Below are 60,948 nucleotides of genomic sequence, written 5' to 3'. Positions count from 1 at the left end.
AAAAAAAAAAAGTGTCAGGATGTTTTTATTTAGCCAAGTCATCATACAATATTGGTGGTAATCTTTGGTTTTTGCTTTTTTGTTTTTGTTTTTTGCTACTGTAGTTTTCAGTGGATTTCTTTTTAAATTTAGTGCTTCTTAAATTTAATTTCTTTTTAGTTTAATTTCATTTTCTTTTTAACTTAGAAAATTTAATTTCATTTGCTTTTTAAATTTAATTTTTCAAATTTCATTTCATTTTCTCTTTAATGGTTTGAATTGTTGAGAATTTGCACATTCCTTGAGGTATTTATGGAGCAAGTACTGTGAACTTACAGCCCAATCCTATGCATGTCTACTCAGAAGTAAGTCTCATTACTTACTCAATTAGTCAATGGGGCTTACTCCCAAGAAAGTGTGGATAGGGTTGGGCTGTCCATGAAAAAGTATGAATGAACCAGAGACCCTCCAGCCTTCCACTGACCCCACCCCAGGCTAGGGCAAGCCTCCCTCGTTGCCATAGTAACCACTAAAACGCCTCATCCAGGGCTTGGTGGGAAAGGCTTGGACCACTTCTGTGTGGCTGCTTCAAGGGGGTGGAGCAGGAGGCACCACCGACCTTCTCTGCATGGCGGAAGGCCCCCTCCCCAAGATGGCGCCCAGCCCACACGCCCCTCAGGACGAGCCCGAAATGGCGGTTGGGGCCGGCGTTCGAACCCTTTCCGACCTTCCCAACATGGCGTGACCCCCCCCCGCGGAGCCTTGGAAGCCCCGCCTATCGCCCCTCCCACCCAGCTCGTCTGGCGGCTCCGCCTTCCCAGCGCCTGTGTGGAGCCGGCGGGGAACGGAGGAGACTCTGGCGGAGCCGAGGCGGCCGGGGAGCGAGCCGGCGAGGGCGACATGCCGCCGGCGGGCCAGGTTCCTGGAGCCTCCGTGGCCGCGGCGGTGTGGTACGGGGCGCTGGCGGCCCTCGTCCTGCTCGGGGTGCGGGACGTGCTCTTCCTCTACGAGGAGAACCGCTGCGGCATGACCTACATGTTCGAGTACCCCGAGTACCTGGTGAGTCCTCGGGCTGCCCGCGCCCCTCAGGAGCCCCCGGCGCGCTTCGGTCCCTGCCTCCTCCTTTCTTCCCACACAGTAAGGCTTGGAAGCGCCTCCTCCTCGCGTGTACTCCCTGCACGTGTGAATGAAGACCAATGAAGACCAGTGTTTCTCAACCAGTGGTACTGGTACCATCAGTGGTGCTTGAGCTGGTGGCTGGTGGTATTCGAAGGTTACCTGGCAGAGGTCAACCAGTGGTACTAGAAGTGGTGTCTGGTGGTACCCTGCAGAACCCCTGGACACCTGCCGCCTGGCAGCAAGACCAGGAACACAACACAACAAACAAGTGTAGGAGGCTTGCATTGGCAGGCAGAGCTCCAAAGCATGCTTTTCTGTGCTTGAAAACGTCCTCCCATCTCCCCTGAGCCTCTTACCAGTGTTTGTGGTGTTGCTTCTGGTCTCCCAGTCTGGAAGTAACTAGCCCTGGTGCCATCGCCAGTTACTTCCAGTGTTACTTTGAATAAGTTTACTGTGTGAAGTGGTGTGGTGGAGGGCAAGGTTGAGAAACAAGGATGCACATGCCTCTGTCTGCCCCTGCAGTACCATGACTCACACTATTGCCCCTTCTGCCCCAGCTGCCCCTTCTCTGATTCTTGCAGTGCAATTCTGTGCATGTCTCCTCAGAAGTAAGTCCAGTTGAGTTCAGTGGGATTTACTCCCAGGTAAGTATGCATAGGATTGCAGCCTTATACAGTACTCACAGGCTCAGATTTAGGCTACCCCCACCCTCAAAAAAACACTCTTAGTGTAAGACCCATTGATCTCAGTGACACCCATGGGGCTTGAAGGGCTGCACAAGCCATATTTCTCACACAAGTATGCCCTGATCTCTGCAAAATTTAGTTTGGGGAAGCACTTGCCAAGACTCAGCCTCAGAACCAGTTCCTCAGCTCATCCCTGCCACCTGTGCAGTAATACAGTTGCCTCCAGCAATTTGCTAATCTCCATCCTCACTTATCTGGGATGGTTAAGATTCTCAGAGGACCCATTTTCCAGGTTGCCTTGAGTCCTGTCATCTTTCTTATTATGGGCTAACAGCTGTGTTTAGCACTCCATAACTTGCTTGAATGTGAGGGGGTGGAGGTTTTAAACAGTAAGCCCTGTTAAGCCATCTTTAAGTATTTGCTCTGAATAATTACAGGAACCCTTAACACTTGCTGCCCAAACAAACATGCTTTCCATTCATCTCTGCCCCTAAAGGGTTCTTCAAAGATCTCTTCAATTGTAAGGGTTGATTTTTTTTCCTGGTGTGGGCATAGCTGAGATGAACAGATGCAACAAGTACACAGGTCTTAAGGTCTGCAACCTTTTGAGCCTCAGGGCTCACCTTCAATCGCAAATTGCACCAAGCGCAATACTTTTAATATTTAATACTATGTAGTACAGTATATTTATATGCTACTTTTAAAAAGCAAAAGTGAAAGTTCAGTGTTTGGTGTGTGTATTGTATAACTCTTTAATGATAGCTGTCTAGATCACTGGTTCCCAACCTATGGTCCATGAACCACAGATGGTCTGCAAGACCCCTGCAAGTCCATGAGGTTTTCAGTCACTTCTGAGCACTTTCCCACTGACCATTAGAGAGCTACCTGCAGCCAGCAACATAAGCAACCCACAAATCTTCTCTATAACTAATAAATCTTCTCTATTGCAAATTGTATTATTTGTGTGCAGGTGGTGGGGATTGCATGTGGTCCATAGCGGTTCCAGTTCTTGCCTTGATAGTCTGTGGGGTCCTAAAGGTTGGGAACCACTGGTCTAGATCAGGGGTCTCTAAACTTTTTGGCCGAAGGGCAGCATCAAATATCTGGCACAGTGTTGAGGGCCAGAAAAAAAGTTAAATATAAAATTTAAATAAATACATTAGAGAAGGAACTTAGATGAATAAATAAATGAATGGACTCAAATGTCCAGGATTTCCCCAAGCACAAACACAGCCCAAGAAATAAAGCATACACTTAAATGGACCCCCATTCCCCCACCCCACAAGCACACCTCTGGTTGTGTTTGTTCAGCTGGGCCAGAGGCTCTCAGGGGATCATAGGCTGACCACAGGCCGAATAGAGGCTTGCCATGGGCCGCATCTGGCTCCCTGGCCGGGGTTTGGAGACCCCTGATCTAGATTGACCCTCCTCTTTCTGTTAGCCCCTTTCCTTTGCTGTTGGGTACCACTGGTGCATTCAGTTGTAGAAAAAGTCGTATCTGAGTTTTGAACCAGAATCTCTCCAATGTGATGACCAGTGCCAGACAGGGCTTTTGACCTTTTATTAGAGGAAATTTTGCCTTGTCACAGTGTAGTGTAGCAAGGGTGAAAAAAAATTTGCACCTGCTGAAACGTTTTCTATAAAACATGACTGAAACACAAGATAAAGGCAACTTGTAGAACTTGCTTGAGAACCAAGCAACATGTAATAATAATAATATAATATACAGTATTTATATACCGCCTTTCTTGGTCTTTATTCAAGACTTTATTCAAGGCGGTTTACACAGGCAGGCTTATTAAATCCACGCAGGGATTTTTACAAATTGAAAGAAGGTTCTCTCTTTCAAGAACCACCACATTCAAGGTGTTACACTCCGATCTGGTTTTAACATTCTGGCCTCCATCCTCCCACGCTCCGAGCAGATGGAACAGCTCAGCTGCAGCTTGTCAGCTGCTTCAAGGTCGCACGGTGCCGGTGGCCTCGAACTGGCGACCTTGTGGATGTTAATCTTCAGGCAAATGGAGGCTCTACCCTCTAGACCAGACCTCCTGCCCATGTAGCTAGCCTATGAGAACCAGATAAGCCTCATCTGAACCCAGTAGTTCTCATACCAAGTAGAAGGCCAGAAAACCAGTGGTTACTGGATACGAAGTGAGCCTGAAGAATTCAAAATATCCAGACTAAAAGGGAAGGGTGTAGAAGAGATTGAATGGGTGGGAATGTATCTGGGACCACCATGTGAGTCTAGCCCCTGAGGGGGGCAGAAAATTGCTTGCTTGTATGATTATGTATAAATACTGAATCCTTGTCCTGAAGGGGAGCAGAGACTTGCAATCTTGCTTGCCCATTGTGCAGCTTTGTTTGTCTCTCTTTTGCAAAATAGAGAGATGCTCTTTACACTCTCGCATAACACCAGAACCGGGGACATCCACTAAAATTGAGTGTTGGGAGGGTTAGGACAGACAAAAGAAAATATTTCTTTACTCAGCGTGTGGTTGGTCTGTGGAACTCCTTGTCGCAGGATGTGGTGACGGCATCTGGCCTGGATGCCTTTTAAAGGGGATTGGACAAGTTTCTGGAGGAAAAATCCATTATGGGTTACAAGCCATGATGTGTATGTGCAGCCTCCTGGTTTTAGAAATGGGCTATGTCAGAATGCCAGATGCAAGGGAGGGCACCAGGATGAGGTCTCTTGTAATCTGGTGTGCTCCCTGGGGCATTTGGTGGGCCGCTGTGAGATACAGGAAGCTGGACTAGATGGGCCTATGGCCTGATCCAGTGGGGCTGTTCTTATGTTTTTAAAATAAACTTGGAAATGTTCCAAATTTCAGACCTTCTGTGTTTTTGATTTTGTCGTACAAAGGGCAAACCAAGTCCCTTGGGGGTCTATCAGTTTAGCTAATTATATGAAGTTTACTTCTGGTTCTCATTTACTTATTCAAGACAGAGGTGCATAATCAGTCTGAATAAAGAGCTGAAGCTTGCAACCTTAGCAGTATCTTCTGGCTGGTCCGAATTGTACTTTTTTGCCTTTTGAGGAGGCTTTCCCTTACAAGATAGATGCCTTCTTGTATTTGGCACAAACCTTCACTTTTGTGCAATTCACTCTAAAAGGTGATGCCCTGGTGTCAATTGTATTGGATTGTACCTTAACTCTAGTACCCTCCTTGCCATATCAGCACCCCCTCCCCTTCAACTTCTATGGGATCAGCAGTGGGTCTCCTCAGCCCTGCACCCAGGGCAAAGGTTCGCGATGACACCTCCTGCGCAAAAATGCCCCCCTCGCCTGCGGCTCACTGAGCCTTGCACAACCCAGGACTGCATCAGGAAAGCCTCTGCGGTTCCCCCATGCTATAAACTGTGCTTCCAGGAAACTGGAAGCACAGTTTCTGCCCCCATCGGGAGTCTCAGAGAGGCTTCTGCAGGGTCCTAGTGGCTCACGCCTGGGGCTTTTGGCTCATCAGAGCTAATGGTAGGTTCAGAACTGTATGGGATGACTTTCCAGAGCAGGATGTGGCATAGAAACTGAGGAGGGTGGAGAGTGACAGAAAATGGCTTCCATGAAGGAAAATGACTTTTGCTGGCATAAAATGTATGTAAAACACAAACCATAAGCATCTCTGAATAAGGAGCTAGAAACTTTCACTTCACACTGGGTCATTCCAAATTGTTTACTGCTGCCATCAGCAGATGGGACCCTTCCAAATGTCCTGTTGTCATGTCTAGTCTAAAACTTCATTTATGTGCAAGGTGTTCTAAAAGATGGAACTTCGAGGTCAGTTCATATGAATAAGCACTTGCTGTTGTTGTGCCAAATTAAGGTTGGGTCCAGAAACAATGCTGTAGAAAAGGACAATCCAGTGGCAAAGGTGTGTGTTTTTGTGTGATCTGAAGCTTGTTTGGTGTGAAGCAAAGTTCTACTTTCAGTTCCATTTTCTTCTGGGTTAAATAAGAAACTGAGAATCAACTTGAGTTTTGTAAAAAAAAAAAAAAAAAGAAGAAGAAGAAAAGGAATATTAAAGGGCTTGAGAAAAGACACCCACACAGTTTTCTGCACCTGACTAGGCTTGTAATTTTGGTGTTGAAATCTGTTTTAGCCTTGGGATATTCAGTGCAATAATAGCTAGGTTTCACATGCAATGTGCCTGGGAGTGTCAACTATAAATGTGGTAGTCTATACTGCAAATTTAAAAGAAAAAGGGAATTGTTAGCAGCTGATAATTTGAGTGACTGGATAATTTGAGTGATAATTTGAGTGACTTATTTTATTAAAAATAAAAAAACCAAGCACTGCACTTCTAATACCCTTCAGTAGTAGTAGATGTTCTGAAATAAATATGCAGGCTATGTTAAACTTTAGAGCACTAATCCTGAAGCATTGCTTCTGTTTGCTGTACTGACTTTTAAGTATGTTTTGGATTTTCTTTAATTTTTTTAAATTTTTATATTATAAGTTGTATTTTATCAATCAGTGTAAGCCACCTTCAGCTTCTGAAAAGGCAAATTAATAGATAAAAATAATTACTGAATTTTAGGATTTTCCTGAGGGCAAACTTTGAGTCGGCAAGAAAAAATAATCCATACAACTTCTGTTATGTTTCGAGCTGATTGGGTGAAACAGTTCTGTTGGACTATTCATTGGACTGGGTAACATACTGAGAATGACTTTATGACTTTCAGAACTGCTCTTGTGAACGCTGGTGCTTCATCTCTAAAATTAGGTGTCTTGGTTCAAACCTGCCTGGGAACCTGATCCCACTTTCAGCTGTGTGAAGACAGGTTATTGTTGTTCATTGGCTAGAGAGAAGGACACCCTGTGCATGTTCTGAGAGACTCTGGTTATCTGTCTTTACTCCCTGTGGTATTGGGGTGAACATGGCATTGAGATGGGTTCTGGGGCTAACCCCTACAAATGTGAAAAAGATTACCCAAGCAGTTTATTAGTGTAATTAGTATACAGTAATTTGAGCAAGTGTTGCAAGCCACTCTGAAACTTTCTCATGACCTTCTAGTTGATTTGTTACTTGACATTTAAGGTCTGGTATGAAATGGTACCAGATGAGCAGGTTGTCTTGATTAAACTAGCTCTTGTATCGTGATATGCTGCTGAGATGGCTTTAATGTATTTTGGTTTATAGTTTTTTTGTTTTTTTAAGCAGGTATTTATATACCGCCTTTCTTGGTCTTTATTCAAGGCGGTTTACATAGGCAGGCTTATCCAAATCCCTTATTAAATAGGGATTTTTACAATTGAAAGAAGGTTCTCTTTTTCAAGAACCACTACATTCAGGTGTTTCAATCCGATCTGACTTCACATTCTGGCCTCCATCCTCCCACGCTCAGAGCAGATGGAATAGCTCGGCTTCAGCTTGTCAGCTGCTACAGGGTCGCACGGTGCCGGTGGCCTCGAACTGGCGACCTTGTGGATGTTATCTTCAGGCAGACGGAGGCTCTACCCTCTAGACCTGACCTCCTGCTTAGTTGTAAGCCTTTTTGAGAACTTTCAATTTGAATGATGGCATGGAAATAAAATAAACTAATTATAGGTATGGGCAGTTTCTACACTCGTTTAAAATGAGATGGATATTAGCAGCATTTGTGCATATTAGAGTGATCATGTATAGAGCCAGGTTGCTCAATAAACTTATGTAGTGATCAGTAGGCCTGGGGAAAATCTTAGGATGGAATGTGCATCTTGATACTCTATAGCAGTGGTTCTCAAACTTTTAGCTCTGGGACTCACTTTTAGAATGAGAATCTGTCAGGACCCACCAGAAGTGATGCCATGACCAGAAGTGACATCATCAAGCAGGAAAATTTTTAACAATCCTAGGCTGCAATCCTATCCACACTTACCCAGGAGTAAGTCCCATTGACTATCACTGTTAAAAACATATACATAGGAGCCTGTTATAAGTACAAATCTATCACATTTCCCCAAATGCAGTCACCTGTCATGGTAGCATCAAGTCTAATATATTAAAAATAAAATATCGAAATGATTGAGGACCCACCTGAAATTGGCTTATGACCCTCCTAGTGGGTCCTGACCCAAAGTTTGAGAAACACTGATTTGTAAATCTAATTTGCTATCACATGTATGACTTGTCTCTCAGGTATGAACCATAAAAATTCTGTAGTTATCAATTAAAAAGTATGGCGGCATATAGCATATAGACTGTAGCTAAATGCTGTAGATTCCAGAGGTGCAAAGGAAGAATTTGCCCATGGCTATTCATCACTTTACATGGTTGCTGTGTTACAGCCCAATCCTGAGCTCCCATAGCACGCAGCTTTGGTGGCACTGAAAATGGCTGCTGCTGGATCCTGTGCGCCACAGGCTACTGGAAGGCCGTTTGGCCAAAAACTGGAAGTGCCCTTCTAGGACCTCCAGAGGCCTTTCTGAGGCCTATAAGGGCTGTGTGCGGCTTCTATAGGCCTCAGAAAGGCCCTCAAAAGCATTGGAACGCCACTGCCGATTTTTCGTGAGACCAAAAGTGGCCTTCTAATGCTTCTGGGGGCCTTTCTGAGTCCCATGGAGGGGGCTCTGGAGGTTGGACCAAATCTGACTCAACACTGTACCAGGGGACCTGTGTTGAGCCAGATCCGCTGATTAGTTATCCAATTCCATGGATAACTAGGCTCAACCTGTAAATGTGTGTATTATGCCATATACTATATACAGATGCCCACCTACAAAAACACTATTGTAATTGGAACAGAACTAATATTCTTTGCTGTATGAGTACTCAGCCGTTAGTGCTATAATATCTTTAGTAATAGCTAAGATTTGTTAGAGAATTTGAAGTTGAAACCAAATTTTACATTACTAAAAACATGAAGATTGAGTAGCAAGAGATGCAGGTCCATGAATAATGAGTTCTTAACAATACTGACATAAGTTAGTTGGGCATTTCTATTTAGGGCAGAGATGGATGTTCCCTAACTTCACTGTATGTATATTAAAATTACCCAGAGAGGTTTTGTGATATGGGCAGCTCTCAATTTATGCTGGGGTTGAGATCCCGAAAATCTGCACATATGTTGAGAATGTTTTAATTAAAAACCATTTTTCTTATAGGAAACAATGATATTGTCCTGGGTTAGGGGCAAAGTCATTTAACACTCACTGACATCTTCTGCTTGCCTAAGATAGCACATAGGGGAAGGTTTGAGGCTTCTGGGAGGCTCCTGATGAATACGCAATGAGGAAGACTATGATGCATTTCCTACCCACAACCTTTCCTCTGAGATGTATGTTCCTATGTGCTTGGCTTTCCTGCCTCCGCCTCCCAAGGCGTTGACTGTGCAGTGAGACCATACCTAAGCGCTGCCGACCTGCGCAGAGTTTCCACCTTTCCCCCACACCCATTAAGCTCGCAGCTGGGCACTCAGCCCTGCACTTTGGCTGTCGCATCCCCTCAACTGCTAGCAAAGAAAGTGGAGGCAGCAACAGGAGGAGAATGATGACTGAGAGACAGAAATGGTGTATAGCATTGCTCACATTCCCTTACCTGTCTTCAGGGGAGGAGGGAGGGAAGAGTGGAATCCCAAGCTGGTGCCAGAGCCTCATAGTGTTCCAGTCTTTTGTCCCTTTTGTCTGCACTGAGTGTTTTCTCATTGATTTCTCAGCCATCAATAGCCACTCCCAGAAGCCTCCTTCTTCAACCCTCCTCCTATGCTTTTTTGGGACTATGGAGGGAGTCCCCCACAGTTTAGCAGTAGAGGCACATGGTGAGTGTATTTATTGTCTGCGTTTATTTCAAAAATTGCCAGCATAAAAAAGACTTCTTGTTTTAATTTGCAAATTGCGCTATTCCAAAACTGCACAAATTAAGACCATGGAAATCAAGAGTTACCAGTACTATTTTATTTCTTCAAGTAGCTTCTATCTGCCCAGCTTGGAACAATCAAATATATGTGTCTCTGTGAGCTTCACAGTGTCTCCCAGGTACCATGCCAGGTTAATTGGGCTGTTTATTCAGTAACTTTATAGTGATTGTGAGTAGCATTAGTTGATGAACTTAAGTGTCAGAGTTTAGTAGCTAAGCTTTAAATCTTCTTACAGATTCAAGTTCCCATAAGTTCTGGCTTTCTTCCAAGAATTCCATGCTGATGTTTAGCTTGCTATATTTCTTGTCTTTAGGTGTATCTCAAGGGCCAGTCATCCGTTACCGACAAACCTGTACCATCCAAATGTGTCATGTAGTACCTTCCTGTCCAAGCATTGAATTTTTGGTCAGTTTAAGCTCTTGTGAAAGTGTGTGCATGTAAACTCTCAAATAAGGCTAAACTTCTTAAGTGCTATCTACAGGGTTGTTTTATAAGTGTAACACTTGAATTTCTTTCCTCTCTTTCATGGTGTTTTTATCAAGACGGTTTTGCTCTACATTGAATATGTTGATCATGAATTTCCAACTCTAAATCAGCAGCGTTGAGCAAATCAGTCAGTTCCACACACAGCAAAACTAACTTTCAAGAGCTTTAACTAGTGAGAGCTGCAGTTATTGCTACATATAGGCAGGAAAGAACAAGTCAGGAAAAGAAGCCAACCCAGCATTCCATGAGATGTAGGGAGAGAAGCAACCAACAAATTTTAAACTAGCTACAAACTCCCTGTACTGGTAGAGGCTATCATTAATGTGTGTGTTTACTATATATACAAGGGGTGGCCAGAATGCAGCTCATGAGGCACTTTGAAGAATAATTTACTAGCTATATAACCACATAAAAAGGAGAGTGCTGAATTATAGTATTCTTTGGTCATAAAAAGTGTTATAAAACTGCAATACGCATGCAGTTTGTCACGGAATGTTTTTATTCAAAAGTGCATGAACTTGTCTTTGAAGACTTTACTGGTCTTTAAATTTGAAGGATGGTGGGAATCCATTCTCCTGTTAACGTAAACAGAAGAGTTAGTATTTTTAAAGCACACATTTCAGACTAGCTACCGGAATCTGGTATAACTATTCTATTTTATCAATTAGAACAGGGGTTCTCAAATTGTTTACCTTGGTAACCCACTGCGTTGTCCATAATCTGGGATCTGGTGCCCGCCAAAGCCAGGAGGTGGTGCACAACCTGATTCAGTGGCCATAATGTGCCATGGTTCTCAAACTGTATGTCGTGACCCACTGGTGGTTTGCAACCCAAATTTTGGACCAGGAAGCAGTGCATCATGGTCACTGAAGCAGGTAACATTTTAGGTTGCAGCTTCCTGGTTGCAGGGCCTGCGACCCTCAAAAAATCAGGTGGTGACCCACAGTTTGAGAAATACTGAGTTAGAACAAACTGAGAAGCTGCAATTTTTCTTATTACTAACATTTAATGCAGTGATTGTCAATCAGTGTGCTGCAGCACATTGGTGTTCTGCAAATGGTCTGCAGGTATGCCATGGGAATTTGGGGGAGGGTCATTTATTAGTAGGGCCGTTGGGGGATGTGAGTCGTCCTGGCAGTGACGTGTGTCTTGTCAATTATTTAAAAACTGACGGTGTGCCTTGACAATTTTAGCACCTTGTCAGTGTGCAGTGAGATGAAAAAGGTTGAAAATCACTGATTTATTACAGCTACAATCCATGTATTGCTCAATATTCATTTCACTAATGATGTATAATTGAGGCTGGCAAATGCCACAAAAAAAGAAATTAATTCAATTTCACCTGATGTTTACTTGATATGATGTAAGCCTATTAAGCTATTTAGATAAAATGACTTTCCCCAGGTCATAACATTTATATGCTTCTGGCATCCAAAGTGCTTTTGAAACTTTACCTAATTCATCATGGCAGCAACCCTGAAGTAGGCCATCAGTATGTGTGTGTGTGTGTTTTTTAATGCATGGGGAACTGAGACTCAAACACTTTTGCTTAAGGCCCAGTGAGTCAGTTCATGACCTGGAACCTCCGTATCAAAATTCTGCTGGGCAAGAGAAGTTCTACCATTACAGGCTGCTGGATAAACTAATGATGGTAGTAAATGCCCTTTTTAGCTTGTGATGTATACTCTAGGTGTCTCTTAGGAAAGTGGGTCATCTGCATGGTGATGCATTGAAAGTCGAAATGGAGGAGGGCATCCCTGCAGGGCAGCAGAGGGAGTAAAAAAACAACCTCATCCATCCTCCCCAGAACTTGTTGCTGCCGTAAGTGGTGAATGTTCATTTCCCCCTGGTCCTGGAGACTATTCCCAGCAACACAGGCATTAGTCATGTGCATAGCGAAGAATTAATTGAATTGGTTGAGGGAAGCCAGTGTAGCACATTTTATTTCTAAGCCAACACAAGCAGTCTCAAATCATTTGGAGCCCAATCCTGATCTTGATGTGCTGGCTTACTGCCTGCATGCACTGTCGCAAACATGCTGTAAGGTGCTGCAAACTGGCTAGTGCTGGGCAACTGCCCAGCCTCTGCCGCTCAGTGGTCGCATGAACCGTTGAACCACAAAGAGGAAAGCGGGGGTGCGGGGAGAAGGCGGGGGAGGCATGCCAGGGGGAGGGAGTAGGGAGGGGGGAGGCGGGACCGGTGGAGCAATGCTCCACCGGATTCAGAGGCTTTGCGTCAGGCTCAGGCACCTGACACAAAGGCTCTTACTTCACCACTGACCTTTTGGTCGGCAGTGAATCGTAGCCCCATTCCGGGGCTACTCCCATTAGCCGGGGGAAGGGGTCAAAAGTCCCCTTCTTCTGAGGTGCCACCCACGGCTACCGTGGGAGTGTAGGATGCAGCAGCAGCCATTTTCGGTGCTGCCGCAGCCGCATACCACGGGAGCTCAGGGTTGGGCTCTGTTTTTCCAAAGTCATATAGGTATAGTCAAACTATACCTCCTCCTATGGTATACAGTTTGATCTGTATATCAAAACTTACTTTCTGTGCATAGAAGGTTATGGTGCATCTTGTTAAGATTTTTTAAGGTGTGGCCATCCCATGCCAATAGGATAGCAAAGTAAACTGCTATCTACTTCCTTTTTAACTCTTTTGAAAAAGATTGCTTAACAATGGCTGTTAACTACAAGCTTTTCTCTTTCTTAAGCTTGCATAACTTTTGTGGAGCCCAAGTCAACTTGTGGTAGTTATTTTCTGGATTCCTTCTCCCATAATCTGTTTCTGCATATAACAAGTTTGTCTGGTCAAATGATTTCCTTTAATTTGCTCAAATACACATAACTATGTATGTTACAGAAAATAAAGCTCCCTAAGAAAATTTCCAGGCGTTATCCAGCTTATGAGCTCTATCTCTATGGCGAAGGAAGTTATGCTGAAGAAAACAGAAATCTGGTGTTAACTGGGATTCCTGTCCTCTTTCTTCCGGGCAATGCTGGCAGTTACAAGCAAGGTAATCTGTTTCCAAAGGAATATTGGTATATGTCTAGTTATCTGTTATAACCAGGGAGGGATTTCAATATCTGTACAGTATTAACTTTAAAAGACAAGTGGGCTAATAATTGGTTTCACAACAATAAAAACGTGTTCTCCAATATGTTTCTTATTTTATTGTTAACAGCGTTACTCGTTTTCAGCAAGGTAGCATTCACTCCATAGATGATGGAAACTGACTTGCAAACAGATTAGGAGGTACTGTATAAGCAAGAAGGAATTTATGAAGGCGATGAGGAAATAGAATTTAGCTTTCAAAAATGAAATTGCAGAGAAGGATGGTTTGAGAAGTGTGATGATATCAATATTAAATGGGGGGGGGGGTGCTGACAAACATTACCAAACTGAGGATAAAACCCAGAAATATTACTGTGGAAGCCTTTATTAGAGCAGTACCGATGAACTTTGAAGAAGAATTAATTTGGAGTTGTAGTTCACATTTAAATTTGGAGAAAAATCACAATGTGCCCCAAGTTGTTTTGCTATTTTAGCCATATAAGCAAATAGTACTGAGGCTCTAATGTGTAGGCTTTAAAATAGAGAGCTATGAAAAACAGCCCTGGAAAACAGTCATTGGAGGATTATTGGAATAATCACAGAAAATACCATATGGACATCTATAATTACATTTTTTTATTTAGGGAAATATCTGGATGCAAGAGAGAAAATGTCTTCTGGGAGCAACCTTTGAGAGTCAAAGCAGTATATTACCATGGCTTATTCAAACACGACATTGTAATCAGTAATATTTGGTTTATATTTAAATGTCATGTCCACACTGTGTCAGGAGACTTGGAATAGATAACAATATATAACCATGATTCCCTGAGAAAACCTGTATGAAAATAGGAGTTTGTATCAGTTGCATTTTTTTCTTATCCAGTACTAACAATTTTGCTTTGTACTAAAGTACATAACGTTGGATTTCCTGAGGCAGATAAAATAGATCAGCCATTTTCAACCACTGCGCCATGGTGCAGTGGTGTGCTGCAAGTGGTCCACAGTTGTGCCACAGGAATTTGGAGGAAGGTCATTTATTAGTAGGGCCAGTGGAGGATGTGAGCACCCCACTGGCAGCTTGGTGTGCCTTGTCAATTGTCAAAAACCTGATGGTGTACTTTGACAATTTTAGTTCCTTGTCAGTGTGCCATGAGATGAAAAAGGTTGGAAATTGCTGAAATAGTTGATGATGTAACAGGTCTTGCCTATAGACTGTAGCATCACCTTTTGTGCTATGACTTTGAATTTAGTTGGAACAGAGAGTGCTTCTCTCCTCATAAAATGCCCTTTTTAGTCATATAATCTTGGAGAGTGTGCCTCATTACCATGGATTTCCCCCTCCCCACAAGTTCTGGCTAAGGGTTAGGTTCTTCAGCATTGATCTTTTTCTAAGACGTTCTTGCCTTCTGATGTGTTAGCCCAGTCCAAACACTTCATCAGAATTTAGATGCAACCACTGTGACAAGAACCTCTGTCATTTGATCTTCCTGCCTGTGCTGTAACAGATGCTTACAGGCCGGAAGTCATACTCTGATTTTTCTGTAGTCCACTACACATGACTATGGAGTTTTTGAAATAAATGTGTTTGGAAAGCATGTGAGAACAGTCTTTACGGTGGATGAGCACCTTTCCTTAGGTGACTGTAGTACTAGGACTGTACACTAGGAAAGGTGTAGACACCTTTCCTTGTTGACTGTAGTACTCTAGCTGTAGTTGCCAGTCCTTTTCAAGTACTGTTCTTAGGGTTCTTGTGTACCTAGCATTTCTGTCCTCAAGTCACAGTTGCATGTTGCATGTGTGTCACATTAGCTTGGAGTTTGGTGACCCTAAATTACCCTAAATTTTGTGGCCTTAAATTATATACTCATATTTTCCTCTCTAAGTCTTTTGAATCCTGTCACCAAATTCTAGAGACTTTTTAACCTTTAAGTAATCATTAACTAATATATTTTTCTTGCAGTACGTTCACTTGGGTCAATCGCACTTAGGAAAGCAGAAGACCTGGACTTCAAGTACCATTTTGATGTCTTCAGTATCAACTTCAATGAGGAACTTGTTGCACTCTATGGTGGAAGTCTACAAAAGCAGACGAGATTTGTGCATGAATGTATTAAAATAATTCTTAAGTTGTATAAGGTATGAATTAAAAGATGTTGGGAAGCATTATATTTTTACTCCCTTATTATTAGCTCTATCTGATTTGATTACGGTGGAAGAAGATGCATGCTGTATAAGATGTATGCTGAAGTATTTTGCTGTAGGCAGCAGTTGCAGCTTCCACACTAGCATGGGTTAGAGTCAGCCAACCTGCAGAAGAGAATTCATGGAAGAGAACTCGTTTGCCCCTTCCTTTCAACTGCAATCCCTTCTCTAAGCTACTCCCAAGTATTGTGAAAACAGATGGCATGTGTCATGAGAGGCTGTGGAGGAAGGGAGAATCCAGTGAAATCAAGAGGAGGCACCCTGCGTGACTGTAGAACAAAGGGTGTCGCCACCTTTTCCCTCCATTGCAGCCTCCCTGTGCCACCCATGAAAGTTACTCTCAGGGTTTGGGGGCAACTTCAGGTCAGCATAGATATGGTGTGTGGAGGCTTCAGTGGAAAGCACACCTGAGGATCAAATCCTTTATTGTTCTAATATCCGAAAATGTTTTTGTGAGCTGCACAGTGTATGTCAGAATTAAAATATGTAACTGTTAAATGGGTAAGAGCCTGTGATTTCATAACTTCTCAGTGTTAAATAATTTACTGTTAACTTTGTAGGGCCAGGAACTTGCTCCACGCAGTGTTGCAATAGTAGGTCATTCCATGGGTGGTCTTGTTGCAAGAGCTTTGCTGACACTTAAAAATTTTAAGATGGAACTCCTCAATGTCCTCGTTACTCAAGCCACACCTCATGTTGCACCAGTAATGCCTTTAGACCAATACCTTACAGGTAAGTGTGTTTCTAGTATCAGCACTTTTGTTTTGGATGTTTTTATGTGACTGGATAGCCTTCCATATCATTCCAGTGGCTTATGAACACGTTGCTGTTGTCACTTTGTTTGAATATGTATCCTCCTCCTGTCCTAAAGGTTTAAAAACAAGTAGTCAAAAAAAGAGCAGTAGGTAATTCCTGAATTAGTCTTTTTTAATGTCAGCTCAAACTGAAATGTCTTGTGTTGCCTTGGAAAATGTTGAGCTTTGACAAAACTCAAAGAGAAGATTGTTCTGTGGCAGTGGGGAAGGAATCACATATGGCTCTCTACATATGCACTTGCTATTTAAACATGACTTGGTGATACTGAAGAGGATACTTGAACATATGAAGTTACTTAATATTGAATCGAACCACTGGTCCATCTCATTCAGTGTTGTCTACTCTGACTGGTAGTGGCTTTCCAAGATTTCAGACCAGGGTCTTTCCCAGCCTTATCTGGATGTATTGAAGGATCAAACCTGCATCTTATGCATGTAGAACATTTGCTCTGTTGCTGATTCACAGTGTTCTCCCCTCCTTATGGTTCACTTTATATTAACTTTTGCAGTGGGGCTAAGAGAAGGAGACAGTTGTTAAGACAGTAGACATGGCAGGGCCCAATTCATTCAGTGTTCATAGACCAAAACTAGAGTGGCTGAGGAGACCGGTGCAGCTGGCAATATGGAGGTGAGGCTTGGTATTCCACCAACTGCCAGATGTTGTCTTATGACAGTCCCACATGAAGCACATTAGTCACTGGGTTTATAGAGATGTCAGATAGAATTGGTAAAAAGCGTTCTTAGGGCCTGGCGTAATCTTTCAGGCACCATAGTGAGTCCAGGAGTAGACTATTATTTCAGACTATTTCATCAGTGTAATGACTGATGTTCTGTTCTCCCTACTCACTGAAGTTTGAAATATTTGTATGCATCTAATCTGTAGTGTTAAATATAGAAAGTCAGTTAAAGGTTAACTGTTAAATATAGAAAGCCAAATAAAGGTTGAATGATCTATAGAAAGCCGGACTAGGGTTAAGATGAAGGATATGGAATAGTATCACTAAATGGGTAGTGTCTCACTCCAGATTTCCTTTTTCACCTGGCAAACTCTTGCACACCTTGAACAAGAAGAGGGCAAGATGGGGTCTTATGGGACTCCAGAAGGAAGGTTCTGCCAAAATAAGCCATTGTTCATGACATCCTGCTAGGAGGGAGTGAGGCAGTTCAGGGGCTGTTTTGTGACAAATAATAATCACTGCTAACAGACACATGGAAGATCAACATATTTCCCCTGTTGATCTCTAAGCATACACATCCTCTACTAGGACTATATTCAACCTCCGTTTGACACACCAGAGATTTGCCAAACCTCGTGTTTGAGCATTTTCTGGAAATACTGGTAAGGCATTGCTTTTGAGTGCTGGTTTTTAACTGTAGGGATTAAATGGCAACAGAGTTGCCTACGATATAGGAAACAGTATTTTGCCTGCCAAGTTTTTCATTTTATTTTTATTGTGTTTTGCTGGGGCACTCAGCATTTAGCTGAACTCAGATTCCTCGGAATGAGTTTAGCTAAAACTGTGAACCTAAGATTCTGTCTACAGACCAGATGGGCACCAAATGCAAGCAGTTGTTCATTTCAGCTGCAGAAGAGTTGATGTGTGTTTGGTATCTGATTGTGAGAATGGGTTGCAGCCCCTAGTATCTGGTTCTTAGTTCTGTGTTTCTTCTCTTGTGTGTATATTCTGATTTGTGTTTGGGCTGCAGCTTGACAGAACTGGGACACTTAGAGAATACTGCTCAATATCACATTAATATGTTAGTATAGAATGACTTGCAGCTTTTTCAACTCAGACCTTGATTATTATTTTAACTGTGGAATGTATGCAAAGTAAAGACTCCAAGTGAAAGGTAGCATATTGTCTACTCTCATGTGCAATTAAGCCAGTATGGTACTGACATTTTCAGAAAGTCTGTTGTGAAGCATTGCAACATTAACAACCTGGTTGTTCTCTTTAAAGTATTATTGACTTCATTTGAATGGTTAAGAAAGCATACTTATAAGGCTGTTGTTTAGTTTACATTGAGCAACATCCCTGCTATCATTTCTGCCTTTATGAGTACTCTCTGTGAATGGAAGGAATGTTCTATTGACAGAGCGGGTCCCTGCAGATTGCTTCTTGCATTCACAGAGGGAACGTGAATGGGATGCATTGGGATTCTGCCCCCATTGATACATATGTTGTTTTGGATTTTGCAGGTGTGTGTGTGTGTGTGTGTGTGTGTGTGTTGTCTGCCTACCCTCAAAAGCAACTATTAGAGGTTGTAATGCATGGAATTTGCCTATGGTCCGCATTCTGTATGAATCTAGCATATGGGCCTGACCAGGAGAAAAAGAGAGATGGTGTGTGAGCAATTCTGACCTTCTTCCCTCTGGTCACCTTGAATATGCAGATATGAGATTAGCTCTCATATGTGCTAGTCTAGAAGAATTCCTTATCTGAATCAGGTCTGGGAATTGAGGGTAAATTGCCTTTTTCTTCTTGGGCAAGCTTACTTTCAAGCTGTTTCAAGCTGCTGTCTTTCTCAAATAATTTTAACAATCCTATGTAAAAGTAATAAAGTATAGTCAGTTTCTAAAGTATTTTCTGGTGGGTTAACTTTTCACTTCATCCAATATACAGTCTGAAACCTGAGATGGCAAATTGGCTCAGTGTTGCCCCTTTTTGGGTGTATGTGTTGGGGGTGAGGCATGGAAATGCAGACTGCTTTAAGTTGGAAAAGTTGTTACTGAACCTCTTCGAACAAATGTTGCTAAATTAACCTTTAAAACATTCTTCCCTAAGATTTCTACACAGCTGTAAACCACAACTGGGTTCTGAAGGCTCAAGACATAAAGAATTTAACAACTCTTTCTGTGGCGGGAGGATTTCGAGATTATCAAGTTCGTTCAGGACTGACTTTCCTTCCCAGATCAAGTCAACAAAGCGGTGCCTTATCTGTTGTGGTAAAAAAAGCACTTTTCCCCTTCTAAAATTGGTTCTTCAAGTTCAGTTGTCAGCACTTTGCAAACAATTTGTGACCCGTGGGGTACTTGTACAACCTGAAGGCTTATTGTTAGAATGTTTGAATCTTCCCTTGACACACTATAACTGGTTTGATGCTAAGCATTCTAGAATATTTAGGGGAAGCACTGATTTTCTTTTATTCTGTTATCAAATAACTAAGGCAAGATTCAAGGCATTATTAAGGCCAGGATCCAAAAGGCTTCATGAGTAGTTCAGGATGCCCAAGGGTGCTTCAGGCTTGTTTTTCTTTGAAGTTTCACATATAAGACTACTTCTGTATTTAAGGATACTCCCAAAAGCAGTTTGTGATTCACAAGTGATCTGCTATTAAGATAAAGTTATATTGGGCATGCCCTATATCAGCCATTGCAATTAAAGTGTCCTGTGGGTAGGATTTCAGTTTTATTTCATAATCATGCTTTTAAGTTCCAAAAAATGTAGTTAATTTTTTAAAAAAGAAATTGTTTTTTTCTTAATCAGAGTACAGCTGTTCCTAGAGTCTGGGTCTCCACAGACCACCTTGCTATAGTTTGGTAAGCACCTGGGACCATGTTAGGTACCACAATTGGCTCTGTATTAATTTTATTACTATCTTTCTACTTCTGTTTTAATTTCATTTTATCAAAATTGTTACATTTTAAAGTAACCTTTTCCTTTTATTTTCTTATAGGTGTAAAGAATTGATCTTGGCTATCATCAGAGCATTTTTTGACCTTATTGATGAAAAAACTAAACAGGTTTGTATTTCTGGAGGCACAAACATGCTTATTTTAGTTGGTTCTCAAAAGTTTTAGAGATCCTAAGAGGCTGTACGTGGTTTGTAATTACCAAGCGGTGTGGCTATAAGGGTGATTGGGCAGCAGTGCCCCCCAGTAGCAGCTTGTTTAACCCTTGATGCACAAAGCCTAATTTACCTTGTTAGTTTTGTGAACCACCCAAAATTGCGTCACAACCCATTGGTGTGTCCAGGAACCAGTTTAAGAATCTCATGTTTGAGAATCTCACAGTTTGAGAACTCATGCTTACAAACAGTGGTAATTTGAATAAACAGATTGATGTTAACCTTAATCCAGATTATACTAAGAATTCTAGTAAAAAATTAAATTTTAGGTTGTATCTAGAAGTATCTCTTCAGTTCAAGAAAGAAGCATTTGTTGAAGTGGGGTGAATTTTGCTTACCCCTTCATTATGTAGGCCCCCCCCCCCGTGTTCTCCAAGTCTTTTTCTGATGGGTGAGGGACCTTTAGAAGCAGATGTTCATGGCGGTAGCAGAGGGAAGAGGAGATAAGTGAAAATCACCCCTCTCATATGCAAAAATGGAGCTGCTTCTCCAAATGAAAGCACTACCATAGGGTACAGCGTATTGTCAGACACTTTAACATTTTTTCTCTGTGTGTGTGTTCTTAGATAACAGAAGATCCTCAAAAGAGAGTGTTAGTCTTGAATCATCACTTTCTGAGGCATCCAGCAAAATTCTTTGAAGAAAAGCCTGAAGCAGCTGTTGAATTTAAAGGTTAACATATCTTTTTATTTTACTTGCTCCCATCTCTGTCTGCCTAATTGCCTCCAATGCTGCTCCATCACATTCTACTCCCTAGACCAGAGGTTCTCAAACTGCGTCCCAGCTCCCTGGGGAGGCACTGTGAACAGACAGGGGAGGCATGGGCACCCCATCACTGAATTAATGAACTAATGTTCGCAAGCATTATCGCTAGCTGGCTACAGTTCTGACCTTCTATGACTGAAGATAGTTATGCAAATTTAATTTACAGAGTAGCATGCAAAGAAGCTGACAGGGAAGGGGTCTCTCAAGGAGAAGGCAACTGACCCAAGGGAGTAGGGCTAGTGGTTAGTAAAAAAACCACACCGCTTTCCCTTCATTGAACTAGCTATTGATTGGGGAAAAGTCTTGGTAGTTTGTATCCACTGCCACCATCCCAGGATACAGGGACCAATCAGGTGGGGGACATCTGGGAGGGGAAGTGCCTTCTTGGAGAGTGCTGAACCCCAGAGGTTCTTATTAAATATCAATACCACAGTAGCGCCTGCAGAGCTAAGATGTGTGACAGTCCACTGGATTACCCATGTAGCAACATTGCCAATGTCATTTGCCAAACAAAGGGAAAAAGCTGCCTGTAAAAAATATCTGAGATGCTGCTGGGAAAAGCATCCAAAATACTGAAAAATAGGCAAAAATTAAGGGAAAATCAGGGGGAAATGCCGAGGATCCTTCATAGAGGCTTACAAACCTACTTGCTATGTTGAGAATAAAGGTCTTAATTGATTTAAAGGTAAGTCTTTCAAAAGTTAAATAAAATGCAGGGTTTAGTTTCATGACAGTAAATATTTGTTGTGTGGGTTACAAATAGGTATGCTGTTTTTAAATTATGAATCAATTAATTGTGGTGGTAGTGAGAGAATTTTATTCCTGGATGCCTGAGTAATTATGCTGATTGTTTTCAGGAGCATTCATTTGGATCCAGGTAAAAACCGCAAAATGGTCCTATACAGCGTACAATGTAAGTAGTGTTGATTATTATTTCTCTATAAAACTGTGATACTTTTTAGACTTTGAAGATTCTACTAAGATTTTTTTTGTCTTCTCTTGAACAGGAATCGAATGGAAAATACTTTACTTTCTCCCTCTCAAGCCATAGAAAATCATACAGTCATGTCCACTGTCAAAACAGTATGTTGGTGAGAGAATGCATGATTTCTTTGCAAAAATGTGTATTTGACTTCATAATACTTATACTTTTTCACTGAGAGAATGAGATAATGATTTAAACTCCTTTGTCTTTTTTCATCTCCAGATTATATCCTGTATCATGATTTTTTTCTATTACAATAGCATTGCATATAAGTTTCTCAGGCTGCAATCCTTTGCACATTTACCTGGGTGTAAGGCCCACTGAACTTAGAGGCACTTAAGTCTGAGTAGACATGCCCAGAATTGGGCTGTCATTCTTTTTTCTGATGCGCTTCCAAACTGTTTTGTGGTGTTGAAGTCAGAGCAAACACACGCAGGTTCATCTCATGCAGAACCTTTAGGAGATAATTCTGATGTGTTTCCAAACTTTTTGGTGTTGAAGTCAGTGCAAACACACACAGGTCCATCTCATGTCTGAAAGCAGAACCTTACGAGATAAATAAGACTGCTAAGTCTAAAGTATTTTCCCATTATAGATCACCTATAGTAAATAAGATGATTATACTGTGTTGTATTGATCTTGAGAATGCTGGAGATAGTGGTATTTTGTATCCTGCATTTCTATGACAGTCAATAAAGCATATTGAAGTATAAGAACACAAAAATTGCTTTTCTAGATTAGACCACAAGGCCCCTCACCTTCTCCAACATTGGCCTGTTAGATACCTCTGTGGAAGTACACAGAAAAGACATGGTGGACGTAACCATTCTCTTGTGCTTTCCTCCAGCATTCATCAACTGGAGATGTGCTGCTCCTGTTTATGGAAGTTCCATTTTAGGTCTTAGATGTAATACCCTTATATAAACAAATTGTTCATTATGTGCTTTTTTAAAGCCATCAGTGGGCCAGTCCACATGTTGCATTTACCACAGGGACTGGATCTTTGTTGTGAATTTTCCATTCTCCCCTCCCCTGCCAGTTGTCATGCCAGGTATCACTCAGTGTATAATTTGGGGGCTCTCATATAGAGGCATAGGAGTTGGGATTTACTGGTAGCTCTTTGAATGAAAACTTACAAGGGTATTCAATTCCATTTGTTTTTTGATAGCAGGAACAAGAAGGTGCTCTTTTATTTCTTCTTTTGTATAAATTAGGCTACTGAAATAAAGAAATCGTGGTGGTAGTGGGTGCGCACACCAAAATTTTTATGTGAAAGAACTGTGAACTCAGTTCTGGTACTGAAAACAAATTCCTGGGCTGAACATAATTAGCATCCTGGTCCTTTAATTTTAAGTGTGTCTGCACCTGACTTCAACAAAAAAACAAACAAAAAAAGAAGCCTGCCCACTTAATGTGTACAGTTCCTTTTCTCCTGCCAATGATATGAAGTGAGGGTTGGGGTAATTCACTACATGATATACAGCATTTAAATATAAGTGATGCCTGGATGCCAGTGTATGTGGTAATGTGTATCCCCAACCACATGTGCTGGCATTGAAGGTCATTGTTACTCATTGTGTGAGGGAAATAACCCTTTTGAAGATTTTGAACTCGTTACAAATCACCAATACAAACATTAGATAGTTGTCCCTCTCCCTCATTCTGGCATTTTATTACATTTATATTCTGCATTTTCTCCATGTTAGGGTGTCCAGGTGGTTTTCCATCTAGGCACTAACTAGTTTTTCATCTAGGCACTACTTAGCTTAAGCAAGGTTGCCATGCCATTCAGATTATGGACTAGTGGGGTTTTTTGAGAAAAAGAAATTTTGTATTCAGTCTCTAGTCAGGTCATCAGAGAAGGCCTTTTTACAAGTGCCGCCGCCTAAGGAGGTACGTGGGGCGGCGGCAAGAAATAGGGCCTTCTCAGTAGTGGCACCAACGTTGTGGAACTCCCTTCCCCTTGACTTGAGAATGGCTCCCTCTCTTGAGTCCTTTCGGCGAGGCCTGAAGACCTTGTTGTTTAACCAAGCCTTCTGACGTTCTGGCCTTTTTAACATCTTTTATATATCTTTTAGTTGCTTTTTTACAGGCCCGATTCCTCTAAGAACTGCTGTTTTATGCTCTTTTATTCTGACTCTTCTGACTACTGTTTTTATGGGTTCTGCTAATGTGTTTTTTAATATGTTTTTATCTGTGAAATTATGTTTTAATTTGTTTTATATGTTGTTAGCCGCCCTGGGTCCCTTTTTGGGAGAAGGGCGGGATAAAAATAAAGTTTTATTATTATTATTATTATTAGTCTGCACCATTCATAATTTTATACATCTGTGTCATCTCCTGCACCCTGCCGTGTTACTGTGTTCTGAAATAATAGACTTTTGTAACTAGTAAGGCATGTGTGCATTTTGTACCAGCATAACCAACTTCTGCATTTACCAGTATACAATGAAGGCATGAACATTTTATTTATGAATTTGGGCACTTAATTGGATTGTGATTGAAAAGTGGGATCCAATATGAATATAATTGCTACTGTTTCTGATTGATATGATTAGGAACAATTAAATGGATTGTTAGTGTTGGCTGTTATTATGTGAGCTGCTTTAAACATATTTACAAGAATTCTTGCTTGAAGCACACTAAATCAATATGTCCCTTCATTTTCTCCTTTTTCTCCTTCGTGGGATGTGCATATACAGGACAGAAGTAGTTGGATCTTTGGATGTATAAACAGGACTTCAGCTATGTGGTAAGTACTTTCATGAAATATAACACACTATAAACAAAATTGTTTGAAGTAGAACTCTATATATTATTATTATTAACAGTATTTATATACCGCTTTTCAACTAAAAGTTCACAAAGCGGTTTACAGAGAAAAATCAAGTAACTAAATGGCTCCCTGTCCCAGAAGGGCTCACAATCTAACTGTATTGGAAGTACAGTTGGCCCTTGTTATCTGTGGGGGATCCATTCCAGGATGCAAAAAACCATATTTAGTGAAATTCATGGTAAAAAAAAAAAAGCTGTCTTTTAAAAACATTTAAACAAGCTTTTATAAAGCAAAAAAAGCTTTCTTTACCTTAGTGCAGAAAGCTGGAGGGCTGCAGGACAGTCTAAATGAAGCCATTTCCGGGTTGCCCCGAGAACCCCTCTCTTGGCCCTGCATCATAGATGTGTTTCCCAAATGCTTCTGCCATGCACTCTGGAGTGATTAAAAATGTTTAAACATTTTTAAATGGACCACATTTTCTTTAAGCAACTCAATGTGGATGGCCATAGCCATCCATAGATGAAAAGGGTGACCCTGTACTATTTTTAAGTTTGTAAAATATGAAGTTTATTTTTATTTTTTAGGTAACTGATGCTTTAGTTATTATTGTACATCATTTTGTTATACTTCTCACCTCTCTAGTCTTGTGACATACTGAGATTTTAAAGCATCCTTGATGTTGTCTTAATCCACTTTTTGGATTGGGGTTATACTTAATGCCTAAGTGTCCTTATACTAGGGTTAACTATATGTTGTTCCTCCCTGTTCACTTCTACTTAGCTGGCTGGCTACAAATATGCTGTAACAACCCTTGATTACATGAATATTTAATATAAACCAGTGATTCCCAAACTGTGTGTTGAGATCCACCAGTGGGTTGCGAGCCAATTTGTGGTGGAGCTATGAAAAGGATTTTTACAAACCAAGTATTTTCTTTCTTTATAACCACATACCTTGAAAATAACATAAGTTTCCCATCCTTCTGAATAAACCAACTATGCTAACGCAAATGAGTGTAGTGTGGCAGATTGATCCTTTCAGTAACAGATATTTTGTGTCAGTAGTGACACTAGAATTGGTTTATGAACTTTACTGTTCAAAAGATGAAAAGTTTTGTACAGCTTGCAGTGCTTTTGCATTCTAAATTTAAATATTCTACATCACGGGTGCCCAAACCCCAGCCTGGGGGACATTCGTGGCTCTCAGGGACCCACAATCCGGCCTGCAGGGAGTCCCCAGTCTCCAATGAGACTCAGGAGACTTGCCAGAGCCTGTGCTGGCCCAACACAAATGCTCGCAGCATGAGGGTGACTGTTTGTCCTCTCACGTGAGCTGCTGGCTGAGGACTCCCCCCATTGCTTGCTGTTTCACGTCTGTGATGCAGCAGCAGCAGCAAAGGAAGGGCCAGCCACTTCGTGCAAGACCTTTTATAGGCCTTGAGCTATTACAAGACTGTCATTCATTCATAAAAGTTCCATCTCTAATGCATTTGTAAATTAATTCAAATTTGAAATGTAAATTCTTCCCCCCCAGCCCCTGACAGTGTTAAAGAGATGTGGCCCTCCTGCCAAAACGTTTGGACACCCCTGTTCTAAGTATTTGAGTATTCATCTTTCTTCTGTTTAATCCATAATATCTAATATTTCAACATGTTTAATTCTTCTAGTCTTCAAGGTGTTGACTTATCTCTGAAAGTGGAATTACTGCCAACAGTTAAGGTAAGACTTGTGCTATTTGGTTCTCACAAAGCTAAATGTTTAGATGGCATACATTTATTTGGTATTTTAATACCTTGTACAAATATGCTGTGCAACCTTCTTCACTGAACTTTTTTTGAAAAATTACTATGATTCATAGTAACTTTTGGGCTTTGCTCATGGATTAGATACTGAAGACTAAAATAGTTTGGTGTTTTTACCCTATTTTAAAAAAAGCCTCAAAAGAGCCATTTATTTTTTTCACATTTTTATACCACCAAGGAGCTCAGGGTGCTGTACATAGTTCCTCCCTTCCTTTTGTCTTCACAACAACTCTGTGAGGTTAATTTTTAATTTTATGCAATTTTGTTGGATACAAATGAAATTATTGATACTCTATGAAATTAATAGAGATATATCAGATATGTGTTGGAGGAATTGTGGAAGAAAGGGTACATTGGAACATGTGTGGATTTTTTGTCCTAAAATAGAAAAATATTGGCAGGAAATAATCACGTGGATAGGAGCTTTGACTAATCAAAAAATAATTGGGAATGAAACATTATTATTTTCATTATTTTCATAATTCACTAGGGGAAATGAGAAGTTGACTAATAAAGAATTAATTGCGAATCTTATTGGACTAGCAAGGTGTGAGATTGCAAAAAGCTGAAGAAATGTGCATGATCTTACATTACAGAGATTTCTGAATAGTACCTGGCAAAGAGTTACTATGGAAAAATTGACCAATAAGGCCAGAATATATAGAGGAGAAATAAATGATCAATTATGAAAATATGGCAGCCTTTGTTAACATATAGTGCTGAGTTGGATAGGAAGAACGATGTGGAAAGTGGTCTGGATTGTTGGTCTTTAATTTTTTAGGTAATGATATTGTATACAAAATTGTTGCCTAGATAGATCAAGGCATTTCCTTTCACTTTGAACTTGGGTTCTCAGATATGCTAATATGTACTAAACCTTCTGTTCTCCTGATTGTTTTGGGAAGTCTTATGGGTTTATGGAAAAATGGACCTTCAGTCAGTGATTAGTGTTTTTTTGCTGGAGTGCTAATGTCTTTTGAACTTGGAAAAAAGAATATTGTGGAAACTGAAGAACCTACTTACATGGTCACCCTAAATAGATTCCTTTTGTTCTAATTACAAAATGCTGTACTTGATGCTCAAAATAAAAAGAAAAAAACATTTTAAGCAGAAAAAAAACTGTGCATCTGGCATTCTGAGGTAGCCTACTTCTAAAATCAAGAGGCTGCACATACCCATCCCAGCTTGTCACTTGTGATATTTTCCTCCAGAAATTTGTCCATTCCATTTTAAAGGCATCCAGGCCAGATGCTATCACCTCATCCTGTGGCAAAGAGTTCCACAGACTAATTACATGCTGAATAAGGAAATATTTTCTTTTGTCTGTCCTAACTCTCTAAACACTCAGTTTTAGTGGATGTCCCCTGATTCTTGTATTGTAAGAGGAAAAAGAACATCCTCCTATCTTCTTTATCCACCCCCCTGCATAATTTTGTATCTCTCAATGATTACCCCCTCGGTGCCTTTTTTCTAGACTGAAGAGCCCCAAACACTGTAGTGTTACCTCATAAGTGAGGTACCCAATCCCAGTCTGCCCCATCATTTTGGTCGCTCTCTTCTGCATCTTTTTCATTTTCGCTATATCCTTTTTGAGACGTTATGACTAGAACTGGACCATCCTGACTCTCAGCTTACTGCACTCTCAAAGATGGAATATTGATCATACCTTGCTGGCAGGACAGAGGGGAGAGGATTTTTTTTTTCTAGTTGGAGAGAGCTCATCTTCCATGTGCTGCTCATCATATAGCTTAGAGCAGGGGTGCTCAGTAGGTGGATCACGATCTACCGGTAGATCACGAAGCAAAATGAGTAGATCGCAGAGTGCCGAACCCCCCCTTCAGGTGCCTCTGGGAGGAAACTCCGGGAGTAAGGCCCATTGTACTCAATGGGGCTTGCTCCCAGGTAAGTGTGGCTAGGATTGCAGCCTCACAGCCTAATCCTAGGCATGTCTACTCAGGAGTAAGTCCTGTTATACTCAGTGGGGCTCAAGGTACACCAACATACATTGTACACATAAATGTTATATGTTATGATGGCGCGAACATTGTAAAAAAAACTCTGGTAGATCTCCGGGCCTTGCTGGGTTTCAGAGTAGCTCTCGAGCCAAAAAAGTGTGAGCACCCCTGGCTTAGAGGTTCCAAACTGGGGTGTTGTGTTGCTGCAGCCTAGGAAGCCTTATCTCTGCCCCCTTAAGAAGTAGAGAGGGTGAAGATGGGGAGGGTGAAGGCAGCAAAATGATCACTGTGATCATACTGCTGCCAGGGGTAAAAGGGTTTTTTTTTACTTATCTGAGTGGCACCAGCCTCTGGGGCGGGGGGAGCCTGTGGACCCTTCTACAGGGCTCTCCATGTCTTCAAACAGCTAAAAATAGTGTAAAAAAAAAAAGCCATTTCCAGTTTTGTCCTGAAAGAGTTTGGAAACTGCTGATCTAGCTCATTAACTGCTCTCTTATAGCTTGCCTTTCGCCTTCTTTTTATTGTGTATCATATGAGGTCAAATGAGCATTATTACTGTTGTATATATTTTTAATGCTTTTTTTAGGCAGTGTCTCTGAAACTTCAAGACTATCCTTCTTTAACTCATCTTGTACTTCATGTACCAGCTGTCAATGGCAATAAGGTAAAAAAAATGCGTATCTACTTTATTCGATTTGTCTTATTTGATTAATCTAAATTTCTAATTTTCATTGGAATTTTTTGTAGATGATGATGTAAATTTCTCCATTACACTTGTCATTAGCAGATGCCATAACTCGTGAGAATAGCTACTGTTCATTTAAAGTGTGAGCAAAGCCTTTGCTATCAGACAGGATGCTGCTTTGAGCATCTTAGCTTTTAAGAGGAAAGGCAGCATATAAATCTTTAAAATTAATCACTGTAGAATTTGAAGTCCTATCTAAAGTGCACATCTGCTTTAGGTCCCCAGCCAAATGTGATTTTACTTATAAGTAGTGTGTCTGAGGGAGAGTGGGGCTATCCATATTATGTCAGATAGCATCATACAGTTCCTAATACTGCTATTTGCAGAGCAATAGTGGATGACAGAGAAATACGTATTAATGTCTCCTAGCTGACAAAACTATAATTTGATTAGTAACAGTAGTTTGCTTTAGTCATTTGGGGAGTCCATGGTCAAACTGGCTCTTAAAGCAAGATCTCCTCGTGCTAAGTTCAACACTGCCTATGAGTCATGCTAATTTGTACTGAAGTTGTGAGAAATCTTGTAAGAGCTTGTGAAAAATCAATAATCTCCTGAAAAGTGAGTGACTGGGACAGTGCAAGTAGTTCTATTCTGATTCAAGAAATTACTTAGTGTTTCTTTGTTGCAGTTTACATTGGATTGTGAGTTCTTTAATGAAGTTTCAAGAACAGTGCAACTTCCTGTCACCCATCTTTTTTCTTTTGGTAGGTTTAATTCACTGCATTTGTCAAATAAAAACGTCCTTTGGAGAATTTAATCTTGATGGTCAGAATTCTTAAATTGTGAATTTCATGCAAGCTTAACAATGAGTGTATCTATAAAGCATCATCCTTCTAACCAAATACTTCATATATCAAATGGATTGTCCCCATTTGGTATTTGCTTTAGATCTACTAACTGTAATTCTAACACAAGGCAATAATTTCTGCAGGACTTTCTTCAAGCAAAATCGTATTAAATTCAACTGGTCTTACTCACAATGTTCAGCTTCAACATTTTGGTCAGGTAGAAATACTGATTTTTGAAATATTTTATGTTTTTTGTAAAGCCTAATGTGGATTAGTTCTTTTGGGAATACTAATGACCTTATTCTTTTTATTTGTTTAGATATATCAAGCTTTTAAAATCTATGTGGAGAGCCGCTGCCCATCGCTCAAAGGTATATTTCCTGAAATCACCTTTAAATAAATGCAGAAAAGAATCTTTCCTCCTTGTGTCTTCCATTACTTGCATGTTGAGTTGTGGTCTGACTCCCTACAGCAGGACTGCTTGAACCCTGGCCGAGGGGCCGGATCCAGGGTTCAAACTAACCTATCCACCTGGTGAGTGAACCTTTCTGTTCCGCCCCCTTGTGTCTCATCATTTGAGTAGACCTGGCCACCAGGATGCTCTGGGCAGTCACATCTACCTGGATGTCCTGTCTTTTTAAAAAATAGATAAGACCTTTATTGGCATACATAACAAAGAACGACAGTAGTGAGTACAAGCCTATGATATATGATACATAACAATTAGCATCCTGTCACACAGTGGACACCAGGCAACAGGCGTGACTGCCCAGAGCGTTCTGGTGGCCAGGCCTACTCAAATGACAAGCAATGGGGAGGGTTGGTGGAACGTGTGAAGGGGGGGGGGGTTGCTGCCACCTTGTTTAATACACTCAACAGGGCAGACAGCTAATTGCCTGTCTCAATAATCCACTCCAGCATAACATGCACAATGGGGCAGACAGCCAATTACTCTTCTCAACAGCCCAAGCCAGCAGCCCCCACATTTGTCTACATGCCCTCAAGGTGAACGCAAAACCAATATTGAGCATGCAGGTGTGAAGGCACTGCCAACTGATTTAAGTTACTGGAGCAAATGTCACCATTGAATACACATGCAGGCTAATTCAAAGCAGAAGAAAAGTTTATTTATAAAGGCAAGGCAAAATAAAAACCTCCAAAAGGAAAATACCTCTCCCAATGCCAAATAGCAAAATACCCTCTTCTGGGGTATTTCCAAGGAGTTAGCATACAAGATAGCACAGAGAAAACAAAAACCCAGCTCTATCTGTTCCACTTCAAATTAATCATCCAATTACCATTGCTGGTAGACATCCATTTGAGCAGAGTTCTTCATGGTGGTTGTCAAGTTGATTGAAGAACCACAAAGGGTGAAGATCCAAAGACCTCAATCTGTGCTGAATGTCCAAACTGACCTCTTTCTATAGCCAAACCTCCTTGACCCATAAAGGGTCAGAACCAATCAGTTATACCTAATTCTGCTGAGTTAATTACCCTGTAATGTTAACCAATCCAATTTCATATCATGTACAAAGTGGCATCTGCTAGTTTTAAATCGTCACAACTGCGTATCATTTCTCCTTTCTACACTTCTTATCTACAAGATCTCTGCAGAGCCTGGCTGAATCCTTTATTCAGCATTTAAAGGCGTATTAACCCCTTACTCACACAGATGTGTTTTTTCAGCAGAACACATTCAGTTCTCAATACTACGTAACAGCGCAGTCCTAACCCCTGGATCAGGCCGATGCAGGCCTCTAGCTGCTCCAGTCTACTCCAATTTGCATCACCTCCTGAGGTGGTGCAAATCCGAGTAGAACCATTGGGGCAGTACAGCGCGACATGGGGTAAGGGCAGAGTTTTCCCCTTGCCTTGGATTGTGCTGATTCTGGCCCCAGACTTGTGCTGGATGCAGCACAGGTCCCCTGGTCTGCCTGCTCCAATGCAAGTTAGGATTGTGCCCATAGTCATATTTCAAATTAAAATCCATATAAATAACCACCTCTGTGACAGAATGGAAAGCTGCAGTCTGAATAGGGATTGCATTCCGGGTGCACAGCGGTTGCAAGTTTGGGCACTGCTGTCCTAAAGAATTAAATTCATTCTGTAAAGAATTAACTTTCTCCTGTAATAGATTGATTTTTATGCTTACTGCTGTGAGAAATTGACAGTACATTTTCCCTGCTCTTCCTACGTATCTGAAATCTGCTCATTTGAGCAGGACACATCTAATATAGAGGCTAATTTTTTTCCTGCTTTGAAATAATAACTTCCAGTTTTTGTTGGGGTTTTTTTGGGGTCATCATTGCTGAGGTTTCATAAACCACATTCTTAGAGATGGGAAAAATGTAAAGTAAGGTTTCTGTAGTTAAGCCTTCTTGATTACTGCAAATCAAGCAGTACAGCACAGTTCAGTTCCTCTTAACAGTACAGTTCAGTTCCTCTGCAGCACCCCAACTTGATTACATATAATGGTTTACATATTACGTATAATCTGATTATATTGATTGATTACATATAATCTGCTAGAAATTATCTAACTCAAATATTTTGTTTGAAAGGTCTGTTTCATAGATGCCTAGATCTCTACTAGCTCTGGTTTTTCATACTTGAATAGTAATGAATAAACTTTCATCAGCTGGTGAAGATGTCTAGATTTAACCTAAATCAGTGTTTGCTTATGAAATAGGATGAAAGTATGCACAACCACCAAAACATGGGAATTGAGTTTTTTTTATTTATTTATTTAAAACATTTATACCCTACCATTCCAACAGCTCAAGGCGGCTTACAAAACTTAAATTCATAAAACAAAGCATAGAATGATAAAGTTTGAAAACTAGATCGTTTAAAACCAGCACAGCAGTCGTATACTAATTCTAAAAACACAGGTGGTGACAAGTAAAAAACAGTACTCAACCAACTACAAACACATGAATACACAATAAGAACAGGTTACATAAAGGACAACCAGGAGTGTTCCACCCTTACCCACCCCGAAAAGCTAACGTCAATAAAAATGTTATCAGACCTTGCCAGAAACATTCTATTGAAGCGGCAGATTTTAGATGTTCTGGTAGTGAGTTCCATAAAAATGGTGAGAAGGCCTTGTTTTACCAAGAATGTTTGGCTCTTATGGACAGTTTCCATGTCACTGTAGAATCTAAAAGTGGTGCAGACATACTAGAATGTTTTCCCCATACGATAAGAGAACAGTCAAATGTTTCAGTTTAAATGATGGGTGGACAAACCAGAACCATAGTGTAATATGTGCTCTCTTTTGCCTTTTCCAGAAAGAAGACCCAGCTTATACCGACTTCATATACCATGGTCACATGAAGACTTTTTAACTCAGTCTCAGTAAGGATTTTACTTTCTTTGGTGTCTTTAGTTCTGAAATGGTTGTAGCTTATTTCATATATGAATCTGTATGCATTCTGTTGATAGACATGTTAATGGGTCACAGCATTTGGGGATAGTATTAAATGAAGGTTTGGAAGTGTTTTGGGATCCAACAAGAAGTTGAACCCAGTGTCATGTTACTGTGCACTACTCGTAATTGTACATTGAAATGTCCTGGGTTGTGTGTATTTTTTGATTAAGTAAACGTTCATTACTAACATTAAGCAAAGCAAAAAAATTGTAACAACCCCTTTAGGGTTCCATCTTTAACTGAGATTTCTGCAAAACTGCATATTGCGCAGCCTGAAAATGACACCGCTCTTCCAGTGTTGAATATTTATTCATCTCCAGATTGTCAATATGAAGTAAGTAACAACTATTAAGACAGTAGATTTTTCCTCACTCCCCTCCCACTTCAAACAAAAGTGCATATTTACGGGATTGTGAAATATGAACGTAGTTTGTCTTTTGGAAAATCTGCACTGATGCCAAACAACTAGATAGAGCTTTTACCTTATTTGTGAGTTAAATGAGTACTTGTTGGCATTAAGACAGAATGGTTTTATTTATAAAAAGTTTTATATTTCATCTTTAGAAAAACAGTTTACAGCAAAATACAATCAAAACTGCTTGTATCCTAACTTAAAGTCGCACAATAGTTTAAGTGACCTCACCTTCTCCTTTTTCCTCACTGGGCCCTACCTCCTTAAAGGCACTCCTGACAGTCAGAGGATCTTTGGGCTCATGAAAGGTTTTTGCGTCTTTTGAGACTTCTGCCCCTTCCTAGCCCACAAAAGCTAGGGGTCAGGTTAGGCTATGGGGAGGTGAGGAATTGTGTTATGCTTATGCTGTTACATGACAATACTAGGATATAATCCAACACTTTGGGTGTTATTTATCTAGTTTAAAAGATTATTCATTTCTTTAAAAAATTGTTTTGTGTTTGTGTGTGTGTGTGTGTTACTAGGTAACCATTAAGACTTCTTTTCTTCAAGTTCTTGGTCAGGTAAGAAGACTTCCTTTTATGTAAAACTTGCTGAATGCGTTGCCAGCATAAGTACAGGGTGTCCCACGTTATCCGCGGGGGTTCCATTCCAGGATCTCCTGTGGATAAAGAAACCTGAGGATGATTAAATCTTTGGGTTTTGGGGACCCTGTAATCCTCTGGAGGTGACAGGAGCTGTGCTTCTGTCGCCTCCAGAGGATGTTCTGAGAGCTGGGGAGGCCGCATGCGACCTCCCCGACCCTCAGAACGCCTTTTAAGATCTTCGGGAGGCCTTAGAAGGTTAGTTCTGGTTTTTCTGAAAAACCAGAAGTGACATTTTAAGGCCTTAAAAGGCCTTTGGAGGGCCGCCTCAGAAGGGTCCATGTGGGTCCAACCCCATGGGTTGCAGCGATCCGCTGATAATGAGGTCCATGAATACAGCAGGCCCACTGTATAGGGGATATAAGATTGGTGGCTGAATATATGTTATTGGTTCAATTTCTGTTAGTACAGTGTGTACAAGTTGAGCCTACTTATGTGTGGATTTTCTCTCTGCTGATCTAGCCAACGTGGCCCAACCTGAACCCTCCAAGGGTGACCAGAGCTCTGCTCTAATTGCTTCAAGAGTGATTTCTGAAGCCTGCAGAGGCCTTGCGCATCTGCTCACGGCCTTTGCAGGCTTCAGAATGCTGCCTAGAGGCATAAAAGCTACTTCTGGTTTTCGGAGCAGAGCTCTGGTCTCCTTCAGAGAGTTTAAGAGGCCCCAAACTGCAGATTTGCTTAACCGCGGTTTTCAATAATCACAGGGGATCTGAGAATGGATACCAAGACCCCACCTGTATATCTGCATCAGTGGAAACTGGTTGAACAAAAATATTTTCAGCCTTGCATTGCAAATTTGTTCCCTGCTACAAATGTAGCAGTGATCAAATATCATTAATAGTCTGCAGCAGTGTTTCTCAAACTGTGGGTCGGGACCCACTAGGTGGGTCGTGAGCCAATTTCAGGTGGGTCCCCATTCATTTCAATGTTTTATCTTTAATATATTAATCTGGTATGTGACTACATTTGGGGAAATGTTACAGATCTGTACTTTTAACAGGCTACTATGTATATGCTTTTAACAATGATAGTCATTCCAGGATAAGATAATCCTGGTAGGATTCCAGCCTAGGATTGTTAAAAATTTTTGTGCTTGATGATGTCACTTCCGGTCATGATATCACTTCTGGTGGGTCCTGACAGATTCTCATTCTAAAAAGCAGGTCCAGTCTCTAAACGTCTAAGAACCACTGGTCTGCAGTCTAAACCTAAGAATCATGCTATGTTGATTGCAAATTTGGGGGTTATAGACATGAAATACTGCTGTTTTTCTACCCCCATCAAATTGAAATTGAGAACAAAGTTACAGTTGTGTATGAGTAAATAAATATCAATTTGAGTGCTTTGTACAGACGTGTCCCTGTACCCAAAGGGGTTCCTTTTCGGAACTCCCCATTGTTAAGTGAAACCATGGATATGGGCAAATGCCTGTCCCCACTCTCTGGAGCCGAGGGGGAGCTGTGCTCCCCTTGTCTCTGGAGGATCCTCTGAGCCCAGAAGAGGCTGCGGACATTGGTCTTCCCAGAGGCCCAGGGAAGCCCTCTGGCATCCCAGTGCCTTATAAAGCATTAAAAACGTCACTTCCAGTTTCACGGAGAAACCGGAAGTGATTTGTTATCTCTAGGACTCAGTCTGAGGCCTCTGCTGGACTTTGAGGATGCTCTGGAGGCGAGAGAAGCAGAGCTCCCCTTGCCTCCTGAGGGGCCACGCATGCAGGAGCGCACACAGGGGGGTGTGCGAACCCGATTTGTGGATACGGGATCTGCGGGTACAGGGCCCCCCCCATATTAAATTGGAAGTTGTGTTAGGCTCAGTTTTTACCTCAGCTTTTTAACCCTCACAGCCTCTTAAAAGCTCAATTAGCCTCTTTAAAGCTCAACAGCATGAGCTGGAGTTTATATCACTTGATGGCCTTAAGCAAGCCACTATGTTTAGCCTCCTATCTCAAATGAAGTTGGAAAAATTACTGAGCTAATGTATGTGAAGCATTTAGAAAAAAAAAACTGTATTTATGGAATTATTACCACTTTGAACATGGATGGATTTTACATGCACCAACTGTTAATTTATAATTTTTGTTTTTATAGGTAATAAGGTTCCATGGTGGTATCCTTCCTGTGTACATTATTTCTAATGTGCTTCTTGCCTATGGAAGGCAGTTGTCTCTAATTTCAACAGGTAACATTTTGCAAAAAGTTTTTCAAACACAAGTTCTCCTATAATGATAAAACTAGAAAGTCGCATTTGTAGTTCATTTCATTTGAAAATGTACCCTCAACCCTCTTATAAATATTGAGATTGACTGCAAGGTTTATAACAATGTGAATGCTTCTGGGAATCCAAGAGAGATAAAATATTAAACAGCTAGATTGAAGGGTGGACATTATTTAGCTTATTGACCTTTGTAGGAACATATTTTAAAAATATCTCATTGTGATGCAAGATAGAAAATCTTTTAAAGTTAAGATTTTTCAGTTAGACTGGAGAATTTTTTGGCAGCCACACATTGAAATGAACACATGAAACTGAGAATCATTTGCAGTCTTTACTTTAAATTGAATAGAGTTAATGTATGTTGTCACGTTTAGCTGCCTGCCTTTTTCTTACAACACCTATGTTCCAGTGTGGAGAATAATAATAATGAATTGGCAATAATGAATAGCCAATGGTTAACAGCAGTGGTTTTAGTAATTATTTGATGGCTATATAGCTTTTAGTGCACCTTGATTTTTCTGGATATTTTGTTTCTATTTTTCTGTTAATTTCTTAATCTGTTGTGGGCATTTGATTTTAGACTTTTTTCTTGTTGTAGGCCATTGTTCAGATTTTGTTCCTGCACTTACTAAAGCAGCCAAGCCCTACAAAGTAGAACCTATTGTGAATATTGTTAAATTCTTGTTGGGGTAAGTTACTTTCTGATCCCTGTATTTTGTTCATATGCTCACAAATTTAATCGTTCTCCTATAATATAATAGTTCAGACTCTTGACTAGCAAGATGTATACACAGAGTTTGAGTGGGATGGACAGATAAGTTTGATACTAGGAATTTGGAAATACCGAAGCTGGAATGATAGTCAAGAAAGGGAACCCACATGACATCTGGTTCCAAATGAGCAGCTTCCATGTGTCTGTAACTGTGTCTGATGGGGCATCTGTGTGAAATCACCAACAAGGGCAACAAGAATGAATTGATTTGGGGGGGCTTATTTCCCGGGCAGCCCAATCCTAAGCTGCTGAAATGCCCAAAGGAACAGCAGTGCTGAAATGGCTGCAGCTCTATCCAGTGGGGCTGGGACAGCTGCCAGAGACTCCTTAGGTGAAGGAAGCATTTGCTCCCTTAGCTTGGGTAATTGGCCCAATCCTATGGTGCCCAGCACCCCATGAAGAAGAAGCACATATGGGGAAAGTGGAGTCAATTGCTGCAGTGATATTACTCTTCTGGATTCTGAGCTTTCACACAAAATCCAAGTGCAGCAGAGAGAGCAGAGGGAGTGAAATGCATACCGTAAGGTTTAAAAAAAAATCTGTCATTATACAGCAGGAAGATTCAGCAGGAAGAAAATGAAAGGAATATTGTACCTTTTCCCCTTCTCACTCAGAAGCCTCCCAAATACATAGCAAACTTGTATTGGGGTTAGAGGGCTGCATGACATGATGCTAAAACCCTCTCTTCCCCTTACTCTTTGGGGAACTTTGAGGACCTTCCTCTCTATGAGGAGATGAAATAATAGGAGAGTACCCAGATTTGGGGCTGGCAGCTGGTCCCGAAACTGAACACTATATGTAGCACAATGGGGAAAAGATTTCAGGAGTGTGGAAAAGCAAAGCCTTTTCCCCCCTCCCTTCCTGAACCTCCTTCTTCACCCCATCTTTCTAACCATACATAGCACTAAAAGGCTGCTCTTCCAGATTGATTGGAGCCATGAAAACGAACACTCCTGTTAGTGGCTTGAGAATTACTTGCATGTCAATGGGTAGGTGGGTAAGTGGATGAATAAAAATGAAGGTAGTTTAGTCTGATTATTTTTTGGTAACTCAAGTAATTTGCAACACATTTGTTTTAATTTTTTCCAGACTTAACTGTTTTAAAGTGATTTGGGACATGTTCTTGCCAGAGTTGGATGCTGTTACACTGAACAGTGAGGACAAATGGTTTCCTTTTGTGTCCTTGATTCTCTTCATGTTTGGAACTGGAATTGCCTTTTGGGGTGGAATACTCTTCAATTCATCCTTAAGACTCTTGTCCTCATTGTGGTTAACTTTGGCCAGGTAAAACTAATAGACTACTGTTTTAGTGGTATAATATTTTTTTTTCAACCTTTTCATACCTGTTCATTAGGCATATTAATCACTTAACCAGAGGAGAGTCTTTAACTAATTGAGATAATGGGTCATCAGAAGGTGAGTTTGTAAAAATAGGGTTGTATAAAAACTTGCTGCTGTTTCAGAAGCTCCTTCCATGGACAAGAGTTTCCATAAACACAGGGGTAGTTTGGATACAACTCATGATCCTTCATGCACTTCTGTAACAAATTTAAAGAATAAGTGGAATTAACCAGATTGCGCTTAAAACCAGGATTGTTTTGTATTGAGAGAATTTCTCTGTGAATTGATTGAAAGCTTGCATGTGCACTCTAGCAAACTAAAAGTTAAGAATCAAGACAAAACCTAATTTTAGAAAGTACTTCACACTTTTTTTACAGTATCCAGTTTTAAGAAACATTTTGTAATTCAATATCCATTTCTCATATAGCAGCAAAGACCATTATAATAACTCTCTTCCATCTGTTTTCAAGTCCATGTAATAGGAAGGTTTCGGTCTGTGTGATTAGTAAACCTGCAAGCTCGGCAGCCCAATCCCAACCTGCCCTGGAGCTGACAGGCCAGCTGACCTGCACTGCATTCGGCACAGGATTGGGCTAGCTGCGGTACAACTTGGGGCAAGGGGAAGTGATTCCCCTTACCCCAAGTAACACAACAGTGGGCTGAATGGGGCTACTTAGATCTGCACCCCGTAAATAGGTCGTGCAGATCTGACCTGCCCGGCATTAGGCTGAGCTGCCTGGAAGGGGGATTAGGATCCTGCCTAAGTGCCAGATCCTGGTACCACCCCCCAGGCCTGGTCCGCCCACTGGCCCGCCTGCCCTTCCCCACCCCAGAACCCCAGCACTGGCCTGACTTACCTGCCACTGGTGCAGTGGGGGCCGGATTTGACCTCTGGAGGCTGGTGCACATCCATGCACTGGCCTAACTGGGGGTTAGGATTGCGCACTTAATCAACTTATTTGTTATGTTGATCAGCTAAAGCAGTGGTTCTGGAACTTTTCCAGCCCGCAGCTCCCCTGATCCTTGTGATCATTGGCCACTGCTCCCCATTACATCACCTCACCTCAGTTACCCCCAAAATGGGGATGAAGGTGTTATAATTATACACTAGAAACAAACAGCTGCCAGCACTCTGAGGCTGCAATCCTAACCACACTTACCTGAGAGTAAGCCCCATTGAACAAAAAAGGACTTACTTCAGAGTAGAACTGGTTAGGATTGTGCCCTGAGTTTGTTAGCAGCATACCTGAAGGGTTTTGGAAAGGGAGGGGGGAATTGTTGACTTTGTTTTGTGTGTATCTGCTAATTGCAAACTGATGTGACACTGAGATCCAGAGATTGTTTGGCTGCAATCCTAACCCCACTTTCCTGGGAATAAGTCCCATTGAATACAATAGGACTTACTTCTGAGTAGACCTAGCTAGGATTGTGCCTTTTGTCTTATAATAGCAGCCAACATGGGAAGTACCCCCCCCCCCCCCCGCCAAAAGGAGGCAGGAGGAAAAAGGGGATGACTGAAAAGGAATGGGTGTTCTAATTTTTTAATCAATTTTTGGAGACAAAGTCATCAAGAGTGACTTTTTTTTCTTTTTTGAAGGGGGAGGAAAAAGAAGGTGAAGATCCTTGGTTAAACTGACACAGACCCCAGACTTATGTAGGTCTACTCAGAAGTAAGTCCCATTTTAGTCAATGGGGCTTACACCTAGGAAAGTGTGGATAGGATTGCAGCCACACAGAGCAAGATTACAACTCACCCCAAAGTAAATGGGGGCATGCTTACACACATACCCCCAACATGCAGATGCCACTCCTGTTCCCCCCCAGGCAAGATGGAGGAATGCAACCTGGGGCATTTGGACATCCCTCCCACTAAGAGCAGGCTAGGCTCCCTCCTTCCCAAGTGGAGGAAAGTGCTGCGCTGCCTGTGCTTACTCTTCCCTCCCAGTTTGAAGCCTACCAGGAGTGCACCCTGTGCTGATGATATGCAGCACCTCCGCCGCTGCCCAGCCAGCCTTCTCTCCCACCTCCCCCCACCATGTTTCACATGCCCTCCCCAGCTGCCCCACCCACCTCCTTCACAGCTGAAGAAAAGCAGCAAGTAGGGAAGAGGCAGGTGCAGCTGAACTGAGCAGCTGTGGCCACCTCTCTTCCCAGATGCCTGGGGACGCCCCTGGAGGTTAGCCATATCTCACTAGGGAGGTCCAACGCACAGCTTGAATACCTCAGAGCTATAGTTTTAGTTGATAGATTTGAAAACTGTTCTATTGGGGAGACTTAGAACTAACTGGTGGACCTGACTAACTGGTAGAACTGAATAATCAGGACATGTTTATTTTTTTTAAGGCTTCTTCCCTTTTTGATGTGTTAACAGGAAATGATAAAGTATTGAACGATTACTTTTCTTTAAGTAGTGAGGGTTAATTTTTGTCACATTCTTCTGTATCTTAGAAATGACATATGAAGGTTTGGTAGTGTGCAGATATGTTAATCAGAGAACAAAAACTAATGTTTAGTAGAAAAAGTGTTGCTGGCATTCAAGAATCTTGGTGTTATGTTTTATTAATATAAGTGATTACATCTGTGGGTATATAAAAAACATTTCATGCACTGCACAGGAACCAAGTGGGTTTCACCTATGAAGTGTGAATGGCTATAGCCATTCACCAGGTCCCTGATGAGTAACCTGTAAAGCATGCATTTGTAAACATGGCATGTTATGTTTTTTGGTGTATGTATTTGGTAAAAAGTACAGGTGATACCTGGTAAATGCAGGGGTTCTGTTGCAGAACCCCTTGCGGTTAAGTGAAACTGTGGATACCAGGGAATGCCCCCTGTGCACCACTCCGGAGGTGAGTGGGAGCACGCAGACCTGATCCACGGTTAACTGAAACAAGGGATATGGGCCCCTTTCTAAGTGAGGAAGTGTAAGTGAATTGCCCCTAATTTGGTGGCTGATATTCAAAAGCTTTTATCTCATGCTTCAGCATTGTGTGTTCTTTCTATTTTTCTTTTGCTCAAAACTATTCTTGCATACAACCACTTTTAAAGCCCAGTCCTATGCATGTCTGCTCAGCAGTAAGTCCCATTATAGTCAATAGGGCTTACTTCCAGGTGAGTGTGGATAGGATTGCAGCCATAGTTAGCTCATTTGAAATACTATTCCTAACTTTTGCTGAAAGCTGGTTCAAAGAGTATTCATTTTTAAAGTTCAGAGCTTTGTAAACTGGCTGTGGCAGATTACTAAAGCTTTATTATTTCAATTTCTTTTTGAATTGTCACTTTTTCAGTCAGGTTCTGAACATTTTTTAATTAACAGTATTTATATACCGCTTTTCAACTAAAAGTTCACAAAGCGGTTTACAGAGAAAAATCAAATAACTAAATGGCTCCCTGTCCCAAAAGGGCTCACAATCTAAAAAGATGCAAATGAATACCAGCAGAAAGCCACTAGAACAGACAGTGCTGGGGTGAGGTGGGCCAGTTACTCTCCCCCTGCTAAAAAAAAATACTTCTGTCATATAAAATACTTCTGATTTATCTCAAGGAGTTGGCCATTTACTGTGTTTCTATTCCGGAACAGTGTTCATGTCCCTCTTCACACTAAATCGTTTTTGTTATCCTTCTTTTGAAGGTCAGTTGTTCTTTGAAGGCTCAAAGTGGCCCTTGCTTGACCTTTTTTCCTGTTGTAGTCCTTAGAAATTGCAGTGAATTTCTGCATCCTGTATCTTGCTGTATCAACTGTAAGAAACATACCATTAGATTTGTTTTTGACTTGATTAAGCTTGATTTTACTTTCAAAACCAGAACTCTACAGGTTCTGCTGTCTTGAAATTTATAGTCATAGTTATTTTTCTATAAAGACAACTGTTTAGGATGACATTTTCTCAAAATATCTGTATGCATCTAGTTAAAATAAAATGAAACCTGCTTAACTGCAGAAACCCAGAAATTGCTTGTCTCCATTCTTGATATTTGACCTGTCAGCAGGCTTTTTCAAGGGAATGGAACCATAATGTATTCCTGTTTTTTACGATGAGATTCTGTACTTCTCATTAACCTCTGCAGGGTGAAAATAGTGATGTTTCTGAAAGGTGGAACCTGATTGAAGGACATAATTTAGAAAGGACATAATTTCTAAGCTAGAATCTGGAGACTATCACTGGATTCAGACGACATGTTAAAAAATGATTTAGCATTACTAATACAAAACTTGGGCTCTTGTGCTCCCTCCTCCCTTTCATGCACAATAGGTGGAAACATGCAACTTCTGTTTCCATTTTAAAATGAACAGGGATTTGCTGTTCTGTCAAAACCAGCAAACAACTTACCATGGTTTATAACAGGGGTGTCCAAACCCCGACCCAGGGGCCACTTGCAGCCCTCGGGGGCTCCCATTCCGGCCCCCGGGTATCCCCAGTCCCCAATGAGCCTCTGGCCCTCCAGAAACTTGCTGGAGCCCATGCTGGCCCGACACAGCTGCTCTCAGCATGAGGATAACTGTTCAACCTCTCACCTGAGCTGTGGAACGAGGGCTACATCCACTACTTGCTGTTTCACATCTGTGATGCAGCAGTGGTAGTGAAGGAAAGGCCAGCCTTGCTTTGTGCAAGGCCTTTTATAGGCCTTGAGCTACTGCAAGACCTTCATTTATTCATGTAAGTGCCATCTCTAATAAATTCATTTATTCACATTTTAAATGTAAATTCTTTTTTTTTCCCCGACCCCTGACACAGTGTCAGAGAGATGTGACCCTCCTGCCAAAATGTTTGGACACCCCTGGTTTATAAGCAAGCCATCAAACTGGAATTGAAAGTTTAATCAGGATTGATGTACTTATGCAAGTACTCTGTTTGGACTTAAAATTGTATTGATATTCTACTTCTGGATAAACAAAGTTTACTTCTGATCCATAATGATTTGAAAAAAATATTTAGGAACTGAAACTTTTTGTGTACATAATTATGAATTTTGCATTTGACAGGCCCTCTGGTCTTCTAATAGACAACAGATTGATTACTCAGAGAAAGTTATGTGTAGCTGTTTCCATGGCGGCTGTTAGCTGGATTACATGTGGTGCATTGGCTTTATTAATTACCTACTTTCACTACATCTTCAAGGTATTTATCAGAAAACTGCATATGGTGAATCAGTGTCTGAATAGAATATGGATATGAACTACTGACTGGTTTAGGCAATGTTCTCATGGGTTGAAGTACCATTTGTGGTGGGGGAGGAAGGTAGTTCCTGTACTGTCTAAAGGTCGACTGACCATCCAAGCATGGATGCACATTTGCATATAAACTGCATGTAAAATTCAGTGTGTGGGGGTCCAGTCTCTGTTGATTTCCTTATTGTGTATTGAATATTGATAGCACAGTTCAGGCCTACAGATGTGTCATTTTACACACACAGGCCCTGTAGAAGCATTATGTCCATTTATGGATGTCTGCAACCTGAGGTATATAGGTTTTTGTGGAGTACAGAGATCCAATTTCAGTCCCCCACCATGTGTGCCATTTGCTTTCATTTCCATCATCTTCAGCGCAGTATATAAACACATTTGAAAACAGTTATTTTCAGTAACAGCAGAGTAGATTTTCACATGTAGATTTTTCACTCTGTACCTGATGTCTTTTGAGGACCACTACCCTCTGGCATGCCTTTCAGTGATGCCTCAAAACCAAGCCCTTCCTGAAGCCAAGACAAGTCTGTAAATGAAGACAAATTTGTAAATGAAGCAGACAACAAAGTCTGGGTCAAGAGATCAGGTTTACCTGTGCCACATATTTTAACCTCTGGGGGCTGGGGGATAAGAATAGGCCCTCAGTTTGGCTGTACTTGGCGACTTGGCTGTAAGTCAAGTCTTACTTGGCTGTAAGTAAGTAAGACAAGTAAGTCTTACTTGGCTGTAAGAGGCGACTAAACAGCCACTGGGTAGATGGGACTCGATAGCCTGGGAAGGCAGCTCATCTGAGAGAAGGAAAACTCTGTTCCCAAACCTCCACTGCCTTGTGGCTACATCCAGTTATGGAAAAGGCTTCAGGAGTCAACCTCACGGAGTCCCTGAGGCAGTTCATGGCTGAACACAGCCACGTTCTGGCAACTGCTGCGACACTGCTGGAACCAACTGTATTGGCTTCTGCCTTTCCATTGAACCATTTCAGCTACGTGGAGAGGGGGGATTTGCTGCATGGGTAACAGTCTATCCTCCTGTAATGTCCATGGTGGGCAAAGACTCCACCCCTTGGGGTGTGACCGAGCGCGGGAGGCAGACACAGCTGTTTTGCACAGACAGTTTACTTGCGTCAACCTCTTGACATTCATGGGGCCTGTTACGGCACAGGCCCCTTTGCCTTACACAGACTCGTGCCGTCGGCGCATGATAGGCTCATTTCCCGTTCCTCCGTGACCCCTTGAGGACTCAGGCTGGGCTCTTCGGCTGGTGCCTGTTGGCCAGGGGTATGGGTTCCCGATGGCCGCCATGTTGTTGTCCGGGGTCAGCTTAGCTGTCCTCAGGGGGACCCCTGGTACCTCCAGGCTTGCCCCCCCATCTGCCAGCCTCCAGTGGAGGTAGTTGGCTCCAAGTCCTCAGGTCTGTACCTTCGCTTCTCCTGATGTCACCCCCGGGGCCCGGGCGGGTCTAGGATCGGGCAGCCCCCGGCCCCTCTCTCCAGGACTGAGGTCGGCAAAGTTCCCTTCAGGACCTGGATCGTCTGAATAAGGCCGGGGTTGCACCCCCTCTGGCCTCCTCTCCTCCTGGAGAGGAGTGACCTCTTCCTAGGTTGCTCAGCCTCCTTATGAGGCCAGTCTAAGGCTGGGCCAGCCCCACCCCTTCTGGCCATGTGGCTGCTTGCTGCTCCCAGGAGGCACTAGGCCCTACTCCCAGGGAGGTGCCCTGCCTGGGACCCCAGTCCTGACAGTGCTTAGATCTTACTCCCGAGGAGGCCCCTACTCCTGAAGAGTTCCTGGCATCTCCATATCTACTTTACCCAGGCTTCGTGCACTGGAGAGGACACTCTGTTCCAGAACCACCATTCAGAGCGAAATACCACAGTCTTCCGAGACTGAAGGTTGCCAACTATATTATTTCTTCCTACTGACAGCAGATTGGTGACTGTTAATTGTGATGGATTTACTCTAAAGTTCACTCTGAATGTATACTTTTATACAATTGAAAAATCCATATTTGTAGACAGGAGTTTCAAAGAGTATCTTGGGTCTTCAGTATACTCATGGCTTCCTGTCAATAGAGCAAGACATTATGAAAAAGTATTGGAAATCTTTTCTGAATTTCAGGAATGGTGTGTCAGGAGAACCTTCACTGTGCATGGGTAGCTCCCAATGCAGTCCTGTGATCATGTGTTCTAAATCTTGCATCTTTCTGTCTTTTTGTAAAGACCAGTGTAGAAGTATCTAGAGACAGCTGGATCATAAGCAGTTTGATTGGAAGTAAATTGTATATGACCGAGCTGCTCTGTCTCGGTTATTGGAAACTTGGGGATAGATGAGGTGTAAATGGGTGCAGTATGATATGGTTACATAATGATTTTCCTTTTGTTCAGTAAATACTGTAAAATATGTAGGGGAAGAACCATAGTTGGCATTAGTTATGATGGTAATAGTTTTCAGATGGTAATAGCTGTTCTGAATAGAGATATCATTTCTGAAAACTTTGAAGACATGGGGAATAGGAGTTATCATTCTGAAAAAAAAAATCATGAATTTTCGTTAATGTTCTCCTAAATTTGCATTGTTTTCACTTCACTTTTCTTGTAGTTTTCCATGGTGGTGTGTTCTCCCCCTCCCCCCATCGCCCTCTGGTCATCATGTCTCTAGTTCTGAAGCATTGTTGGGTGACTGAAGCACTCAGTTGTTCCCCATCACCCTTACAACACAATTTGAAATGATGGTGGAGTCTGAAGAGAGGATTGTACCTAAAGGTGCCTTGACTTGAAAGGTTTCCTCTTTCCACCTTTCATTCCCTCCCACTGCTGCAGTCCCCCATGCTCCATCTTACACTGCTGTGAAGAGTCCCCCAGTTGTTGAGCAGATTTTCAGGAGGGGGGGCCACAGGAGGGGGTCTTCTATGCTACAGGACTGTAGTGGGAAGAAGACAGAAAATAAAAGGGATGGGACATTGGGTGCAGTTCACATGTTGTCTTGAGTGAGTGATGTTGCAGCAAAAACTAAATGTTTCTTTTGTTATACAGATTATTACACTACATTCAAATGTAAGAACAGAACTAAGTGTCCTTAATACGGTAAGTCAGTTGAATACCTGCTGTTTTGTTACAAGTAAGCATTAGAGCATGGCATCTATGCCATGTCTGTTCTCAGAGTTTCAGGATTTAGCAGAATGCTTGTGGCAAAAATGAACTAATTTCTCACTGACCCAAGCCCCAAAGGCTGGGGCTTTATGCGAGGTAAGGGGAAAACATCCCCTTCCCACGAGTAGATCACCAGCCTGGTAAGATCAGTACAGGATCCGGCAGTGGCCATTTCGAGCCTCTGCTCCTGTGCTGGATAGGATTGGGCTCTTAGTCTACCTCGGCTTCGTTTTGTGTTTTATCTTCCTCTGGTTTTTCTATAGGAGATGGGGATACTGGTAAGTTCCTGTGTTCTGTTCTCCTGAGAACTGGAGCTGTTACAGTGCTGGGGATATTGATAGTACTGGGGGAGAGGAGTGTAGGCTGTTGGAATAATATTAGCCACAGCACAACTCAGCTACGCTACTGAAATCTTTTAAAGCTTGTTTTTCCATAAAATGATCAATTCTTACTGTATTTATATTTATATATATTCATATTTTATAGTCTCCAAAGAACTCACAACAAGTTTCAGATTGTTCAAAAAAAGAAATGGGAAAGACCTATCGATCAGTGACCGGCATTTCAGAAGTGGCGCAATCATCTTCTAGCACCACAGCCATTAATGAAGTGGTAGATAGTCTTAAGATGCATGTCACAATCATCAACTTGCTGACTTGGACTGTGCTGCTCACCTGTCCATCTTTAATTTATTGGTTTAAAAATCTCAGGTAATTGTTCTGACTATGCCAATTATGTATTAAAATCCATTATAGTTTGTTTCAAACTCAGCTGATCTGAAATGCTGTTGATTCAAAATAGGAAATGCGTTTATTAATATATAAAGTTTGTAGTGCCATTAGAAGTCACTAGGCATGATTGAGGACTTAGATAATGGCAGGCTTATCATCTCCTCGAGGCGGGTCTGCCAATGTCAGAGGCAACTATAATGCTGATGGCTGAGAAAGGAAGTATTTGGAAAAAGATCTGTCACTTGAATTTTGTAACCCCAGCTGATGTAGGTCTACTTGAATGGGCTGCAGTAGTCTTATGTCGCAATCTTTACAAAGTAACTGAGAGGAAGCTTTGTATTGTTAATGACAGTGCAATAGACAACACAGGTCATTGGATCCAGTCTATAAGGTATATTGTCATCATGAGATTGTAAGACCTTTAGGGTGGTCTTTTAGAAAAGGAGGCAAAGTGAACAAGAACAAGTTGTGGGAAACAAACGTCCATTAGTATGGCCCTTGACACTCAAGGAAGAAACGTGATGTGAATCTCACTGGAGGAAACTGCCTCTGCCCTGCTGTACATGATACTTGCTGTGCAGAGGCTGGGGGCTTATTATCATATAAATTGTTGATATAAAGCCAGATCAGTTTCTTTTGAGGTCAGGAAGACAAATTAATTTTCTGGCCGATCAGCATTTGGGATATTGAGGACATTCATACATCAGAACTGGACTTTTTTTTTCCTTACTAAGTAAATGTTTTAGTATCTTGCACATCATTTTAACATGTGGATGCCAAGTTCGTAGATGCTGAAATTACAACACTGTTCTGTGACATACAAACACAGTCCTACTACTGTATAGAAAGTCTTTTGTTGGGCTCCAGTCTTGCTACGGCCAGATAAATTTGTATTTTGTTATTCTCTAAAATTGGAAGGTGATTTGATACTGACAATTTGCAGATTTCCCGAATAGAGCTTTGAGGCTTCAGTGAGATAGGTTTGTGCAATAGGTCTTCAAAGGCTACCTTTACTACTTCCTACTGTTTTTCTGGCTACAGCATAGTTTATAAAAGTGGAAAGACAGCAGACATTTTCTACCATTATTTTCCAGTCTTCTATTCACCACTACATTTTATCCCAACTTTCTGAAACTCAAGTTGGCTCACAACCATAAACGAAAACCAAGTTTGTATTGGTGTTGAAATATCATCCTCTGTGCATTATGTGTTGAAAAGCATGTCACTGTGAGATTACTGACACCTGACCCACAATTTTTATTGTAATATATTTTAATTGTATTGTGAAACTTTCCCTATACCCTTACCCATCCTATATCTCCCAAAACTATTTTGCTTATGGGATCAGTTATTGTTGCACCCTCACCCATGTATTTTAGCTCAGTTATAGTATTATGTTAGTATTTAGAAAATCAGATGTTATCTTTTGTAACTGAGCACTGTTTCCTGCAAAAATCATGTGTCACAATTTTTTTGAAACAGGTACCATATCACACTTGATCCTGATCCATGTAGATTTGTTGGCCTTATCATCACAGCCATTTTGGAGATACTCATGAATACAAATACAGCAAAACTTAAATCAAGGTACTTGAGTTCATTATCTTCATTGTGCCAGTTCTGGTCTTTTGAAAAGCTCTTGGATGTTCTCATACTGTTTGACTTATAAATCTAGCAAATCATTATGCCCTTGGTTCCCCCATTTCTCATTTTGAGCACAATATGAATGTATGCCACTTGGGAAATCCCAAAATTGCTTTATCAGTGAGAAGTTGTAAAAGTAACAAACTTATTTCACTCACTTATTTGACTGGAATGCTTCAAATCTCTGATTAGCTTTTCAAACTACTTACAGTGTGCGATTTGAGCTTGGTTGTTACTCAGCCAGCACAAATATTGGGGTGTATCCAAAATACTGCGCAAAAAACAAAACTCTCCTACCGTGATAGATTTTCTTGACCCTAAAAAACCACTTAACCTGGGGAACCCTGCAGAACTATATATAATATGACTGCAGCAGGAGGGGAGAAATCAGCAATGATATGGAAGGGCTGCTTTGTACAGAGTAGTGCTGTTCTGCTCTTGCAGTTCATCTTTGGATACAAACGTTGTTTTGGTATCAGAAAATCAGTACTGTAATTCACATGAAAGATACTGTACCATTTTTGTGTAGCTGTGTGCTGTGAACCGAATTCTTCAGATACCTTAATCATGGTGGAATATTTTTAGCCAGCAAGCTTCATGTAAAATTTACCCCAGACCTTTGTATATTCTAGGAATTGTTGTCCTGCTCTTTAGTCAACAATGCTCACATAAAGAGTTTTATTCTCTGTCCTGAAGGCTTCTCCTTATAGGACAGTAGGTAGTTATAGTGGCCTCTATGAAGGGAGGGGGTACCCAGTCCTAGCTGGAGAAGCAACAGGAGAGAGAGATGGCAATGATGGTCTTGCTCAGTGTGTATATATAAGTCAACATATTAGCCCTTGATTCAGCAAGTCTCTTTTCAGATGTATACAATTCTGCATGAGGCATGTTCACAACCTAATGAACCCTCAGACCTGTCTGATATCTGAAAATATATGACAATGTGTTGGATAGTCTGATTGCATGTAGAGCCTAACATAAGTAGCTCAATCTGTTTCCCCTCCGATGAGGAGTCACAGTCATTTAGATCAAGCCTATCCGTGAAGGCCCTTTTACAGTGCTTCCCAAAGTATTGGGAACTGTGACACCTCTGCAAGCTGCATTTGCAGAGCGCAATTCCTGGAAATGAAGTTCCTAACAACACAGTCCTGGAACGTGCTGGAATCCCTAGCATGTATGCACTGCTGAAACAGAGATGCCTGCATTGGCTCGGTCATGTCGTGAGAATGGATGATGGCCAGATCCCAAAGGATCTCCTCTATGGTGAACTCGTGCAAGGAAAGCGCCCTACAAGTAGACCACAGCTGCAATACAAGGACATCTGCAAGAGGGATCTGAAGGCCTTAGGAATGGACCTCAACAAGTGGGAAACCCTGGCCTCTGGAGCGGCCCACTTGGAGGCAGGCTGTGCAGCATGGCCTTTCCCAGTTTGAAGAAACACTTGGCCAACAGTCTGAGGCTAAGAGGCAAAGAAGGAAGGCCCATAGCCAGGGAGACAGACCAGGGACAGACTGCACTTGCTCCCGGTGTGGAAGGGATTGTCACTCCCGGATTGGCCTTTTCAGCCACACTAGACGCTGTGCTAGAACCACCTTTCAGAGCGCGATACCATAGTCTTTCGAGACTGAAGGTTGCCAATACATCACCAGTCATTTCCATGTTTGGAGACATTGCATGCCACTTCAAACAGCAGTAGGGAGATGAGGGAGGGCTTTCCTAGAACACTGTTTTAGCAGGCTGGAGCTTTTCCTGCTGGGTCGAGCCTCCAACCACTGTTTGGAGCAGTGTGGTGCAGTCTCCCTGCCAGGGCAGCAGGTGGTCTGCAATGCACAGCTTGGGAACTGCTGCCCTATTCAAATGCAACTCCAACTTTCAAATATTGGGCAAGGATGGGAAAGCATAACAAAAGGTGCTATCTCATTATCACTCTAATAATGGATTTAGAAAAGCCTGTGTGGGTAGCAATTCCAATATCCAGAAGTACTAGTTGCTGCCAGTTACATTTCAACTCCTTTTTCATACCATACAGTTTATGGCTCTAACAGTCGAATTGTTTTCTGTTCTTTTTTCTCCCTGCAGTAAACTGTTGAAGATGGCAGTGCACCTTCCACTCCCTGTGTCTGTTGCTATTGTGGCCTTTGCACCAATGCATTTATACAGAGTACCATACTTCATAACTGTTCCTCTTCTTCTTCATGTGTTATGCTGCATTGTGTGAAACATGTTTGCCAAAGCACTGAACCCACAGCAAGAAGTGTGTGGGTTTGAACAAGGACAATCTAGGATGACATAAGATGAACATTGTCTTCTGTTAATGTCAGAAGTGGAACAATTTGGGTATGCAAGATGGAAAATTTAGGGTGGTGATCCTGTATGTAAGATTTAGGTTTTGCACCTCGTTGTGTTTCTGAATCTTTGTCTACAACCGACGCTAGTGAGACAGGCCCTGATGTGTGATTTCCCTGGTGTTGGAGCATCTGGTTTTTCTAAACTTATTTTTCACAATTGTGAACTTGTATATCACTTATGCTCTTACACGCTCTAAATCACAGTGGTGAATTTACCAACTGTCACAACTGAACAGCCAATAAGATAATCCAAGTGTTCTTACCCCCATAATAGGCAGCTACTGTAGCTTTGTCACTTTCTTGAATGTGTGCTAAAGTATAATGCTGATGCTCATTGGTGACAAATTCAGAGTAACATTAGATCTTGCACAATTGTGAGATGATTATTATTTCAGTGGCTTGGTACATCAATATGTATCCCATGTAACATTTACTAAGTATACCAGCAAGATCTGTGTGCTCCTAGTACTGATACTTTAAATACTGCAACATCTGAAGCTCAGGGCAGATTCTCAGGTTACTCTTTCCATACACAGAGATTCATGCAGGCGTAAACATAAACATGTGGCAAGTACATCAAAATGGCTATGGAAGTGTATTTTTTAACATCGGTATCTTATATTTTACAGTATACATCCATATTCACATCACAGTATGTGTTGGGAATAAAATACATACATGAACTCCCTATCTGCATCAGTTCAAGACCAAAGTATACACTTGCACAGCTATTTGAATGCAAAGAATTGGGTATAGAGCACTTCTAGCTACAGTAGCTTTCTGACTATCCAGGGGTGCCAAAGGTTTCTTCAAGTGCAATAAAATCCAGTACAGAGTAGCTAATCAGTCTTCCTCTCCATCACACGGACCACCAGTCATCACCTCTGTTTTGACTGGAGTTAGCTTCATTTTGTGCTCATCCACATCAACAGTATTCCCAGGTAATAGCCCAAGATCAAAAACCTGAAGGTCTTCCTTTGGCTTTATGGCTATGTTTAAAAGAAAAAAAAAGTAGAAGCAGTAACAAGATAGAACTCTGACTTGCTGCTAATTGAGTCACTGAATACTGCTTTAGTGTGTTAGGAAAAGAATAACAGCACTTATAAAGGGGCTGGATCATGAGTATGTGGTTCTGTCCTAAACGGTGTATCCTAAAGTAGTGGTTGGATTGATGACAGCGTTAAAACTATATAAGTAGCTCTGTGTACAAAGAGGTTTCAGATGAATCTGCCCTCAGAAATTTGTGTGGTAAATATGATCATCTAGAGAACAATCTGCCAAATAGCAACTAATTTCCGATACCTTAAATGAAATATATAGGGTATTACATCCAATGGTAAACCTTGCTCCCCTTATATCTTGGCATCATCTTAAAAAAAAACTTACAATCATTTTATAAAAAGTTACCAGTGAAATCCAAGCATAGGTGATTGGCCTACCTATAAATAGCTGTATATATCCATTGCTTTGATATCTAAACATTGATCTTATGTGATGGCTCTTCCTTTTCTGTCTGAGAGAGTGCCATTTCAACCAACTTAGAGTGCATATACTGTTCTCCTACCTTTTTGTCCAGTTGTATCACTCCTGCCTGAAGTGCCTCCATTAATTCTGGCTTAGGTTCTAGTAGTCATTCAGTTTTCTTGTGTAAAAAACATCTTGCAAACTTATCAGCGAATTTTAAAAGAAAATCTTTAATATCGTTTGTGCAGAACTCTACTGTGACATTGCTATCAGGTTTAGTAGTTAAAGCTCTGTATGAACCATTAAGGGTTTTTTTAAATAACTGGAATCCTTATTTTAAATAAAACACTCTAGACTTAAGCTAGCTTTATAGTCTCAGTAGTTCTACGTAAATTTTTAGTCTATAGAAATTAGGTTCTTGCTTCTTGGAGAAATCCTTTAGGCAAACTGTATTCTTAGAATAAAATTAGATTTCAGAGTTATGTGGCATTAAATGCTGTAGGGACAAGAATGGAACATTTGGAAATACTCTGCATACTTGTGCCTGTGTACTACTACTGAATTATTTGCAGTTTCTGCAAGGAGGCCCTTCTGATTATCATGCAGCTTGACCTTGACCGTGCTTTTGTACCTCTTAATAGCTGTATGGTCGGGAGAGTTTTGGCAGAGATGGATTTTCCTGTTGGCATGCTACAGCAGTAGAAGCGGCACTTGCCAAAAGTTTCCTTGTCAAGCAGCAAAAAAGGGCACAAGAGAGCTCTTCAGAGCCATGCAGTAGCACTTCTGCTAGGAAACCTGCCAGTTTGAATGGGAACGCAAATGAGTTTCTTCAATTAAAAAGGCTGTATCAGGCCCAGGAGCTGCCCTGTTTGCTTCTAAATTGCTAGCTTTGCTAACCACAGTCTGAATCTATCCTGCAACCAGGGGAAGGGCTGAAGTCTGTTCTGGGGTCCCAGATGGACTGAATACTGTACAGTTGAGAGCTGTTTCCCTTCCCAGCTAGCTTGTAAAGGCCAGCGTTTATAGCAAGTGGCAGCCTGTCACTTTAGGGCAGGGGTGGGGAAACTTTCAACTTCAGGGATCCTGGACCTTTAACAATTGTGTAGGAGAAAGAATTTCAGCAGGTGCAGCTTGTCATCTTTGAGATGAAAAGCTATACCTGCTGAAATTCCTTCTCCTATACAATTGTTAAAGGTCCAGGGTTCCTAAATTTGGAAGTTTGCCCACCCCTGCTTTATGGCATGCTGCTGCCTTACCAGCTACAGTTAATTCTGAGGACTTAAGCAGAAGACTGGAAGTTTCTGGATCCAGCTGAAGAACCCTCTAAATCACTTCAGCAAGATACTTCTAGAAGACTGCTTTTTAAACAATTACAGTTATTAGGAAGCCAACACCCTGTTTGTAGGTGCTGTACCAATTATTACATGTGATAAAATAGATAATGCTATGTATTAAAAAAATGGGTGAGTTGACTGACTTCCTAGCAAGTTCTTAGTGAGTTAATGTTATCATACATACTATGTGAATTATGCATAGATCTGATCCTGTACATAGTTATGATATACAGTGTATTTTTTCTGTATGTATCTGTATTTTTTTACATGGTGACTTTGATTGTCAAACAATACCTTTATAGTTTTAGACTCTGTGTATTTGCACTTTTGTTTCTGAAGCTTTTCACTTCTTGCACTTTGTTCCTTATCATTCTTTGACTTTATTTAGATTTTTTATGTTTGGAAGTTAGTTAGCTAAGAGAAGTAGTCAGTTAATGAGGAATACAGTAAGAAAGGGGAAATACTGTGAAAAGTATCATACAAGGAGAAATCGATGCATAAAATAGATCAAAATGTTAAATCTAACCTACCTTGAGGAGTAATGATTCTGTAATTTTAGTTAAAGAATTTTGGGCTGTGGTCCAGAGATGTGGCAGGAATCTGAATTTTTTTTCTTCACCTCCAACCCTAAACAGGCTTTCCGAAAATGCTTCCTTCTCAACATCTAAACTTTTAAAAATATATCTCCAGCTTCAAAAAACAATTTGGAGATTGGAAATGAGAACTGCTGATGGATGAAATGGTGCTCAGTATGTGTGTTATGTTTTTCCTTTTCTTCTCCCTTTTGGACTGTTTCAACAATACAATTTGGGGCATTAGAGGGGGTGGAAACCTTTTTGGAAAGCTATGGGGAGGGAAAGAACCATGAGCATGATACTAACTCTGCAGCCCTTTTGATCAAGTGTCGCTTGGTTTGTGTTTCTCAGCTGAAAGCTCTACCCCGTATTTACACTGAAATTGAGAACTTTCAAAAGCAGTTTGTGGTTGTCTGCTCTTCACAGGGGGAGAAGGTGTTTTAAAAAATCGCTAGGCATTCCCAGGCATTCCCATTTGGCTTGTACCCAGAATAGCTCTTGTAGACTACAAGTGCATGTGAAATCTAGTCTTGATTTTTGGATCAGCCAAATTCCAAAATATCCTTTTGCTTAGCATAACATGCACCCAATAATTTAATTTTTTACCTCTGCTAGGAAACATCTTCAGCGTTTTAAACACATAAATTTCCACTTTAGTGCCTATGAACAAATTTCAGAGCATGTGGAAAACGACTGTGAAATACCTTTCATTGAAAGAGTTAGCACATTCTGAACCTCTGTCTTATATATGATGCAAGAGATGGAGGTGACTGCCTTATAAACCTTCACTCTTATTCCAAGTATGGTGGGGGTGTGGTGTGTGTTTGTTTAGTATTTGTACTAAAAATAAGATACTTCCACTGACTATAATATACAGCAGACAGTGGAAGCAGCATTACTGTATAAATACAGTGTGAAAACTGACAACCCTGGAAAGCATAGTCCATAGAATTCTGTAACCTAAGCTACATGGCTGATGGTGCACTCAACCTCCACCCTTACTGTGCATGCTCAACGTCGGGGGAGGGTAATGCAGAATGGGAAGACTGCAATTAAAAGGAGTCAAGACAACCACAGCAAAGTGCGGAAGCTGAAGGCATGCATCAAGAGGATCCTTAGTCACAGTTTCTACAAACAGAGTAGGAAATACATTAAGCTAAAGGCAGAATTAAAATATCAAGATTTGGGCTTGATTCTGCACATTTCTCTGTGTATAATGCAGGCTAACTATAATGCTATGTGAGCTGTGATCACATACATAGGTGCAGTTGTTTGCTTACAAGGCACCTGTAGGATTTGGATCCTTGACTGAAAGAGTTGTTCATGTGTTTGGTGTCTTAACTGTAAATTGTTGTCTAGTGTTCACATTACAGCAGGCTTGCATGACATGTAATCTGCCAAGTATTAGTTATGTACTGCAGACTATCAAGAGCACAATAAATCTGGTTTTGATTTCTGCCGTAACTGGAAAAAAATGAGCTAAGAGAAGCTGAAGGTTAGCACCTAGTCACAGTACATAGCTGTTGGGCATTGGGTCACAAGGTATCTAAGCCTCGTGTGCCCTTCAGTCTTCACATGCATTTATCTGCTTAAATATATGCATATATATTTATATATATATATGCATATATATCTGTGTGCTTAAAAACCATCATTGAAACATGTGTGTGTGTGTGTTCATGTTCAAAGCTGGGGAAAAAGACAAATGATGCTTCTAATTCATTATCTGAAATTGTTTTATTTACTTTATGGGATAATTAAATCTTTGGTACAGTTATGTAACCTCTCTGAGGGAATTCAGAGGTGAAATGATTGTGACTGCTATATAACATTCTACATATTTATATTATTACAGTGCAACACCCCAAACTGAAAATGACTTAAATCTTCACTGTGACCTTTTCAGTTGGGAAAGGAGAAGCATGTGCCTTAAAACTAACAAACTGCATTTGTAATCTGTAGGTAGTCTTTGATTGAATTGTGAAAGACCATAATTATGCCATGGTTTGAGAATGAAAAGGCACCTCCTAAATGTCCCTGAAAATTATCAGACAATGCTAGTATTAATTTTTTTTAATTATATTGCATTTTAACCAAAGTTAGAATATTTAAGCTTCTAGTTCAAAATTATTTTAAAATAAAATAAACTGTAAGGATTATCAGCTTTTAAATATGTACATCTTCACCCTGATTTAGCAGTTAATCTGGGCATGAGTTCTCCAGGATTCCATGAGTCCTCCAAAACACACAGAATGTTTTGGCTCAAAATGTGCCCAAAATGTTTTGGCTCTCCTTGCTCTGCCCCCCCCCCCCACCCAGCATGCTTGTGGAAAACAATTATAATCATAAACAGGAGATCTATGTACACAGGTTTCTAGACTGAAGCACTTAACTTTTGGAACCAGTATTTCACACATTACACATAATAAGACAGTTACCAAACTTGATTTTTATGACAACCTTTATTCTTAAAGCTGTTGCATGTATTATGTGGATATTGGGTAAATTTTTGAATCCTGTTGGCAGTAACTCCTGAAGTCTTGCATACATTTTTAGTGAAATACCTATTGGCTGCCAGTGATTTTTTTTTTAAGTACATTGGACTGCTTCTCTTTTTATTTCATTTCAGTGCTTAAAGGGAACTAGAGCACTTTTAAAAGTCATTTATTGTTTCAAGGACATGTCCTCCACACATCTTTCCTTGTTTGAATGGACATCTTGCTAAAGCTGTGTCTAGTGTTCATTCTTGTATCTGAAAGAATAATTAGAATTCATTGGAACAGAGGTGTCAAGCTGTGTACTGTTTCATTTACTTTAAACTATCTCAGTCCACATGTTATATATTAAATGTGGAAATTGCAATATCAAAAGCAGTGTAATTGATTTTGTATGTTTTCTTTTTTCAGTTTTTATACTTTTGTATTGCAGAGTCTTAAAATTGGTGTGAATGTGTATGTTGATGTTCTAATTGAAAATTTTATAAACAGATGGTTAGCAGGCTCATTGGTCTAGCTTGGTGAATGTTTGGGTTACAATCACAGGTCCTACTATAAAGTTGGGGGACCTGAAAATTGGTGTTTGTGCAGCGCACGGTGAATGTGAATGACTTGGACATGACTGATGCATAACTTTTGGTACTAGAGGGAACTGCACGTACTTAAGACTGACATTTTTGTTCCTATCAAGTCCACTGTTGGAGCAAATTGGAGTGAACATGGAACCTTTCATGCGCTCTGCAAAGGGCTTTCTCACATATATGCTCAGCAAATATTTTTAGCAATCAACTTCTGATGCGAATAAACCTTTGAATATTTTGTATCACCTATATTGTGTTGCATTCTTGTGTACTTTTTGTACTGTGTAATGGTTTTTAAAAAATAAAACCCATGTAACTTTATGAGAAGTGCCAGTATATATTTACTGTCATCTGTGAATGTTGTTACATGTATTTTTATTGGGCTCACATGCTTCTGGGTGTAATGGAGACCTTTGTTTGGTCTTCAGTCTTTGCTCAGGTATTTTGTGTTGGAGCATTTTGGTGCTTTTCTTCTTTCAGTTATAATCTGTGGTATATTCTGTATTGAAGAAATAGAAACAATGAAAATCATATTAACAGCACTATTGAGCTTACTGTATTTCTCACAGTTAAAGTTTTCTTTTACTTCAGGGGTGCTCACACTTTTTTGACTTGAGAGCTACTTTGAAACCCAGCAAGGCCCAGAGATCTACCAGAGTTTTTTTTACAATGTTCGCACCATCATAACATATAACATTTATGTGTACAATGTATGTTGGTGTACCTTGAGCCCCACTGAGTATAACAGGACTTACTCCTGAGTAGACATGCCTAGGATTAGGCTGTGAGGCTGCAATCCTAGCCACACTTACCTGGGAGTAAGCCCCATTGAGTACAATGGGCCTTACTCCCGGCGTTTCCTCCCAGAGGCACCTGAAAGGGGGGGGGTCGGCACTCCGCGATCTACTCATTTTGCCTCGCGATCTACTGGTAGATCGCAATCTACCTATTGAGCACCCCTGTTTTCCTTGGTCTGAAAGCCAGGGGTAAACAGTTCATTTGATATTTTTAGCTCTCAGAACATCTCATTGTTGGGTTGCTTGATGGTTATGTTTGGTTATAGCACAGTGGGCTACACTGAGGTGCTTTTAAAAATAAAAATACCCATGGGAAAGGTTTTCAGACACTGCTAACTTGGAAAAGGAAACGAATACTGCCAAGCCTCTTCAATATCTTATTTCCTTTTTTAAAAAAATTCAGATAAATGTATTAAATGTATTTACCCAGATTGATTGAAGGCAATCCTACAAGAAAATGACAGAACTAGCAATAAGACCCATGCTTTCTGTCTCCAAAATAAAAATTTATCTTTAGAAAAAATGTTGACTGCCAGCAGAGAAATCTTACCACCACATACATCAATTCTTTGTCAGTCTTTCTCAGAAATTGAACAACTCTAAGGATTCCTATCAACCCTCAAAAATACATCATCATTTCTCTCAAACCTTCAAAGAAAATTGTGTTCTAAAAAAGATGACTGTGCTTGGTTTTGCCATTTTCATGTTATATCAAATGTAATGCTGTGTGGGACATAGCGAGCAAGGGAGAACATAAAAATCTCAACTCGTAATCCATGGTTACCTGTGATTTTTGGGAGTTTTAGAGAAAAGTAAATTGTCCAACAGTTCAATCCTATCCCATATTCCAGCGTTGATGCAGTCCTGCCAAAGAGACATGCATTGCATCCTGCAGTGGGGGGGGGGGGGCGTCACAGAGGCCTTCTCAAGGTCAAGGAGCATTTGTTCCTTTATCTTGGGGCTGCATTGTGGCTACATCCTGCACCAGGGTTGGAAAGTTAGATAGGATTTGACCCCAAGAGAGGGAACCTGGAAATGGGGGAAGTTGGCAACCTACCAAAGATGGGAACAATGAGTGATACTAGATATGACCCTAAATGCACCACAGATTGAGTATCCCTTATCTGGACTGCTTGGGATGGAAAGGGGTCTGGATTTTGGAATAATTGCCTAAATATGAGAGAAATGCTTCCTCTTCTCTTTTCACTGTTACCCATATAGGTGCCTGCCTGCCTGCCTTTGATATTTTTCAACAATGTCTGTATAGGTACACACCACAGAGCACAGAACTTACAGCCTGCACCTACACTGTATTGGGTCTTCCTTGAATTTTTTTCAGTTTTAAATTAGCATATGGGAGGACAGAACTGGTGGGGAGTGGAGGTGGTTTTAGTTGTTTGCTCCTGTTCTGGTTCCAATTCCAATTTTACGCCAAGATGCACTATTTTAAGGAGAGCTTTTATAGTAAAGGAAATAGATGCTTTAAAAAAAAAAAAAAAGCATAGTGCCTGGGTGGGGGACAAAGAACTCAAGTCTCCCTACCCACTATGGTTTTTGGTCATTATGTTGCCCCAACACACTTCAATAAGGAAAAAAAGTGATCTATTAAGAGCTGTTTGATCTTTAGCTTTTGGAAGTTGTGAGTTCTCCAATCATTAGGCATTCCTTCCCAGTTTGGCTTGCTACACTGTTCAAAGCTGTAGGCTTTGTGACTTTCTACTTTCTTGTCTAGTGTTTTTTTCCTCTCTCGCGCTTCCCATTTGCTTTGTTTTACATCTAACCTGAAAAAGAGTTCTGGAATGCTCAAAAGTTTGCTCACTACTTTGTTTTGTAACTAACTTTTTGTATAGGTAGCTAAGTTTACATGCCTAATAAGGGTAATGCCATACTATGGCTTTTGGCTTTTAGCTGTCCTTGTTTGTCTCCAGCTGACTCCAAATGAAGATTGACTTTGTGAAAAAAATGTTAAGTTGGAAAATCTGAGTCTTTATTTTAATT

General features: G+C 41.0%; 1 protein-coding gene across 1 annotated transcript; it reads left to right on the top strand.

Moving 5' to 3' along the window:
- The first annotated feature begins 820 nt into the window (after positions 1-820).
- PGAP1 (post-GPI attachment to proteins inositol deacylase 1) lies at positions 821-54,246 on the top strand. Its single transcript, XM_066635846.1, has 27 exons — positions 821-1,038; positions 12,963-13,116; positions 15,118-15,293; positions 15,920-16,091; positions 18,961-19,121; positions 19,663-19,715; positions 19,853-19,919; positions 20,590-20,695; positions 21,646-21,701; positions 21,796-21,879; positions 24,476-24,525; positions 26,216-26,267; positions 28,892-28,969; positions 29,679-29,754; positions 29,982-30,055; positions 30,158-30,209; positions 33,132-33,198; positions 33,497-33,605; positions 34,208-34,246; positions 36,415-36,505; positions 37,140-37,230; positions 38,403-38,597; positions 43,636-43,771; positions 46,865-46,915; positions 47,468-47,691; positions 49,195-49,299; positions 51,436-54,246. Exons 1-27 carry the CDS (start codon positions 880-882, stop codon positions 51,572-51,574), a joined length of 2,817 nt encoding a protein of 938 aa, XP_066491943.1. The 5' UTR covers positions 821-879; the 3' UTR covers positions 51,575-54,246.
- The last annotated feature ends 6,702 nt before the right edge of the window (positions 54,247-60,948 follow it).

This window comes from Tiliqua scincoides, chromosome 1 (genome assembly GCF_035046505.1).
Source record: "Tiliqua scincoides isolate rTilSci1 chromosome 1, rTilSci1.hap2, whole genome shotgun sequence".
Lineage (NCBI taxonomy): Eukaryota > Metazoa > Chordata > Lepidosauria > Squamata > Scincidae > Tiliqua > Tiliqua scincoides.
This window is presented reverse-complemented; position numbering and strand designations above follow the sequence as displayed.

What these genes read in the sequence shown, in the direction of transcription:
- PGAP1 (XM_066635846.1), top strand. Translation starts at nt 880, where the DNA reads ATGCCGCCGGCGGGCCAGGTTCCTGGAGCCTCCGTGGCCGCGGCGGTG. An exon ending in GACTTTTTAACTCAGTCTCA is followed by an intron (nt 33,199 to 33,496) that starts GTAAGGATTTTA and finishes CAACCCCTTTAG; the next exon opens with GGTTCCATCTTTAACTGAGA. An exon ending in TATTGGTTTAAAAATCTCAG is followed by an intron (nt 47,692 to 49,194) that starts GTAATTGTTCTG and finishes TTTTTGAAACAG; the next exon opens with GTACCATATCACACTTGATC.